This window comes from Orbicella faveolata, unplaced genomic scaffold (assembly GCF_042242905.1).
Source record: "Orbicella faveolata isolate gen_17 unplaced genomic scaffold, um_ofav_v1 contig_2, whole genome shotgun sequence".
Classification (NCBI taxonomy): Eukaryota; Metazoa; Cnidaria; class Anthozoa; order Scleractinia; family Merulinidae; genus Orbicella; species Orbicella faveolata.
In genome coordinates, this window is record NW_028301547.1 from 30,592,189 (window position 1) to 30,653,136 (window position 60,948).

General features: G+C 38.8%; 7 protein-coding genes and 2 pseudogenes across 8 annotated transcripts; 6 read left to right on the forward strand and 3 right to left on the reverse strand.

The window, feature by feature from the left end:
• Positions 1 to 14,623: 14,623 nt before the first annotated feature.
• Positions 14,624 to 15,852, forward strand: LOC149112798 (uncharacterized; annotated as a pseudogene).
• Positions 15,853 to 20,109: 4,257 nt separating this feature from the next.
• Positions 20,110 to 21,805, forward strand: LOC149112799 (beta-4C adrenergic receptor-like). The gene has a single exon (XM_089289795.1). The coding sequence runs from the start codon at positions 20,126 to 20,128 to the stop codon at positions 20,981 to 20,983; it is 858 nt and encodes a 285-aa protein (XP_089145921.1). The 5' UTR covers positions 20,110 to 20,125; the 3' UTR covers positions 20,984 to 21,805.
• Positions 21,806 to 28,480: 6,675 nt separating this feature from the next.
• LOC149112800 (adenosine receptor A2b-like) lies at positions 28,481 to 30,142 on the forward strand. Its single transcript, XM_089288623.1, has one exon. It carries the CDS (start codon positions 28,894 to 28,896, stop codon positions 29,773 to 29,775), a length of 882 nt encoding a protein of 293 aa, XP_089144749.1. The 5' UTR covers positions 28,481 to 28,893; the 3' UTR covers positions 29,776 to 30,142.
• A 2,101-nt stretch (positions 30,143 to 32,243) lies between these two features.
• On the reverse strand, positions 32,244 to 33,263 carry LOC149112801 (uncharacterized). Its single transcript, XM_089289376.1, has one exon. It carries the CDS (start codon positions 33,261 to 33,263, stop codon positions 32,244 to 32,246), a length of 1,020 nt encoding a protein of 339 aa, XP_089145502.1.
• Positions 33,264 to 33,707: 444 nt separating this feature from the next.
• Positions 33,708 to 37,544, reverse strand: LOC149112802 (DNA topoisomerase 3-alpha-like). 2 transcript variants are annotated; one of them, XM_089288624.1, is made up of 8 exons: positions 37,281 to 37,544; positions 37,127 to 37,163; positions 36,937 to 37,019; positions 35,878 to 36,021; positions 35,183 to 35,222; positions 35,006 to 35,065; positions 34,483 to 34,679; positions 33,708 to 34,255 (listed from the first exon to the last, which is right to left on the reverse strand). In XM_089288624.1, the coding sequence occupies exons 1-8, from the start codon at positions 37,447 to 37,449 to the stop codon at positions 34,221 to 34,223; spliced, it is 765 nt and encodes a 254-aa protein (XP_089144750.1). In that variant the 5' UTR covers positions 37,450 to 37,544; the 3' UTR covers positions 33,708 to 34,220. The 2 variants fall into 2 exon arrangements, with proteins under 2 accessions (XP_089144750.1, XP_089144751.1); XM_089288625.1 differs by lacking the exon at positions 35,878 to 36,021.
• A 2,326-nt stretch (positions 37,545 to 39,870) lies between these two features.
• Positions 39,871 to 41,449, forward strand: LOC149112803 (beta-4C adrenergic receptor-like). The gene has a single exon (XM_089289816.1). The coding sequence runs from the start codon at positions 39,896 to 39,898 to the stop codon at positions 40,751 to 40,753; it is 858 nt and encodes a 285-aa protein (XP_089145942.1). The 5' UTR covers positions 39,871 to 39,895; the 3' UTR covers positions 40,754 to 41,449.
• Positions 41,450 to 43,401: 1,952 nt separating this feature from the next.
• LOC149112804 (adenosine receptor A3-like) lies at positions 43,402 to 45,087 on the forward strand (annotated as a pseudogene).
• A 1,269-nt stretch (positions 45,088 to 46,356) lies between these two features.
• LOC149112805 (adenosine receptor A2b-like) lies at positions 46,357 to 48,016 on the forward strand. Its single transcript, XM_089288626.1, has one exon. It carries the CDS (start codon positions 46,768 to 46,770, stop codon positions 47,647 to 47,649), a length of 882 nt encoding a protein of 293 aa, XP_089144752.1. The 5' UTR covers positions 46,357 to 46,767; the 3' UTR covers positions 47,650 to 48,016.
• A 3,997-nt stretch (positions 48,017 to 52,013) lies between these two features.
• LOC149112806 (DNA topoisomerase 3-alpha-like) lies at positions 52,014 to 55,262 on the reverse strand. The gene is made up of 8 exons (XM_089289377.1): positions 55,154 to 55,262; positions 55,000 to 55,036; positions 54,810 to 54,892; positions 53,751 to 53,894; positions 53,056 to 53,095; positions 52,879 to 52,938; positions 52,356 to 52,552; positions 52,014 to 52,128 (listed from the first exon to the last, which is right to left on the reverse strand). Exons 1-8 carry the CDS (start codon positions 55,260 to 55,262, stop codon positions 52,094 to 52,096), a joined length of 705 nt encoding a protein of 234 aa, XP_089145503.1. The 3' UTR covers positions 52,014 to 52,093.
• Between the last annotated feature and the right edge of the window lie 5,686 nt (positions 55,263 to 60,948).

The window sequence follows — 60,948 nt, forward strand, 5'->3', positions numbered from 1 at the left end:
TCTTAGAAAGAGAACTCGTGGCCGCAAATTGCGAAAAAACGTTCTCTCCGCGAAATTTAACCTGTAGACCTAAATTACGAATCTGTGAAAGATTTAATCCTCCACAGAAGGCATTGTACAGATTTTGAAGGGCCAATGTCTAAATATATTCTGAAATCCCCTATCAACGGTCACTATTTTGGCTGTTTTCATTCTTTTTTGGGGGTGGGGTGGCGGGAGAGGGTCAGTTGCAGTATTCAAAAAAGTATCCTTACGTGATTTCATAAGCATGACGTTACGGAAAAAAATTTACTCAGGGCTCCATAGATGTAAACATTATGCAAGTAAAAAATAAGTTGGGAACTAATTTCAAAGGCACTTCAATAAGCTTGTATACTGTGGTATTGGTAGAATTCATATTGCCAAATCCTGTGTTAAAAAAGTCCAGTGACGGTATGAAAGTTGTTTCATGGTATCCTCTTACAATTGCTTACCAAGTTCATTCAATAATCTCCCTCCAAGTAATTAAGAAAGAATCCACAAGACGTTCGAGTAACAAGTGGAAAACAACTTTGTACCGAGATTATTCACATCGTATAGCAAACCTCTGTGCGACTGTTTCAATATCTTCTCAAAGGAAGTTATTTCTAACAACACCAAATGTCCAAAACAGATTTTGAAGTTCATACGAAACACTTGAAATTACTGGTGAAATGAAACTGTTGTTGACATGTTTGCAAAACTTCTCCGAACTTTGAAATTTACTTTCTTAAGTCTCCATGGGAAATTGTTTTCGGTGTTATTTCAGGCAACTATTTATACCTCAAGCTTTTAGAAAATGCAAAAAGGACTGTAATATACTTACAAATATTCTGGAAGAAGGTTTTTGTCCAATAAAAACTGAAATTGGTCAATTTCCCCTCGGATTTTGTCTTAATTATTATTGTAGAACTAATTACTGATTAGATCTGAATAAGGAGATTCTACTCTATGCTCAATTCAATGGGACGTTTTCATGTGACGTCATCAAGTTTTAAAATCCAAACCTAAAGAGCCATCAGAGTTTCTATCCTCATCAGGCATAAGAGGTGCGAAAAGTATATATCTTCGCAACATTTCAGCAGAATAACGTCCTACGTTTGGAAACAAATGCACTTTGAATTTTAGAGTTATGGCAGTGCGGGACATAAAGCTACGATCGCGTTTGTCGAAAAATATATACTTATCTCATGATTGTTAGCCCTTCGTGCAATAAAAAAGTAGTAGTGAAGTGTTAATTTATAGGTTTGTGCAGTGCAGGCAAACAGTGGCCTAGATAACCAAGTAAGCTCCAGATTATCGCACTATTTTCCGGCCGCCATATTGGCGAATCTTTGCTGACTTCTGTGCCGACATTTTTCGTCACTAACATACCACTTTGCACGGAGAAGGTATCACGCTACACACGAATTGACTACAACAATTTAAAGAGCTTGTGAAACTTAGTAACTGGTGAAGCTTTTGGCTCTTTGGCTGTAATATTCGAGGAGAAATTGGCTTTCAAAAACTACAAAATTTCTCTGTGGCAGAAGCGCTAATAAGCTTATACATTCTTCGTAAAATTTTGAGCTTTTAAACCCGCCTCGCTCAAAACGTATGCAATACATCGAGTTCAAATTCCTTGACACGGTTGATCGTGCTATGTCCTTTCAATATTCAGAACTAGTGTTTTGGTAGATCCATCAGAAACTGTATCACTTATGGAGCAGATATTGTAAACAAAGATTCGCTTATTGGTGTACCACGGAGGTACACAAATACGGCGACACCATACTGGGCTCTGTAAATTTGTGCAAAACATTTACGCGAATATCTGAAGTCTGGGATAACGCATAGACCTAAAACCGCAGGTGCCTTCTTTATTTATCTTCTATAAGATCGCATTTTGTTGTTTGTTTTTCTTTTTTTTTATGACATGACAATAAAAACGATCTATTGTAGTCCGGATGTCTGACTAGCTGTGCCCATGATTTTTTTCAAGATTCAAAACCTTCTTTACTCGACAAAAACAAAACAGCCTTTCCAAAATTTTTGTGAAGATTCAAAATCCTTCTTTACTCGACAGAAACGCAAACAAAACAGAAGAAGCGCTTTCTAGAGCGATCGTATTTTCAATTTTAAAAGTAATTTTAATACGGTTGTACTCAAACAGCACTCTTGCAAGTAGTTCGCGATGTGTGAGAAGTGACGAACTGGAAGATTAAAACCTTTCAAGTAAGATACTTCACTTTATATTCTCGAGAATACTGCTCAAATGTAAAGGATGCATACAGGCAAAACAACAATTCCAAGTATCATTCATCTCAGGCTTAATGGGAAAACTAGTGAGCATTCACGAGTTGATTTTATTGACAAGCCGCGGTCATGTCTTAATTACTACCCCTTCCTCTTCATTTAAATTTTTCTAAAAAAGAAACCACCATTGATTTCAATTAAGCAAAATATTTTTTCTCTTATCTGCATTTCCGCAACTTTTGGTTATGGTCTTCATCAATACCTTGAAAAAAACAAGAATTGCGAGAAATAATATTCGATAGTTTCAGGTTGACCTTCAGCATAACGAACTGAGTGGTAACTTTTAACACGTCCCATGCTCGAAATGTTTTCTCAAATTGTTTTAGATGTTAACTCTGAGAATTTAGTTTTTCAAAGTGGTAACTCTTAAGTACATCCCATGCTCAAAAATGTATATTCTCGTTACTGATTTTCTCATATTGTTGTTAATATTAATTCTAAGAATTTGCTTCTTCATCAAGACAATATCTTCTAGTTAATCAGTTTCTGAGATTTCCATAATTCTTACACTGAAACTGTTAAAAGTTAACGAGAGTAGAAATAATGTACTTATCTGAGATTTGATGTTTCCAATAGTCAACTTGTGCCAGAGTCCAACAGTACATTGCGATCCAAGATGGCTGCCCTTTCTGTCAACGATGATATATCAGCCGCATGGAGCGAGAGCGACAGAGAAAAAAGAATATTTAATCAACACTACCTTGTCAACTAATAAATTTACAGCAGTGTCAGATACAGTTGATAACTATGTAAATGCAGAAAACAGTAGTGTTTTGATGTGTTTTCGAATTTTAGCATTTTCTTCAAAAATGAAATAGAATGATGGGTTGTATTGTTCGCGCTTCTAAGAATCCAGGATAATGCTTTCTAACTTGGTTAATAATATAAGCTAGCTATTAAAATTGGATTTAATGATTATTAAAGAATCTGTTTTATGACTATTTACGTCGAGGTATTCTCCTCTTCACCTAAAAGTTTTCAGACGCTTAATTCCAAGAACGTAACATGAAAAGAAAAGTGCAAGATGTTCAATTCCTTCACATAATAACTCCACCCCCCAGACGAAGATGATCTGAGCCAACAAAAGTTCGACCCAAAGTCCTTCCAAACAAATGGTAGTCTCATTATAATTATTATCGAACATAATACAGTGCACGTGTATTGTACTGATATAAATTATGGCATTTTGTGGACAACAAGACAACCGTACGCTTATATGCAGCAATGGCACGAAACTTGAAAATCTATCAATTTACAATCGGAATCACGATTTTTAACACTTTTGGAGTGTAAAGATAGGAATACCATTATCTACTTATCTGAGATGAGATGATTTTCTAATAGTCATCGATCGTACGCCAGAAGTGAAGCTCTGCACACTGCCATCCAGAATTCAGTTAACGTTGATGAAATTCAAATAATTAAGGTTGATGAATAAATCCAGAAACTCGTGAACTGTCCTTTAACACATCTTTGGTCATCCTGGAGATAGCAGAGCAAACGGAAGCATCTTAAGTTATTTAATCACCTGGGTTTACTTATGATTATTTCATGGTCAGATAACTTGCTCACCCCAAAAACCTGTTCGCATGTTGTGGTCAGAAAGTTGAACCATAATAAATGGCCCTCTCAAATTAAAACAATCGATTTGGAACAACTCTTCATCTTTCATGTATTTCTATTCAACTTGGTAGTGTAAGAATGAGTTTATAACGAAGGATAGCCGCCATTTACGATAAAAGACTTTCTGCAAGGTTGACAACGAGATTTACTTACTTTTTTAATTGATCCTCTACGTTCTCTGCGGGACACTAAGCAGCCACAATCCATCTACATTTATCTCTATTTTGTACGATATGTCGTTGCTCATTGAGCTCATGGCAGGCGTCAGGTTGTTTTTGGCCAACCAGGTTTGCTGTTGCCAGTTGGTGTCCATCTCTAGGCAACCTTGGAAAGTGTGTGGTCAATCCATCGGATTCATCTGCGTTTGATTTCCATGACAACATTCTGGCAATAAGTTTTTTCTGTCAACGGATCAGAGATAAAGAGCAATATTCACTGCTTGCAGACATTGATGTCACTTGTTTTGAATTTAACTTTCTACAACCAAACAACTCTTTGTTTCAAAAGCCAACTGCTCTCATGTTGGCGAACAAATAACAATATAGCTAGCCTAACGAGCCTGCAAATCTTTTCCTGCGCTGAGAATTTTTTCTATTTTTTGTTCATTTTTCTCATTGAACTACGCCTACAGGCTCGTCAGTTGGCTTCAGCTCAGATAATTTTTTTTTTTTAGAATTAATAAACGAATTTGCCAGTGTAGTCAATAAGTTAGAAGCTCTTAGATTCTTGCTATGGATTTCAAAAAATGTTTTTTAAAACAGAAAAACACGATCGCAGGACGATAAACTGAAGCATTCTACGAATGGACTATGTAAAAAAAAAAAAAACCAGTAAAACTTTAGTGTCACCAAATCGTAAGATCTTAGACTCGGTACTCGATTTCCTGTATTTGTAAGATAAAGGGAAAATGTTTAACTTAATAGTACGAAATAAATAATACGTGTCAATTTTGTCTGTGGGTTAATTTTAAGCCAAAATACGTCCAAACACGAGACTCGTCCATTAAAATTACGAAACATTCAGCACCAAGGTATACAAAATTACCAGCGACATGCACTCATTTTGAAATCGATCACATTCTTTATTAAATTGCAAACCGGTTCTAATGTTACGTCTGAATGCCCCTAAACTGGACTTAGCTGCAAAACTTCAAAGGATTATATTAAATGAAATCTAGCGACAACTGTGATTCACTTATCTGAACTTCAACGGAGTTGTCGTCAACATGAAACTTGCCAGGAGTCCATAGCTGGTCGTGCTACAATTCATTTGAATTGGCGAATGACGCCTGTCACTCCAATTCAATTCCTTTGGATACAACTTTGCTGCCTCTGGTCTATTCTTGTGAAAAAACAGGAAAGTCCTGGTTAAGTTTTTCGCGTGTTAACTCAAGCAAAACGGACTTGAATGACTATTACTATCAGTTAACGGACCTCTATCGGCCTTGCACTTGACAAAACTCCCTCAAAATGTGGAATAACACTTTTAAACGACTACCAACAAAGTGCACGTGGTGCACTGCAGTGGGAACGAACTGAAGATTAGTTATAGGTTTTGATATAACTACATAACTGTTCTCTTCGTATCAGAGCAAAGGCGGTTGGAATTTTCTGTTTTTATAACAGTTAAAAAGAGTGTGCGTGGTAGCGCTCCGAGGTGACGAAACAAATTGCGAATGACAAAGTCAAACGGCAAACCAACCAGATTATCAAGCCGTAAACAAACATTTTATTAAAAATAATCATTCAGTTACTCACAAGAGAAATGTTTGCTATTCGGCTTTTCAACTTCGCCTAAATACGGTCTTCGGTGTCAAGGAAAACCACATGCACCTCGAAGCTTCCACAGCATTAAGGAAAGTTTTAATTTTACCATTAAATGATCAAATTGAAAGACGAGGGAAACAGCTAGGACACGTAACTAGCTAGAGAAAATGTGGACTTACCTGAAGGAAGCACATCGGCTAAGATATCTTCGCCCTTGCCTTCAATTCAACGGCGGCAATAAATAAAGAAAATATGGACTTGCCTGAAGGGAGCACAGCGACTAAGATGTCTTCGCCCTCGCCTTCAATGCAACGGCGACCGACGCTAAAATGGGTGTGTCATTCTACACTTCTTTATATATACCCACATTAAAATTCATTACAGCCACGAGAAATATGCTTTGAACAAAAGAAATGCATCCCACGTTAAGATTGTGTGCTTTGAATTGTGAAAAATGAGCAACTTGGGAGAAAAACACTCATGTGAAAGGAATTTTGATCTGAATATGCTATGTTTGTAGTTAATAGGCCAATTTTGATATATTAAAATTCTAACTTGGCTCCGCGAGGCTTAACGGAATAATAAAAAAGAAGTTAATTATTCATCCCTTGGACCCGAGGCGGTCTCTTTTGTTTTATTCCCCTAAGCCTCGGAGCCAAGTAAGACATTTAATAAATCGAAATTGGTCTCTAACTGTCGAAACTCTCACAGACAAGAACACCGCGGTGAAGTGTCGTAAAACGTACGTTTGGTCCAGCTAAGTAATTACAGTTGCGTCATAATTCAACTTTAATAATGACGAAATTTATGCGCACGCAAATTATGACGCATACTCAGTTTTCTTACCTCTTTTTTACGTCTTTGGAAAATATCTTTGGAAGAAAAACTTTTCTCTGACAATGAGAACGCTTACGCAATCGCATGAAGATCTAACCGTCGATACAACCAACATTTTTAATTTTGACCGTAAAAATTCCTGCGGACGAAGTTCGCTGGAAAGAACGTGCTGCACTACGGTATTTTAATTTAGCGCTACTATATCTAGAATTCAGTTTCTTTGTAGAATTTAAATCTTGCCATTTGTTCGGTTTCTTTTTAACATTTTCTTTAGTTCTCATAATTTCCCGTGATTTTTTTTTTTACGGAAATTGCCAAATTTAAGCTTATTTAAAGGAGCTCCGTCACCGTTTGCGTATATTGAAAAGTTTAGCTTCAATTTTTCAAATTCGTCGTTTGTAATCCGTGTTAATCTTCTCTATCCTTAGCCATCCTTGTTCCTTTATGGTTTATCATTATGTCTTTGGTGTTTTTCTATCTTATTAAACTGTTATTTTTCAGGTTTCCTGTACCCTCCCTATCTGAAGGTTTATCCTGTCCATTTGACGCGGTGAACCAGCTTTTTCACTGCAAAAGTACACAAAGGAAAGATTAACAAAGATTGCCAGAGATAAAGTTCGATAGACTGTAAACAAGCAGGCGCGGATCCATACCGGTTTCCACCGTTTTACGGAAATCGGTCAGAATTTTCATAATAAAAAAAATCAATAGATATGTATATATTTTTAATAAAAGTAAACTGCAAGTTGAATCTCGAAAATAGTTTTGACATTTATTTTTTATTTATTCTTTTTTGCCAATTACCGGAAATAGACAAGGGTCATAGACACGTTCTGGCGGCAAAATTTTACAGCCGGGAAATCACTAGTCTCCCGACGGCGGTCACGCCATCACGTCATCGCCGCGGGCGTCTAGACCAAAATTTAATTTCCCCGGGCGATATATACAATTCTGCTACTCGATTAGCCTGTATGATCATTCAACGTCTTTGGACAACGACTTCAACAAGAGTGTGGAATACATAACAACGTCAAGATGTCACAAATTACTGACTACGTCAGGAAAAAAGGTTAGTTTGGGTCTTTGTTAATAATGGTTGAGAGTAGACAAATGAATTTTACTGAAAAGTTATTTTCGTTCGGTATGCACACGTCTGGCTAACGTGATACCCAGACGTGTTTGTCTGGGCTGAAATTTTTCCTCTTTCTAATACTTGAACAAAAGATTTATCTTTGCATTGGAAACTCGTTCTAGCAATAGCTTTGAGGCGACTGAAAACATATTTCCGAAGCACGATGTTACAGACGAGATTGACAGGACTCGCCTTGCTGCACATTCATTACAACATGGACATTGACTTTGACGAAATAATTCGCAGATTTACAAGGCTTCATCCAAGGAGAATGGAACTGGCAAATATATTGTCTTGTTAGCCATCATGCCTTGCGAGGCTGATTAATTTCCCATGATGCCTGTATATCTTAGTTGTTAACCATGTGAGTCAGCCATCTTGGATTCACTCCTTGATTAAAGCTTGATAAACTTAACCGGCTTCGGAGCTTATTACATGGTGTCAGAAGTTTCGGAACCCGCAATCGCCTGAAGGCCTCTTGCCTCTGTAGTCTGTGACCGTTTTTTTTCTCGCTCCGCTCGCCGCCATGGGAAAAGATCGACCAATCTTCGACGCTAACTCTGACGATCGCCGCCGAGCGTTCAAGTTTTTCTTGGCTAACTTTCTAGATTTTTGCATAATGGAGGACTATGTAGACCCCGCCAAAGCAGTCGACAGCAACGACTACTGGATCGCAACAAAAAGGCCGAAAGTTATGGCCGCTCTTCGCCGAGCCTTTCCTCCGGCCGAATGGGACGCGCTCACAACCACAATCGACGCTCAAATTCCTGATGATGACAAACAACATCCAGCTAGATGGCTCGCGCAGCTTTCACAGCACTACCTTGGAGAAGAGCCTATCATTCAAAGTACTCACAATTTTCTACGTATTCTGAAACAAGAACCTGGTATGTCAATACAAGATTGGCACACACTGGTCAGGTTGGAATATCAGAAATGTAATTTTCCCACAGCAGTAGACGATCGTTTACAAAGGGACATTTTTGTTATTGGCCTCAATGATACTTTTAAGCCCTTCCGAAGCGATATCATTGCCAAAGAAAACTTATCAACACTGACCTTCGCTCAGGTAATTTCCAAAGCGCGTGACTTTGAGGCTGGACTGAAAACTGAATCTGCCATAACAAAACACCACCTCGAGGAAGCAGCACATAAGGTTACCCCAGCAGTGGACAAATCCAAGACTCCTCACCATCCGAATCGACGTGTAAAGGACCGACCTCCTGGCCCTTCCAGTGCTTCGACCTGCATGTGGTGTGGGCGTGCACCACATACCAACCGCCGTGACTGTCCTGCCTCCAATGACACTTGCCATGGCTGTGGAAAACGGGGTCACTGGAAACAAGTGTGCCGGGCCACGTCCATACATGTTGTATCAGAGTCAGCTGCAGATGCAGAAGCTGACCCGCAAGCCGACTACATTGTCACTCATGAGGTTTATCAGGTGCAATCTGCAGCCAAAGGAATCTATGTTGACCTCAACATCGGTCCCACATCATCATCACCTCCATCAAAGCACTTCAGATTTCAAGTTGACTCTGGTTGTTCGTGCAATACAATTCATGTCAATGACCTTAATCAGCTGCCACCTATCCAAATCAAACCCTCAGTGGTTCGACTACTGGATTATTCAAAATCCATCATCCCAAACAGAGGCCAAGTCACACTTCACTGCACTCGTCGTGGCATGTCTTATGACATAGTGGCTCAAGTCATTACTTCTCAGCAGTACTATGCCCCACTACTAGGCCTTGCTGACAGCACCCGCATGGGAATTCTCAAGTATGATGTGGACACTGCAAATACACTGCTCACTGCCCCAGTGCTGCCTCCGCCACCACCTGGTGAGTTAACATTTCATTACATAAAGTCTGCTTATGCTAACTTATTCGAGGGACTAGGTGAACTGGATGAGCCCTTCTCCTTAACTCTCAACCCTGATATCCGACCTATACAAGCCGCTCCCCACCGTTATGCTGCCCCTAAACTTCCCACCATCAAAGAGGCCTTAGACAAACTTGTTAAAACGGGACAGTTGATTCGGGTCAACAAACCCACACCCTGGATCTCAAATATGGTGGTTCGTGAGCGCCCTGCCTCTGACACAAAACCTGCGAAAGTTCGTATTTGCCTAGACCCATCGCAAACAATCAACAAAGCCATCATCAGGCCGGTGTACCCCATTCCTACTCTAGAGGAAAACATCCACCGCTTCCACCGGGCCAAGATTTTCTCCACATTTGATATAAAGGATGCATTCCAAACAATCAGATTAACTGATGAGTTTTCCTTTCTGACCACTATGCACACTCCATGGGGAAGGTATCGCCGGACTCGACTCCCTTTTGGTATCAGCTCTGCTCCTGAAGAGTTCCAGCGTCGTCTTCATGATATTCTTTGTGGCATGGAAGGTGTCGTCAATATTGCTGATGACATTATTGTGGTTGGCCGCGGCGAATCCCTGGCCGATGCACATGTTGATCATGACAACACGGTATTTGAGCTCTTGAAACGACTCTCTCAGCACAATCTTAAACTAAATCCTGACAAGATTAAATTCAAAACATATACTGCACCATTTATGGGACATGTCCTCAGCCCAGAGGGGCTCAAACCGAGCATCGAAATTACCAATGCTGTTTTGAATATGCCTCAACCTCAGGACAAGGCGGCCACTCGACGTTTCTTGGGCACCATTACTTACCTGTCCAAATTTTGTCCCAATCTCAGTGAAGTGGTTCGCCCTCTCCGTGACCTTACACATGTTGACCAAGAGTTCCTGTGGGCTGATCAACATACCGAAGCATTCACAAAAGCCAAGGAGTTAGTATCCAAAGCTCCCTGCCTTCGATACTTTGATGTAAATGCCCCAGTGGTACTGCAAGTTGATGCATCTGAATATGGTCTTGGTGCGGCCCTACTTCAGCCTGTCAACCATCCCAACAAATCACCTGACGTCCATTGGCAACCTGTTGCCTACAGTTCCAGCTCCCTCAGCCCAACTGAACAGCGCTATGCGCAAATTGAGAAAGAAACACTTGCCATTGTGCATGCCTTTCAGAAGTTTGACCAGCTACTCTTCGGAAAATCTGGGATTACTGTCCACAGTGATCACAAACCACTGGAAACCATTTTCAAACGCCCTTTGGCCTCTGCACCGCGCCGCCTGCAGAGCATGATGCTCACACTCCAGCGCTACTCATTCCAGGTGGAGTATCGCAAAGGATCCTCACTCCTTATTGCGGACACTCTTTCTCGTGCCCCTCTGCCAGAGACAACACACAAGGGAGTCCATGATGAATTGGTGTACCGTGTGGAGTTTGAAGGGAACAACCCAGAACTCTCTGGTTTCCAGGATGCCACTGTCCAGGAAATCCGAACTGAAGCAAACACAGATCCTGAACAGAAAGCTCTGCGTACTCTCATTGAAACAGGATGGCCAAATGACAAAGCCGCAGTTCCTGTCCTCGTACATCCATATTGGTCGGTCCGTCATGAACTTACCACGCACGAAGGACTCCTATATAAACAAGATCGTGTTGTCATACCTTCTTCGCTTCGACCAAGCATCCTCTACAAGCTGCATGCAGCTCATCGCGGTACTGAGTTTACTCTTAGACATGCTCGTAGCTGTGTGTTCTGGCCGGGCCTCAACAGCCAAATCACAGACATGTGCACAAACTGCACCACTTGTGCACAGCATGCCCAGCAACATCCTCGAGAACCACTAAAGCCTTACCCAGTGCCCACGCTACCCTGGCAACTGGTTTCTCAAGATCTGTTTGCTCTCAATGGGTCTGCCTATTTGGTCACTGTGGACCATTACAGTGACTATTACGAACTTGATCGGCTTCCCTCCATCCAGGCCTCAGCGGTCATACAAGCAACCAAAGAACACTTTGGACGTCACGGCGTTCCCCATACCCTCATCACAGATAACGGAGCTCAATTCACATCTGAGGCATTCAAAACATTTGCAGAGAAATATAAATTTCATCACATTACCTCCTCACCTTATTGGTCTCAGTCTAATAGCAGAGCTGAAGCATCAGTGAAGTCTGCCAAACACATTCTTCTCACTGCGGAAGATGTGGACCTAGCGTTACTCTCTGTTCGCAACACTCCACCTGCTGGACACACCTTCTCCCCAGCTCAACGTTTGTTTGGCCGCACCCTTCGCACGGATCTACCACAGTCTGCCGCCACCTTAGAACCTCGCACCTCCCCACGCGACACCGTGGTGCTTGAGCACCACCACCGCAAATCACAGCAAAAGAAAGCATACGACAAGCGTGTTGGACCACCACTTCCCAAACTACCTCCTGGAAGCTATGTCTACGCCAAGCCACCACCATCCTCCTCAGCTAAGGCTTGGATTCCTGGACAGATAGTGAGTCCTGCTGGTCCACGATCCTACCTAATACAGACTGGCACCTCACAAATTAGACGAAATCGGGCTCAGTACAGCTTGCCCCCTCTCAAAGCAGTCTAACACCACCTCAGCCCAGGCCTGTACCAACCCTCCCAGATAAGCTGCGACCATATTCATCACGTGCTGGTGTGTCACGACTCCATTTGCAGTCCAGACCAACAGCAGATTCATCACCAGTGCCAGCAACTGCACCCACAGTACCTTCATCTGAATCATCTCCAGCACCTGAAACCCCACTTCCTGTGTCCCCCTTGCCACCTTGTGCCACAATCCAGCCACCCACACTATCCTCACCAGTGGCACCCTCCCGTCCTGCAGCATCCAGTTCACCTGTTGGACAAACTGTCACCCGGAGTGGCCGAGTAACTCGACGTCCAGCTCGTTACTCAGACTAACTCTTGAACCGACCTGCCTTTTATTTCTTGCAGGTGAACACTACCCATTGCTGTAGACGTCCTTTCGGAGGACGGGATGGATGACTAACCCTACAAACAGGGCTTTGAACCTTATATGATTATTGGGACAAGTACTAAAGAGACAAACAAACTCTCTGAATAGGGACTTGATTGATTAGTTTTATTATTATTATTATGTCTAGTGGTTGTCTGTCTTGTTAAAAAGAAAAAGAAAAAAATAATATATTTGATGTTCTATTATAAAGAGAAAAGCGTGTTAGCCATCATGCCTTGCGAGGCTGATTAATTTCCCATGATGCCTGTATATCTTAGTTGTTAACCATGTGAGTCAGCCATCTTGGATTCACTCCTTGATTAAAGCTTGATAAACTTAACCGGCTTCGGAGCTTATTACAGTCTGAGGGACTCAAAAACCCAGGAAAGGGTACTTTAGGTAGTTAAAATTGAAAAACTTTCCTGGGGGAGCATGCCCCCGGACCCCCCTAGGAGCTTGCGCCTTCGGCTAACCCTAACCTTTTGCAGTAAATCGGTCAACATTTTTCCTAGATCCGCGCCTGTACGTCATACGTATATCTTGTGTTTTTCTTTTGTTCTTTGCCAGAATATTGCGTTGGATTTACCTTTTTGATATCTCTGCCAAGTTCAGTTTTAAAAGGTCTGTCGTTTTACACACTGACCCTGTTGTTTCTCAATTCCTCTCTCAATCCTGTTATTTACTGCTGGAAAATGAGACACATTCGACACGCTATCATAGACACACTGCGAAATATATTACAAAGACATAACCAAGCAAACTTGTAGTTACTAGACAGTCCTGTTGTAAGAATAAGTTTAGAAGCATTATAATGACTAACTTTTCATCTCGACCACGAAACTACTTTTTGGGAATTTTGCTTTTACTGATAGAACATAATCTGTGTACATCCGGTAGACGCCTGTTAATATGTGATGTACAAATATAAAATATCAATGTTTTTAATGTCAGAATAACAATTAGCTTATTCTTATCTTACTTCTTTCTTGAAGTCTATTGGTAATCAAATAAAATACATCTGTTGTAAAAAGAAAAATCATTTCTTTAGAAATATTTTGGTTCCATTTCTAAGGTAGCGGCATGGGGTAGGCATCTCCGGGTTAGTGAATCTTCAACAACCAAATGATTTTTCGTGTTAAGGAATTGTGAACTTTATCGTCCCTATAAAGTCGATGCATTCGTATAATTAATCTCAAATTTATTTCTTGAGTACAATTGCCCCCCACCCCCCATGATCAGGAGTAATTCTGGTAGAAAGTCAAGAGAAGATCAAGGTATTTATCTGGATCTCTCTTGAAAATACATACATGTTATTTGCCGGCTGGGAGGTCCGTATGGTGAAAAACCGTGACAGAGGTCCTGAAAATGCTGCCCAAGGCCGCAGGCCGAGGGCAGCAGTTTCAAGCCCGAGGTCACAGTTTTTCACTATACGGACCCACCTTAAGCCGGCAAATAACATATTTATTTTTACAGGATTAAGTGCCATTACAGCGCCGAGCTACAAACAACCAAACAAATTCTCACAACTTCGAAATACTCAATTGAATTTACTTACACTGACTTTCCTTGCCATTTAAAAGTGAATAGAGCTAAACTTTCGTTGGTTAATCGTCGATTGAAGTATAAAAAGGGCGAAAGATTGACGATTACCGCCGGTTCACTCAGGAAAATTGACCAACGCGACAATTTCACCCGCGCGGTTTCCCGCCGGTACCGTGACCGTGGTCAGAGATAGGAAAATCCGGACCGCACTAAGAACCAATAAGATTGCAGGATTCGTTACCGTGCCCTCTTGAGAAAAAATAAATCACGATATGTCCTTGACATCATTGTGCCGCCATTTTAACAATCACTTCTTATCCACAAACTCAGGTTATTCTTATAAGTAGTTTTTTTGAAACTCATTTCAGAATAAAAACTAGCAATAAAAAACGACGTTTAGATCTCTCTGAGGCTCCCTGCCACTGTGGAAATAATATTCCCAAGGCAGTTGCTGGCACAGTTATCCAGAATGGTTCGAGACTAGCCGATCCCTATGGCCTGCCCAAAACCCACAAGCGACAATTAGCAATGCGATCAATGCTCTCGGCAACCGAGACATATAATTAAACAAGTTGGCAAAATGGCTTGATGAAAAGCTTAAACCTCTATCAGTCAATGATCACACCATCAGTAATGTTTTTAATTTCGTGGATGCTCTCCATGACATGGAAGTTTACGACAACAGCATCCTTGTTTCATATGACGTAACTTCACTTTTTACCAATGTCCCTGTTGATGAGACGATATAAATTCTAGCTGAAAAGGTATTTAAGGACGACTGGTTAAATAAGCAGCATAATCTCAACATTACAAAATCAGGCTTGGTGGAGTTGCTTAATATTGCCACCAAGAACCAGCTTTTTCAGTTTGAGGGGAGTTTGTATGAACAAACCGATGGTGTTGCTATGGGTTCGCCAATTGGACCCCTAATGGCCAACGCATTTATGTGCAGTATCGAAGATCGACTTCAGGACCAAGGCAAGTTACCCGAGTTTTACAAACGCTATGTGGATAATACATTGAGCATAATGCCTGACACCGAAACAGCTGAAGCATTCCCTTCCTCTCTAAATGAAAGCCATCCATCTGCCAACTTCACCATGGAACTTGGCGAATATGGTAAACTTCCTTTCCTGGGAACGGAGATCAGGAAATGCAATGGTCGCCTGGAGACAAGGGTGTACAGAAAACCAACTGACACCGCATTACAAGAGCCACGTCAATGTTAGCTACAAGAAGTCAATGCTAAAAACAATGCTGGATCGTGCCTTTAAAGTGTCGTCTACCTGGCAACTGTTCCACCTGGAATTTGATCGTCTCAAACAGACGTTCTCCCAACTTCAGTATCCAGCCTAACTTCTGCAATCGACCATCAGTAATTTTGTCACCAAGAAAGTTTCCGGCGATCCAATTTCCACACGAGCATGTAACGTAAATGAAGCGCCTGTCGCTGTCAGAATGGTGTTACCATTCAAGGATAAGAGTTCAGTCAATTCCGCGCGAAGGCAACTTGGGGAACTAGGTCGCAAAATTGGAATTGATAGTCGCCCCGTGTAAACAAGCCGTAAGATCGGACACGAGATCAAACCAAAAGAAAAGAAGCCGCCTACCATTAACCAGCAACTCGTGATTTTAAGATCTTGAGACAGTGCCAAAGTATATTCGACTGCCTGATCTACGAAATGCTCTTCATAAAGGAGCTTCAGCCAACTTTGAACAAACAGTCAGATTCAATTCGTGCAAAGTTATTTATATAGTATTTTTGTAGTATATTTCATTATTTTAACACTTACAGTTTAGTGCTTGTATTAACATATTTTATCGTTGGACCGTTCTCACGCCCTAATTTGTACTTATATATGTATATTTCATTCGCTTTTTTTACAACTTGAAAATGATCTCAGAGAGATCGAAACGTCGTTTTTTATCCTTAGGTTTTATTCTGAAAACTGACGCTATTGTCTAGGGAAACACGTATATTAGGGAGCTTAAGAAAACCACGACGGCAACGGCAACGGCAACGTCGCTAAACAAAAAGTTTAAGGTGGCTGAACACAGTTTTGATACCTGTGTTTCATTCACCTTTTTCTCCAAAACCCTTGATCCCTCGGTCGCCAAAAATGGCAGCAAGTTAACAACACAAACATTGCTTTTTTGATGGTTAAGCTGACGTATATGCCGTTGCCATGGCAACATGAATAAATATAAGCAGGCCTTTAAAATCGGTTTTGTTTATTTGTAGAAAAACTAGTCATTAGATTTTCTTTATAATTTGCATGCAACAAGCTTGTAACGATTCTCGCAAGTTGACACCATTTTGCTAATAATTTAACAGAGAGATCTTTAATTATCCCTTGTTGAAGGTTCACTGGAATATCTCAAATTTCCTTTGTTAAACTTCAATTATTTTCAATACTCCAGTTACTTATTTCCTAAAGTATTCTCATGCAAAATTTCGTGAAATTCTAATCAGCGGTTCTCGTGAAATAGGCGTATTTCCGAGAGACCGAGAGTGCAATTTTTCATTCAATCGCAATTTTTTGACTTACTACGCATGCGCTGCATTTAACTGGGTTCTTTCGGTAACAAAGAAAAAGCTGAGAATTGCTGGGTTCTTTGCATCGCTACCTTTTCTAACATATCTTTGTAATAAAAGACTAAAGCCATCAATACACTGCGTTCAATTATAGAGAAAAATAGCACAGTTAAGGCGAGTATTGAGTAAATTGATCGCTCTATTCACGGCATGTTTGTTTTTTGCAATACTTGTGCGCGCGCTGAATTGCATAAGCAAAAGCGCGCGCCAAAACTGTGTTTGGCCACCTTAATGAGGAGAACAATGGCTGTACACGTGCGTTATAATTCTTCGTACATTTCTTTGCCGTCCTCTCCAGAACAACAACGGGAAATGGAAATGACCAAGTTCTGCGTCGTCTACGGAACGTGGACGAAGACGGCTAATTTCTGATATTTCCACTGGAATTGAACGCCGTCGTTGGGTGTTTAGCTTTAGCACGTTTTTAGAGCCATTAGTGTACCGAACAGATCTAAACAAAATATAAAATAAAATAAAATATAAATTCATTTTTTTACTTAGCGTCTTCCTCGGCGTCGTTGTCGTGGTTGCTTAAGCTCCCTAACAACGTGAAATGACCTAATTCTGCGTTGTGTGGAGAACATGAACCACGACGGCTAATTTTTTAAATTTTTATTTCGAATTTATCGATGTGTCCCAGATTCAGTTTCGGGATAGCTTTGACAGTGATAAACAAAGTAAATGACTTTAGGTACCGAGAGATTCGGAGATAAACTACAAAATGATTTTTTGATAGACGTTGTCCTCGGCGTCGCCGTCGTGGTTTATTAAGCTTCCTAATTTCAGGACATGAGAGATCATCGCGTTTTTTTCTTTGTCTAGGTCTTTGATTAAACTAAGATGGTTGCAAAAAAAAATTGTTGATGCATGGCGTACTCTTTCTGACACTTTCATTCATTAATTCTTTCACCATCGCCTGTTTTCAGTTTTATTTACATTTCAAAACACACTCATTTTGAAACTTGGAAATTTTTGTTTTTTCCAATAAATGGTGGAAACAACACAATAGTGACAAGCTGGTGTTATATTTTCGCTCAAGGAGCGGGTTGCTTACAGCTGCTTCGTGTTTATGATCACTTAACTCGCGTCATTATTACTCTAATTTCAAGCTTTATTATTTATAAGTATGGGTTATTGATAAAGTGTGAGGTCAAGATGGCAGGATATTGGCCAAGTTCTTTTTTTTTTTCACGTGTTTATGGACCGAGACGGAGTCGAGGTCCATAAACTCGCAAAAAAAGAACGAGGCCAATATCCAGCCATCTTGATTAAACAAGCTTGGTCAATAAAGGGTTTATTATATGGCTTTAGGGGAAATTTTTCTTGCGGAACACGGCGGGTAGTCCCGAGCAGGCAAGATAGCTCCATCTTGCGCGCTTGGGTAGCCAATCACAACGCAGGATTTGATTCATCTTGCCCGCTCACGGAGCTAGCCATATGATAAATTAATTTTCTATATCAGAGACACTTTTATTCACTCAGTTACGAAAAAGAACCCGAGGTGGTCGGAAACCGAAACATACCAATCACGGGCTGGAACAAACTGCGCCTCAAATGGGGAGAGAGAGAGAGGTTGTTAGAAAGGAATTCCCACTCGTGCTTCTCCTATTTGCTTTCTCGTGCCTAATACAGTCTGCCGGTCCCTCTTAGCACCCGCAAACTCGGACGAGAAAACGGTTATGGACACAAAACGTTTTGGTGAAATTCTTGGACTTAGATTTTCACTTGTTCGAAGCTCGCAGTTTTCCTCGAGCTACCCTCTCGGAAAACTGTTCGCTTCTCGAAACAGATGATGTCCGGGGACAAATATCCTAGCATATTTTCGCGTCAAATGGAGGCTATTGTTTATATAACGGCAGTTTTGAGATATAACATACAAACTACTACGATATATTCCCGGGATATATTCTCATGTGGAATTTCTTTGTTTGTTGTTACAAGTAAAAACCTCCTCTATAAACTCGTCGTGCTTGACTGCAGTTGGTATGCTGCTTGTCACAGCTTTCTGGGGTTCCAGAATTCACAATTTACAAAACGGAAAATGTCATGTTTGCATTCACGTTAATTATGCAAGACCTTTTCTATTTTACTAATTATGTTTCATCCGGCGATATTGAAGAAAAAGCTAATTCGCAAGTAGGCTTTTTCGACGTATAGTTCTTCCGTTGCCTGTTTACCTCGATTTTGGCAACAATTAGAGCTCTTAGACTCCCATCGCTTTTTTTCACATATACCATTTTCAAAACGCGTTTTTGCGACAGCAGAGTACTTGCTGCTACAACATGTACATTTTTAAAAACTCAGTAGTGCGTCTATATATATATCACTTTTCTTTAAAGGTTCTATCGGCTTTTTGCGAAAAAATAAGAAACGCCCTAATCCATCATAGAGCAGTATATTCGGACTCGAACATGATACTGAACGCGACAGGTTTCTCACTTAATGAATTAACAACAGTGTGCCCTGTGTAGTTTAAATGCCTTGAATAAATATACAGCTACAAATTCACGCAAGGAAAAGTAAAGACGTTTTCTTAAATAAAAGGCTAATTATATTTCACCATTTATTCAAATCCATGAAAAGTTATTAGCTCGAATTCCAAACTTTCTCCCGGCTGATTGCCGCACATTTCCCAGTCACGTTCAGTTTCACTTTTCCAATCATTTGTCTATAATATTTTTTTCCTGCGAACTTGCAAAAACAAATTTAATAAGATTAAAAACGGAGTTGGCGTTTTTTTACCATAGCTACATATCTCAAATTTGGTGAATGCAATTCTTTGCCCAGTATCTTAACTTTGCTATTCATGAATTGTTCGGAAATTATTTTACATCGGATTCGCTCTCAAACACTGTAATTCTGACGCGTGTTGTCTACCCATTAAGATGGCTTCCAAAACCGTAATAAGGTCTATTGAAATTTAACATTTCTCTCTGTGAAATGCAACTATATACAAAAATCTTTTTTCTGCTTCAGGCGAAAGTAAACTTAGTGAAGAATCATGACATTTGTTGTTATGGAAATTCAAGTTCATAATCAACATCTTTTTGTAACTCACATTTTTATGGGAAATGCAAAATTAGACTCTCCATTTTTCCACTTGAACGTCTAAAATATACCTTAAGTTGAGTATTACTTATCACTTTACTAGCTTTTTCGTTTTCTTGGCAATAGCGATGCACAAAACGAAAATTAAGTTATTAGGTTAAACAAAAATGTCAATCGCTTACCTGTTTTATACTGACATTTATTTTTGCATGAAAATAGATATTTGTTTATTACCCGCATTCATTAGGCGGGAAGAGTTTTGTTAATAAAGGACTTAAACCAGCATTGCATCGTTTGAGATCAAACCATCTCATGTTCAACTCAGTCCATGGTACAAGTTCACTGTAACATTGCTCAGTGATCTTTTTCAAAGTTCAAGCTGTAAAATGAACGAAGCTGACCCACTTTACTCAACGTACGTCGTTAACTGTGTGTTCAACGCTTTCTCAGCCTACACCGCCATCATGTTGAACATTTTAACAATACACGCGATGATAAAAACTTCGTCGTTGCCAAAGCCTTTGAGAACATTGCTCCTGAGTCTTGCTGTTTCTGATCTTGGTGTTGGTTTACTGGTTCAACCTTCGTACATCGCTGTAATGGCCAATCCTGCCTATTTCACAAACACCGCGTTTAATATGATCTCACCTTTATTTGCTAGTGCTTCATTCTTTAGTGTTGTGGCCATAAGTGTCGACAGGTTCCTGGCCGTTCATCTTCATCTCAGATATCAGGAACTTGTGACTCACAAGCGTGTTGTAGCTGTGGTGATCTCAATTTGGGTTTTTAGCGCTTTTCTTACATCAATCGAGTTTTGGATCTCCCTTGATGGCATCCTGCTCGTCGACCTCATCACCCAAAGTGTTGGCTATATTATTACGGGAATTATTTATTGCAGAATTTATTTTACTGTAAGACGCCATTCAGACCAAATTCATTGCCAACAGATACAGGTAGCACAGAACAGCCAAATAGAAAGTGCTGCGTGGCAGAGAAAGTCTGCTGTCAATACTTTATACGTATATCTCATGTTTTTAGTTTGTTGTTTGCCAGACTTTTTTTGCGCTCGGGTCGCCCGTTTGATATGTCCGCAAAGTTCAGCTTTAAATGGCTTGCTTTTTTACTCACTGACCCTCTTTTTCCTCAATTCCTCTCTGAATCCTGTTATTTACTACTGGAAGATGAGACACATTCGACGCGCTATCATAAACACATTGCGAGGCATATTTCTAAGACAAAACTGAACAAAATTGTAACTGGACAATGATCGAACAAAATAGCACTGCTGTTAGAGTAACTTTATAGCAGGGCTCCGGCGGCACGAGGGGCCAGCAAGCGGAGCACCATACTCATAGGAAACCGTGAATCGCTTTTTTTTTTTCATGGTCATCATGGCTAGCGGTTTGCTCGTGCATGGGCGCCTACGTGAGACGACGACGCAGGCGCAACATGGCGGCCATACTCTGGCAGGTTGACCGAAACATGCAGCCTTGGTTTACAGCTACATCTTTGATATTGGAAATCCATGTTATGGTCAATTGATAACTGTCAAAACAAAGTATCCGCTCACCAGTACGACGTGACGATATCGCGGGCTCAGGTTTAAAGCTTGTCTAGCACACGTTTTTTTAAGAAGCTGGCCGCTGCCCAGGTACTGGTTTTCGATTGGATCGCAGGCTGAAGCCAGGTTAACTTACTGTAGTCACGGGTCTGTTTCTCGAAAGTCCTGGAACTTTTCGGGCCCGCAAGGCAGTTTTTAATTAATGAGTATCTAAAAGCAGAAAGTTGTATACGCCTGAAACTTTCTGTATGAAGAGAACCACTCTTCATATTAAGAATATGTGAATAAAACGAAGCTTTTACGCTGATGTTTCTTAATTCCTCTCTGAATCCTGTTATTTACTGCTGGAAAATAAGACACATTCGACACGCTGTGATAGACGTGCTGCGAAGCATATTATTAAGACAAAACTAGACAGTTCTCCTATAAGAGTAAGTTTAGAAACGTCATAACGACTACTAACAGTTCATCTCGACCAAGAAAGTAATTTTTAGTAATTTTAACTTTTTGATGGAAGCAAAATCTGCGAACATCAGATAGACTTAAGTCTCTTAATACACGATGTTAAAAGAAGTATAAACGTTGTCTGGTTGAAAAGATTAAAAACATAAGCTTCGGGCCATCAGTCTATGGTCTTTAACGAATAAAATATGTTTCTGTGTGAATAGAAGTAAATACCAAAAGAGTGAAAAAATTTAGACACTAAAATACCATAGGCGTGTGAAAAAATAAACTTAAAAGAATGTAAATGACATCTAAATTACAAAAAAATGAAATATTGCCCACGCAACGGTTTTGAATTGTTGTCGAGATAATGATGATGATGATGATGATGATGATTGAGATATAGCAGGGATTTTTATGCAAATCAGTCACTCACTCACTTGGTCAATCAGCCAATCGCCAGGCGCAATTGTAGCGGAGTACTGTATGCAAATCAGTCACTCGCTCACTCGTAACCGGAAGTCTTATCAATCAGCCAATCACCAGGCACAATTATAGCGGAGTACTGTATGCAAATCAGTTACTCCCTCACTCGTAACCGGAAGTCTTATCAATCAGCCAATCGCCAGGCGCAATTGTAGCGGAGTACTGTATGCAAATCAGTCACTCGCTCACTCGTAATCGGAAGTCTTATCAATCAGCCAATCACCAGGCGCAATTGTAGCGGAGTACTGTATGCAAATCAGTCACTCGCTCACTCGTAATCGGAAGTCTTATCAATCAGCCAATCACCAGGCGCAATTGTAGCGGAGTACTGTATGCAAATCAGTTACTCGCTCACTCGTAATCGGAAGTCCTATCAATCAGCCAATCGCCAGGCGCAATTGTAGCGGAGTACTGTATGCAAATCAGTCACTCGCTCACTCGTAATCGGAAGTCTTATCAATCAGCCAATCACCAGGCGCAATTGTAGCGGAGTACTGTATGCAAATCAGTCACTTGCTCACTCGTAATCGGAAGTCTTATCAATCAGCCAATCACCAGGCGCAATTGTAGCGGAGTACTGTATGCAAATCAGTTACTCGCTCACTCGTAATCGGAAGTCCTATCAATCAGCCAATCACCAGGCGCAATTGTAGCGGAGTACTTTATGCAAATCAGTCACTCGCTCACTCGTAACCGGAAGTCTTATCAATCAGCCAATCACCAGGCACAATTGTAGCGGAGTACTGTATGCAAATCAGTTACTCGCTCACTCGTAACCGGAAGTCTTATCAATCAGCCAATCACCAGGCACAATTGTAGCGGAGTACTGTATGCAAATCAGTTACTCGCTCACTCGTAATCGGAAGTCTTATCAATCAGCCAGTCACCAGGCGCAATTGTAGCGGAGTTTTGTATGCAAATGAGTTACTCGCTTATTCGTAACTGTAAGACACGCTAGCTGCTTTTGAACATCAGTACGTTGTATTTGAACTGATGTTACACTGGCATACACGAAAGATCTAGAATTACTGAGAAACACCGATTGAAGACGACCGTGAAAGGAAAAAGCTATATGAAACTACTCCAGGACCATGGAACGAGTTTGCAAAATATAAATTACGAGTAAAACGCAAAGATCTTGTATAGTGCGTAGCAGAACGTAGCGACTTGTGTGTTTATATATAATATGTACTTCTTGTTTCTACCTTTCATTAAAGGTCCTGATGATGGGACTTAAAGAAAAGGCTCTTCTTTTCTCTTCTCATCTATTTTCTTCTCTTCTCTTCTCTTCTCTTCTCTTCTCTTCTCTTCTCTTCTCTTTTCTTCTCTTCTCTTCACTTCCCTTCTCTTCTCTTCTCTTCTCCTTTCTTCTCTTCTCTTTTCTTCTCTTCTTGTCCCTTCTCTTCTCTTCTTGTCTCTTCTCTTCTCTTCTCTTCTCTTCTCTTTTCTTCTCTTCTCTTCTCTTCTCTTTTCTTCTCTTCTTGTCTCTTCTCTTCTCTTCTTTTCTCTTCTCATCTATTTTCTTCTCTTCTCTTCTCTTCTCTTCTCTTCTCTTTTCTTCTCTTCTCTTCACTTCCCTTCTCTTCTCTTCTCTTCTCCTTTCTTCTCTTCTCTTTTCTTCTCTTCTTGTCCCTTCTCTTCTCTTCTTGTCTCTTCTCTTCTCTTCTCTTCTCTTTTCTTCTCTTCTCTTCTCTTCTCTTTTCTTCTCTTCTTGTCTCTTCTCTTCTCTTCTTTTCTCTTCTCATCTATTTTCTTCTCTTCTCTTCTCTTCTCTTCTCTTTTCTTCTCTTCTCTTCACTTCCCTTCTCTTCTCTTCTCTTCTCCTTTCTTCTCTTCTCTTTTCTTCTCTTCTTGTCTCTTCTCTTCTCTTCTTGTCTCTTCTCTTCTCTTCTCTTCTCTTCTCTTTTCTTCTCTTCTCTTCTCTTCTCTTTTCTTCTCTTCTTGTCTCTTCTCTTCTCTTCTTGTCTCTTCTCTTCTCTTCTTGTCTCTTCTCTTCTCTTCTTGTCTCTTCTCTTCTCTTCTTGTCTCTTCTCTTCTCTTCTAGTCTCTTCTCTTCTCTTCTTGTCTCTTCTCTTCTCTTCTTGTGTCTTCTCTTCTCTTCTCTTCTCTTCACTTCTCTTCTCTTCTCTTACTATATTGAGGAGGATATTGTACTGCAGAGCAACCTGTTACCCGAGCTAATTTTACAATTTATTATATAACTGGGAAAATTAGTTCATTGTGATCGGCTGAGAGCAGGCCAGTTTATCGTTAATTCTTAATTTAAATTACGCGAGCTCGTTCGCAATTTCTCAGTTGTATAATAAATGAGCTCGAGCAATTAAGGATTTACACTACTCGTGATATTTTAAAATTCTTTCAAATAACGCCCGCCCAAAGGCTCCTGCAATTTTGAGAAAATTTTCAAATATCACTCATAGTGTAAATCCTTAATTCCACTCGCATTCATACGATTAGCAATAGGAAATAATGAGGAAGTCAGTAAAGATAATTTCCATCTTGTAAGTGCAACAATTGAACGATAGTCTGTTTATACAGATGATATGTAAAAAGATTATAACCAGCTTATGTTTCTAAGAATAATTTCTAGCTGGCTCATCTTTTTTTCTTCGTTTCTTCCTCTAAATTCGTAACTAAATAAAATAAACGTTGCAAAAGGATAATGTCCCCCCTAAATGTGTTTAAGAAGTAATTTCCTTTTATGTTTTAGAATGTTTCGCATACTAACGACATTTTCGACGTTGTCATGCATTATAATTCTTCAAATATATTCGCTTGCAGGTGATTGATCTAAACTGGTGATGCGACTGAATACTGGGGAATATCCGAATGATATATATTCCCCAACTTTGAAAAGATTTCGCTTGTTCCGAAAAAATATTGGAAATTATAAACACAATAATTTCTATTTGGCGCGAAATTATGCTTGGAAAGTTTTTCTTGGACATTATTTGCTTATACGAAAGGGAAAAGACTGAAAGAGCGTCTGAATTGGTAAGGTTCGATTCCAATTTCCGCAGGGAATTTGCTTGCTTGCTGTTTTTCCTTGTTTACTTTTTATGTCTATTCGTAACTCCTGGCTGAATAATACCGACTCATCTCTCTTCATGCGTCAAACCCCAGTCAAAGCAGCTAATCAGGTTTCAAAAGGACTGATCACAGACAACAAAGGCTGTCACAAAAACATATGGCACATAAAAACATAATGAACTAATGAAAAAAGAACTTTACTCATCACGAAATGCTTTTTACAAAAATGACTTGTCTCGCAGGAAGCGTTCATTTGTATCATGATAAAAATTAGGGAATGAGTGGTAGGCAAAAAGAATAAAAAGTGTTGAAAATTATTTTTGTGCGAACTTGGCATAATGGTGGCGAGTTGACTTACACAAACAGTTCGCCTCGTTGTTATGAAAATTACAATTAAAATTCAACGCCTTTTGCTAACTTCCATTTTAATGAGAAACACAAAACCAGTTTTTCAATTTTTCCAATAAGCCTTGAAAAGCACTTATCATTTTACTAAAATCTTCGTTTTCGTAAAACGAAAATTGACTCATTAATTTAAACAAGAATGCCAAAGGTTGCCTGGTTTCAACTGATATTTATTTTTACATGAAAACAGATATGCCAGCTTTAATATTATTCGCTTTCTGTGACGGGAAGTCGTAATAAAGCACTCAAACCAACCATACATCTTTCAATATTCACCTATCTCTTGCTCAGTAACTTGGCCAGCCTATTAACATACGGTACAATTTCATCGTACATAACATCGCTTAGCGCTCTTTTTCAAAGCTGTATAATAAATGAAGCTCACCCACTCTACTCATCGGTAATCGTTAATTGTGTGTTCAACTCTTTCTCAGCCTACACCGCCATCATGTTGAAAAATTTTAACAATCTATGCGATGCGGAAAACTTCGTCGTTACCAAAGCCTTTGAAAACATTGCTCCTGAATCTTGCTGTTTCTGATTTTGGTGTTGGTTTACTCGCTCAACCTTTGTTCATCGTAAGGATGGTAAATCCTACTTATTTCACACACATCACGTTTAACGTCGGCCAAATTATATTCACTGTTGCGTCATTCTTCAGTGTTGTGGCCATAAGTGTTGACAGATTCTTGGCCGTCATCTTCATCTCAGATATCAGGAACTTGTGACTCACAAGCGAGTTTCTGCTGTGGTCATCGCATTTTGGTTTTTCAGTGTACTTTATGGGCCATTATCTTTGTTTTTGAGTTCAAAACGATGTCACAGTTGTCATTATTTTCGGGGTCTGTTTCATTATTACAGGGATTGCCAATTGCAAAATATATTTCACTGTACGACGCCACAAAAAACAAATGCAAGCCCAACAAATACATGTAACACAGAATAGCCAAATGGAAAGTGCTGCGAGGCAGAGAAAATCTGCTGTCAGTACATTCCACGTATTTCTCGTGATTTTAGTTTGTTGTTTGCCAACCTATTGCGCTCTGGTTGCCAGCTCAGTGTGATTTCTCCTCAGAGCTCCGCTTTAACTGATCTGTTGCTATACGCAGGGACACTAACATTCCTTAATTCGTCTCTGAATCCTGTTCTTTACTGCTGGAAGATGAGACACATTCGCCACGCTATCATAGACACACTGCGACATATATTTCCAAGTCAAAACTAAACAAATTGTAATCCCGGGACCGCGCGAAGTGTAACTTAATAAATGATATGATCGCCAGCAACAGTTCATCTAGATAGGACGTCTGACCGTAAAAAGTACTAAATCATCAGTGAGTAATTAGTAAAGAGAAACATTAGATGGGAGCCATTGGATAAAACAATACATAGTCACTATACACACAAGACTTTATTCAGGGATTAATAAAAGACACCCTGAGAGGGAGTTTAAGGAGGTGGATCCTTTGTTAAAACTTCTTAAAATAAAATATATATTAAAAGCTATTAAAGGTTAACAATCAAGCATGTATTATCTGGGTCTACAAACACGTTGTTGTGCATTTGTTTTGTTGGACGTCCTGCGAATTTCAGGGTTATAAAAGTATATCAAAAGATCTTCAATTATCCACGCACCTGTCTAATCTGTGAAAGAGGGAAACTACAGTTACGGTGAAATTTTCGCACGCAACTGAATAGACAAGACTGGAAGAGATTTGGTAATTGCATCGTGTTTAATTCCCAGTTTCTTCATAAAGCATAAATGAACGAAGGGCTATCATATCATAATTTAGTCGAACTTTTGGTGTTTAACCGCATAACTCTTCTTAAAGCAGTTTATCAGTCAGATGTTCCGTGACTATTGTTTGACATGACAGGTAGAAGCAAACAAACACGAAACATCTTTACGTTTTATGAGGCATTTACTCCTGTCACGAAAAGCAGCTCTACAATTATGTTAAAGGTTCAAATAATTAATTCAGTATTTTTGCACTAAAATTGAAATAACCGGCGTAGCCTGCCCCGTTAGGCTAAAACGAAATATTTGACCATCTCAGCTTCATTAGAATGCGTGTAATAAACGAGCGACTAAATGGTCTGCGTGTAAAATGCGTTTTTCCCCTGTTTTAAATAAGACAATCAAACTTACCGACAATGTAAACGACGTTTTTATTGCAATTTGTAATTTCTTACAAAAGTGAACGCCCCTTGCAAAGATAAATATTCGTAAAATACGGAAAACACGAACGAGAAATGACCAAATAAAAGGGCAGCTGAATTTCTAATTTGTATAATTTTCATTTTGGCCCGAAATTCTTGTTTTCCTAATTAATAGGTATACACGCACCCATAACTAACTCATAGTATGAACTTCTGACCCGTAAAACTCTATTCAAAGGAGGCAATTTACCAATGGACAGGTCCCAGACAACTGAGGTTGTCACAGAAACACGACACGAAAGGTTTAATTAACTAACAAGGAACTTTACTCCTCACGTTCTTCTTTAAGAACAAATAGTTTCTCTTGCAGAAATAATCAATTTGTATTATAAAATAAATTAAGAGATGAGCAGAAGACAAAAACAGTTTTTGAGCTAAACTGGAATAACGTTAGGGAAGTTTATTTGTGAAACAAGTAAACAAGTCACCAGCTGAGCATCATTAGGATGCTTGTTTAGAAAAGTCATTTGGTTTTGTATGACGACTTACTTTCAGATATTTTCCATTTTAATATATTAGTTTAACTTCTTCAAGCTCAAAACGATTGGTAATTGCAATTTCTGCTTTGGGTAAAAGGGAACTTAGTCCGATTTCAGAAATGAGAAGAGCGTGCGAAGCTAGCTTTGTGACGTTCGTTGTTATGAAAATTCAAATTCAGCACATTTCTATAACGTACAACTTTTATGGAAAACGCAAAATTCTCTACTTGAACATCTAAACTATACCTTAGGTTCAGTATCATTCATTACTTTACTATAGATAACTTCGTTTTCCTGTCATAGTGTTGCGCAAAATGAACAGAAAAGTGTTTTTTTTGTTGTTGTTGTTTTTTCTTACGTTAAAACAGATGCCAGTTTAGTACCCGTATATATCATTCAATCCTAGACCGGAAGTAGCATCAAACACCACATCATTTTTTGATCAAACCGTCTCGTCTACAACTCAGCCCACGGTACAACTTCACTGTAACATTGCTCAGCGCTCATTTTTCAAAGTTCAAGCTGTACAATGAACGAAACTAACCCACTCTACTCATCGGTCATCGTTAACTGTGTGTTCAACGCTTTCTCAGCCTACACCGCCATCATGTTGAACATTTTAACAATACACGCGATGAGGAAAACTACGTTGGTACCAAAGCCTTTGAAAACATTGCTCCTGAGTCTTGCTGTTTCTGATCTTTGTGTTGGTTTGCTGACCCAACCTTTGTATATCCCACGGATGGTCAGTCCTGCTAATTCCACCAGCACCCTGCTTCACGAAGCCTCATACGTATTTATTTACTCTTCGTTCTTTAGTGTTTTGGCCATAAGTGTCGACAGATTCTTGGCTATTCATCTTCATCTTAGATATCAGGAACTTGTGACTCACAAGCGTGTTGTTGCTGTGGTGATCTCAATTTGGGTTTTTAGTGCATTTCTTACATCAATTTGGCTTTGGGCCTCAAATGAAATCGCCAAGCTCGTCACCATTATCATTATGAGTTTTTGCTATATTATTACAGCAACTGTTTACTGCAAAATTTATTTCACTGTACAACGCCACGCAAAACAAATGCAAGTCCAGCAAATACAGGTAGCACAGAATAACCAAATGGAAAGTGTTGCGAGGCAGAGAAAATCTGCCGTCAGTACATTCTACGTATATCTTGTGTTTTTAGTTTGTAGTTTGCCAAATTATTATTATCTAGTTGCCAGTTTGATCTCTGCGCCAAGTACCGCTTTAGATGGTCTGTGGTTTTACTCACTGACCCTGTTGTTCTTTAATTCCTCTCTGAATCCTGTTATTTACTGCTGGAAGATGAGACACATTCGACACGCTATCATAGACACACTGCGAAATATAAGACAAAATTGTAATCCCACGACTGCCGCAAGAGTGACTTCGTAAATGATATCACCACCAACAGTTTATCTAGAGACATTAACCTTTGGGTTTTTTGTTATTTAACTGGTCTTTTTAAACATGATGTAGAAGTATTGTGATGTCCATAATATCTACTTGCGATTAAAAATTTTTACAAGGCTAAACATGTTTAGCAGACTAAAAAAGCAAAAAACCAAACGTGTTTGACATTATATTGAAGATGACAATCACATAATGTCGAAAACGTTCGGGTTTTTTTTCAAACATTTTTTCAAGTATTATAATTTTAATGGTTTTCAGAATTATTAATTGCTGGCGTATCTTTGTGTAACTTCGTTTTGCAGTGTATTCCGATTCATAACCAAATAACAATAAACGTTGCGAACAAAAATATGTTTTAGAAACATTTTGCTTCCATGTTAAAGGTAGCGGGTTAGAACTCCATTTCGCGCGAAAAAGTAGCTACTTTTCGGAATGTTATGCATTCTAATTGAGATCTCTGCATTTGTGTAGGATGTAAGTAGCAACCAAATGATTTCTCGAAATTCTACGTTGCGCATGCGAAAGTCGTTGGAAGATGTATTCAAGGTCAAGGTCAACTTTATTTAGGCAGGGTGGCCCAATCAGCACTTGGCTGGTATCAAAAGGGGCCCTGCGTAAATTAAGACTACATTAAATTTCTATACATAGAGATTAACGTTTACAATTATAAAAAATTAAAATAAAAACTACTCTCTAAAATAAAGTCTAAGAAGATTTTTAAAAATGGGGAGCGATGTTGCTTCTTTTATTGTAGTGGGTAAATTATTAAAATGAAGCGCACCAGAGTATCTGAAAGTCCTTTTCCCTAGCGTTAACTTGGGTTTCGGCAAGTGCATGTCGTTCCTTTTCCTCGTGTTGTAAGAATGAACGTTGCAATTTCTAATAAAATAATCCGACAAATATGGAGGAGCTAAATTAGTTAAACATTTAAAAACTAAAATGCATTTGTGGGCTTTTCTTTGGGTTTCCAAATCCACCCACCCTAACATTTTAAAAGATCCTTCGGTTGTTGCCCTCCTTTGTATAATGCGTGCTGCTCTGTTTTGCAGACGTTGCAAGCTGTTACTGCAACCGATTGACAGCCCATCCCATACCGTGTTAGTGTAATCAAAAATCGGCTGAACTAAACAATTATACACGCATTTAGCAGCTTTTAGAGTAAGGTAGGGTCGTATGCGTGACAGCAGGCCGAGACGTTTTCTTACTCTCTTACAAATCAATTCTACATGTTCGTTCCATGAAAGATTCTCATCTAGTGTTACCCCTAAATAACAGAAGCTTGATACTCTGTCAATGTTTTTCCCGTGAAGCTCTATTTTATAGTCTGGACAGTGTTCTAGTTTTTGCCTAGTTCCAAACAGCATCCATTTAGTTTTACTCTGATTGAGTATCAGCCTGTTGCTTACTAACCATTTCTCAACATTGGCAAGATCGTTTTGAAGAACCTGCTTGATGATATCTGGACAGGAATCAGAGAAATATATAACAGTATCGTCGGCATACATGCCTATTTGTGACTTCAGTAGACTTTGCGGGAGATCATCGATGTATATCACAAATAGTATCGGGCCCAGTATGGATCCTTGGGGAACCCCATAACTAATAGTTAAGCTCGATGATTCGTCTTGGTTGTATTTGACCTTCTGGGATCGAGCTGTAAGGTAGTCTTCGAACCATTTCAAACTTTTCCCTCTAATTCCATAATGTTCTAGTTTGTGGAGCAGGCAGAGGTGGTCAACGAGATCGAACGCTTTTTTTAGGTCTATAAAAATAGACCCGGTAATCATCTGTTTATCCATTTGTTCTAAAATGTGATCAACAAAGTGTACAGTGGCTGTTTCAGTGGAGTGTTTCTTACGGAATCCTGATTGATGCACTGACAAGGAATGGTTTCTGATTAGAAATGCTACAAGCTGTGATTGAATTGCTCGTTCCATTACTTTAGAAATCAACGGAAGGACTGAAATCGGACGATAATTATTTGGGTCGCTCTTATCGCCCGATTTGTATATTGGAGTTACCTTCGCAGTTTTCCATTCAGATGGTATCATACAGGTAGAAATTGTTAAATTTATGAGGTAGGCGACTGGTCTAGATATTTCATTTGCTGCATCTTTCAGTAATCGAGCAGGAATTCCATCGAGGCCAGTAGCTTTAGTTGACTTCATTTTGAGCAATTCTTTTTGAACAAATCCGGATGACACCTCTTCAAGGACAAAGTCTTGTTCAACTCTAGTTGACATAACTTTTGGCAGAGTACAACGTTCAAAATGGCTGCTCAGAGAGTTTGCGATCGATGTAAAAAAGCCATTGAATCTTGAGGCTGTAAGACCATCACTGCTTGAAGGTACTGATTTGATTTTTTGGGGGACGATTTTATGCAAAGTTCGCCACATCACCTTTGGGTCTTTTTCATCCGCCAGTTGATTTGCATAATAGTCAATTTTTTCTTAACGCATTTTTGTGTTTATGGTGTTGCGTAACCGCTTATAATTGCTCCAATGTTGTTCTTTGTTTGTACTTAGGGCCTTTTTGTGGTGGTAATCACGCTCTTGCATAAGTTTCTTTAGATCGCTTGTTAACCACGGCACTGAATATCCACGGGCGCGACGCGTAACAATGGGTGCGTGTTTGTCGGCAGCTGTTAGAAAAAGGTCTTCAAAGACGTTCCAACTACCCTCTGGTGTTTCTTCGAGTTCGATGATTTCCCATGGGATGTGTTTTAGGTCGTCACGGAACAATGCTGGATTATAATGTTTATAATTTCTCGTTTCAATAATTTTTGGTGGAGGGCGTTTCATCCTGTGTAGCTTTCTTACCCCAAAAATAGCACTATGGTCAGAAAAACCAACTGGTACAACACCGGCGAAATAAAGTTCTGGCCTTGAGGTGAAAAATAAATCAATTAAAGTTCTGGTGTGCTGCGTTACTCTTGTAAATCCTTTGATTAACTGTTTTAGGCAAAATGACTTGGTTATCTGTTGAAGGTGTTTATAAGATGTTGTTGATTTGGAGAAATCAACATTTAAGTCCCCCATGAGTACCGTTTCCGCACCGATACTCTTAAGGTTGTTTAGGGTCTTTTCCAAACTCGAATTAAAAGCGGAAATATCCGAATTTGGTGATCTGTAAATAGAGCCAACCAACAGCTTCTTTGATTTCGGTTGAGACAATTCAAACCAAATTGCTTCTAAATCTGCACACATTAGTTCGGGATTTGCTTCGTCCAGTCGATTGAAGCTCAGGTGTTCAGCGATGTAAACTGCTAATCCACCCCCATGGCAATTTCTATCTTTCCTCAGTAAATTGAAGCCTGGAAGCCAAATTTCTTCGTCTGAAAATGACTCATCCAACCATGTTTCGTTTATCGATAGCACATGAGGTTTGTGTGTTTCGCAGAACAGTCGAAGCTCGTCCACCTTATTTCTTAGGCTGCAGATATTCAAATGGAATAGACGCAAGCCCCTCATTTCACGATGTTGAATAGGCCCAAGTTGATCCGAAGTTTATCTCGAATGTACACCCCTATGATCAGGAGTAACTACGACTGAGAGTACATCTCAAGATTAACAATCACTATTAATCCAGAAACTGAGGTTGTTACAATACGTATAATTTTAAGAGCTGGAGACCTCCGCATTTATAAACCTAAAATTTGACAGTTGCAAAAACAAAAACAGATCAAGTGCGACAAACTTACTCTTATCTATTTCAGTCACAGTAGAGTGACAGAGTTTGACGAGTACAGTTGAATCAGTCCCAGTTTTGCGAACCATCTAAAGGTACAAAGATTGGCTCGACAAGCCCAAGATCAGGGTAAAGTCTGACCGTGCTAAGTACTAAATCATCAGTGTCAAGTGAACATTTAGATGGGAGCCATTGGGTAAAACAATCAGACCTGCATTATTTGGATCTGCCAAAAAAAGGAATGTCATTTTAATACAACCGTGACACATGACTGACATAAATAGAGCTTGCTCGCAATAAAATCCTCGTCCCTAAGGTAAGATTGGAACATCGTCGAGGTGTTATTAGTACGTACAGATTGCTGGTTAACCTGCATCAGCAATAAACCGAATTCTCGACTTATTTTTCATCCTAGACAAAAGAATACTCCAGTTTGTACGTCTCATTTTTTCATTGTTCAATAAGACATGGTTTTCATTAAAATAATTGAAATGCAAGTACATTGAAGCATAATGCATATTTGATAAGTGTCCTTGGTGCTTTCATGAAGTTACAGGATGTACATTGTAATAAAAGTAAGATGTAAAACGTGGAATCAAGCTTTGAGCCACAGCTGAAATGTTCTAAGAACTCATCGAGGCATCCCACCTGTCAGAGACATGAGATGTAAAGGAATTTATTTGCATTGTGCGTTAACAGATCAATATTATTAGCGACAGAATATCTACTCCGGCTGTGTGTTATCTGTTCATGGGGCAGGTCCTCTTGGTGTGACCTGCAAATAAGGAAAAAAATACTGAAGCAACAGCTTTTGTTTGCTAATACACTTTGCCTCTTCATTGCTTTTATAAGATAAATGAAGTTCAGGCACTTTCAAGTCTTTCCACTCTAACTTTCACAAAGTTACCACTGTTGAGGTTGCCAGAAATTCTTTATTACCAATCAAGCACTGTTTTTGGAGCAGAGGCAAAATTCTTTGAACAAAATTAAAGAAATCCCTACCTTCCTGGTGGCAAAGGCCGCACTTTCTTTTCTTTGTCGCTCCACTGTTTGTTGGTGCTGATCGTCCTGTTTGGAATGCGTTACTGCCAGCTGATGACGTGTCCCCCCATTCAAAGAAATCGCAACCCTGCCCTCTCGGCTTAGCACAACAGTAAAATGGCCGGCCCTTGTTCGGTCCTTCCTTGGAAACTGTGCGGCTGACAAATTTAATGAAAGTTAGTTTTGGTTATGTCTTGCAAGTATTGGTACTTGAATACAACAAGCTAATGGATGGACTTGCATGATTGTGAGGCTGCTGTGAAAATAGAGTAAAAGCTTTCTTAAGAAAATGTTGCTCAAATCTCTTTAAACCTCTATTTTTAATCTGTCGTCGTGCCAAATTGCTATAAATTATCCAGACTACTTACTTTATTACTAGTAGTCCAATTGGCGATGTGTTGATCAGTATTTCATAACAGAGAACGTTCGCATATGCATGTAGTTGTAAGCTACAACTAAAGATATTAAGTGTGTAATGTAATACCTTACAGCTGGTACGCTACAGCGACAAGAGGGATTAGAGCTGTCTGTTCTCATTGATCCACTGCAATGAAAGAAACATTATGAGGCAGTTTGTGAGAAAAAAAGAAAAAAACGACACAGAACAGATTTTGTGTTGACTTCCCGTGTATAAATGGTCTAATCAAAAATCGTATCTCACCTGACTCCAGTAAAAGTTGTGTTTCTTCCAGAGTTGAATCCTAAAGTAAGGAAAAGTTTACTTATTAGTAGAAGATCCCAATGTAGACACAAGAGCACTTTCAAAAGCAGACATTTTCCATTTTCACCTTAATAGAGGGAATGAATTGTGGGAGTAACACACAGGGGAACTTACATTGCCTTCACCAAGAACACAATATCCTGACCCCTGCCAGCACTCAAACCTAGACTGCCAAATCAGACGTGTGATAATCTAACCGTTAGCTCATCGTGTTATCCACTTTGGTTAAACTTAACAAATTGACGTCATGCGTCTGTCTTGTTATTGACGATGAATTTCGTCATAACATTGTCAAAGCAGCTGTGGATCCACGAGGCTATCGCCTCGTGGATCCGCAGACTACTTTGACAATGTTATGATGAAATTCATTGTCAATAACAGGACAGACGTATGAAAAACTGACGTCAATCTGTTTTTTAGATAACAGATTGTCAAATTGTCCGCTCTCGCTCGTTGACGCATCGCATAAATTATAAATTCATGTGTCTGTCCGCATATTGACGATGAAGATTAGCCAATGCGCGCGCGAGAATTTCTGCAGTTATCGTAAAATGTTTATTTGATAGTAATTTTTTTATAGAAAAAAGCTTCAATTCGCACAAAAAACTCTGGACCAACCAACAGTGATCATGTACCTGCATTATTCCTGTTGAAGTTATTGGATGTCATTAGAGGCGCAGTTTGGCCAAATGATGACGATGAACTCCCTGAATCGTCATCAGCCCACAAGAAAAATCCACAGCCATTATCTCTGTTTGGACATTTATAAAACGGTCCACCTGAATGTAAATAATTAAAATCAAACCAGCACTGTTATTTCTTCCCTGATCAAGGTAACCTTCTTATGCGACAAATACATGACGTCCCTTTCAGTTTTACTGAAGGTTAGCCATCGCACTCTTTGCAAAGAGTGTCAGGTTTGAGCACTGACTGGGTTTGCTGTAATGTGTTCCTTGAGCAATGCAATTTACCCTCTGTGCCTCTCTCTACCCAGGTGTATAGGAGAATCTTTGTTTACAACATTTGCCTCATTACCATAAGCGATACAGTTTCTGATGGAGCCACAAAGAGATTAATACTGAATATTGAAAGGGCACAGCACGATTAACTATCCCAAGGAATTTGAGCGCGATGTATTGAATACTTTTTGTGCGACGAGGGTTTAAAAGCTCAAAATTTTACAAAGAATGTATGAGCTCATTAGCGCTTTTGCCATCCAGAAATTTTGATGTTTTTGAAAGTCAATCTCTCCTCGAATAATACACCCAAAGAGCCAAAAATTTCACCACTTACTAAGTTTCACAAGCTCTTTAAGTTTTCTTAGTAAAATCGTGTCTAGCATGATGCCCTCTATGCGCAAAGTCGTATGTTAATGAGGAAAAATGTAAACAAAGACGTCAGTTAAGATTCGCCCATAAAATGAGTAACAACAAATTTGTAGGGCAACCAGACAAACTGCCAGGATAATCTGACAGACTAACATCTTGCCAAAATGGAGTAGCAATATTCATACAATAATAACATTGTATGTTGCTCCATGCAAAGAACCTGGCGCTAATCAGAACCAGTATGCCATTTAAGATTAACTTCTACTGATCTCTCCTAGCATGGGATAGACTTTCACTGTTTTATGGGTTCCTGCGAGCCACTTCATATATCTATATGCTACTGGAACTAGTGTTCATGTTACTTACCTTTGTTAGGTCCATCTTTCTTTACAGTTAATGTTGTTGCAGGTTGCCCACAGGTACAAACCACACAGTTCTCATTGTCATCTCTGTCGTAAAAGTTAACAAAATAGGATGAAAAAATGACCTCAGTATAGTGGTAATGGTGCATTAAAGCAGAGGGCTGGCAGCAAATGAAGATTTCTGTAAAACTTACCCTCCAGTGTGGCTACCTGAAGGAAATTGGTTGAAACCTGAAAAGAAAAACGGGAGCACACACATTTAGAAGAAGATTTGACTTCTTCTCATGTTGCAACTGTAGATCGTTAATTTATAGTTTGGCGTTAATTGAAAATGAAATGAGGAAGTACCTCCCGAAAATGATGAGCTGAGTCCCCAACTCTGACCAGCTGGTGTATAACCACGCCCTGCATTCCTATTGGATTGATTGGAGGTAATACCTCCCCTTGGAACAGAAGGTCTTCTAACTTGAGATGTTGCAGCTGATCTAGAGCCGCTCCCTCTGGTCTTGCTGGGCATGCCTCGACCACGCCCTGAAGTATGTTTGTTTCCTCTGTTGCTGGGCTGAGAAGTTTGTCTCCCTCTTCCAGCTGAATTTGAACCACCTGGTCAGGTATCCAGATATAAGAATCAGTGGCGAATGCATGTTGAAGAATTCAAAAAAAGAACTACTGCGTTAAAACGGCTAACAGTATGACAGCAAGAAGAAGTGGCAAATACATGATCCTTCTATCACCAACGAATGACTTAAGCCATGATTTTACACCTTTAGTACAACAGATACAGAAGAAGCACCTTAAACTGATTAAGTTTCCGAAATTCTCCCTGCGTGTATGCTCAGAGCACTTGCTATCGAATTTCAGACATTCCCTATGTTTTGCTACAAACATACAAACTACTACGATATATTCCCGGGATATATTCTCATGTGGAATTTCTTTGTTTGTTGTTACAAGTAAAAACCTCCTCTATAAACTCATCGTGCTTGACTGCAGCTGGTATGCAGCTTTCTGAGTTTCCAGAATTCACAATTTACAAAACGGAAAATGTCATGTTTGCATTCACGTTAATCATGCAAGACATTTTCTATTTCACTAATTATGTTTCATCCGGCAATATTGAAGAAAAAGCTAATTTGCAAGTAGGCTTTTTCGACATAAAGTTCTTCCGTTACCTGTTTACCTCGATTTTGGCAACAATTGGATTTCTTAGACTCCCATCGCTTTTTTTCATATATATAACATTTTCACAACACGTTTTTGCGACAGCAGAGTACTTGCTGCTACAACATGTACATTTTTAAAAACTCAGTAGTGCGTCTATAGATATATCAAGGTTCTATCGGCTTTTTGCGCAAAAATAAGAAACGCCCTAATCCATTCTAGAGCAGTATATTCGGACTCGAACATGATACTGAACGCGACAGGTTTCTAACTTAATGAATTAACAACAGTGTGCCCTGTGTAGTTTAAATGCCTTGAATAAATATACAGCTACATATTCACGCAAGGAAAAGTAAAGACGTTTTCTTATGTTCTTCGCCTTACCTGCATCTCTAAAATAAAAAGCTAATTATATTTCACCATTTATTCAAATCCATGAAAAGTTACTAACTCGAATTCCAAACTTTCTCCCGGCTGATTGCCGCACATTTCTTGTAATGATACTTCTGAGAACTTGGTGTTACATCAATTAAGTATCTTTTTCTCTGCACCTGTCAGATTAGCATTGTTTGATCTGTAAGGAGAAACTAGACATGGTTGAGGTAAAATATTCGCACGCAAATTGTATTGTGTTTTTCTCTTTTAAAAACTTGCCTTCATCCTTGAACTGCACTTAATTTATAGCCTGTAATTTGGTCCAACCTTCTGCCCGCATCACTAAAACTCGCGTTTGAAAGCAGTTAATTAATTTTCAGATAGACAGGTTCAACAAATTTGCAGCCTAGAAGTCTGACGACTCTTGTTATTGAACGAATCATTTGATGCTGTGCTGTTGAAACAGCATTACTCTTTGAAAAAATAAAATTAGGCTAATCTATTAATCTGTAAGCTATCTTACGTGTTAAATGGAAACACTGTAGCCTCAAAATAACTGTACATGTAAACACCCGCACATTTATCTCACAAAACAAACAAAACAATTTGAGGGTGTAGCAGCGCCCAGTCAAGTTCAGTTTCACTTTTCCAATCATTTGTCTATAATATTTTTTTCCTGCGAACTTGCAAAAACAAATTTAATAAAATTAAAAACGGAGTTGGCGTTTTTTTACCATAGCTACATATCTCAGATTTGGTGAATGCAATTCTTTGCCCAGTATCTTAAGTTTGCTATTCATGAATTGTTCAGAAATTATTTTACATCGGATTCGCTCTCAAACACTGTAAATCTGACGCGTGTTATCTACCCATTAAGATGGCTTCCAAAACCATAATAAGGTCTATTGAAATTTAACATTTCTCTCTGTGAAATGCAACTATATACAAAAATCTTTTTTCTGCTTCAGGCGAAAGTAAACTTGGTGAAGAATCATGACATTTGTTGTTATGGAAATTCAAGTTCATAATCAACATCTTTTTGTAACTCACATTTTTATGGGAAATGCAAAGTTAGACTCTCCATTTTTCCACTTGAACGTCTAAAATATACCTTAAGTTGAGTATTACTTATCACTTTACTAGCTATTTTCGTTTTCTTGGCAATAGCGATGCACAAAACGAAAATTAAGTTATTAGGTTAAACAAAAATGTCAATCGCTTACCTGTTTTATACTGACATTTATTTTTGCATGAAAATAGATATTTGTTTATTACCCGTATTCATTAGGCGGGAATTGTTTTGTTAATAAAGGACTTAAACCAACATTGCATCGTTTACGATCAAACCATCTCATGTTCAACTCAGTCCATACTACAAGTTCACTAAAACATTGCTCGGTGCTCTTTTTCAAAGTTCAAGTTGTAAAATGAACGAAGCTGACCCACTTTACTCAACGTACGTCGTTAACTGTGTGTTCAACGCTTTCTCAGCCTACACCGCCATCATGTTGAACATTTTAACAATACACGCGATGATAAAAACTTCGTCGTTGCCAAAGCCTTTGAGAACATTGCTCCTGAGTCTTGCTGTTTCTGATCTTGGTGTTGGTTTACTGATTCAACCTTCGTACATCGCTGTAATGGCCAATCCTGCCTATTTCACAAACACCGCGTTTAACATGATCTCACCTTTATTTGTTAGTGCTTCATTCTTTAGTGTTGTGGCCATAAGTGTCGACAGGTTCCTGGCCGTTCATCTTCATCTCAGATATCAGGAACTTGTGACTCACAAGCGTGTTGTAGCTGTGGTGATCTCAATTTGGGTTTTTAGCGCTTTTCTTACATCAATCGGGTTTTGGATCCCCCTTGATGGCATCCTGCTCGTCGACCTCATCACCCAAAGTGTTGGCTATATTATTACGGGACTTATTTATTGCAGAATTTATTTTACTGTACGACGCCATTCAGACCAAATTCATTGCCAACAGATACAGGTAGCACAGAACAGCCAAATAGAAAGTGCTGCATGGCAGAGAAAGTCTGCTGTCAATACTTTATACGTATATCTCATGTTTTTAGTTTGTTGTTTGCCAGACTTTTTTTGCGCTCGGGTCGCCCGTTTGATATGTCCGCAAAGTTCAGCTTTAAATGGCTTGCTTTTTTACTCACTGACCCTCTTTTTCCTCAATTCCTCTCTGAATCCTGTTATTTACTGCTGGAAGATGAGACACATTCGACGCGCTATCATAAACACATTGCGAGGCATATTTCTAAGACAAAACTGAACAAAATTGTAACTGGACAATGATCGAACAAAATGGCACTGCTGTTAGAGTAACTTTATAGCAGGGCTCCGGCGGCACGAAGGGCCAGCAAGCGGAGCACCATACTCATAGGAAACCGTGAATCGCTTTTTTTTTTTTCATGGTCATCATGGCTAGCGGTTTGCTCATGCATGGGCGCCTACGTAAGACGACGACGCAGGCGCAACATGGCGGCCATACTCTGGCAGGTTGACCGAAACATGCAGCCTTGGTTTACAGCTACATCTTTGATATTAGAAATCCATGTTATGGTCTATTGACAACTGTCAAAACAAAGTATCCGCTCACCAGTATCACGTGACGATATCGCGGGCTCAGGTTTAAAGCTTGTCTGGCACACGTTTTTTTAAGAAGCTGGCCGCTGCCCAGGTACTGGTTTTCGATTGGATCGCAAGCTGAAGCCAGGTTAACTTACTGTAGTCAGGGATCTGTTTCTCGAAAGTCCTGGAACTTTTCGGGCCATCAGTCTATGGTCTTTAACGAATAAAATATGTTTCTGTGCGAATAGAAGTAAATACCAAAAGAGTGAAAAAATTTAGAAACTAAAATACCATAGGCGTGTGAAAAAATAAACTTAAAAGAATGCAAATGACATCTAAATTACAAAAAAATGAAATATTGCCTACGCAACGGTTTTGAATTGTTGTCGAGATAATGATGATGGTGATGATGATGATGATGATGATGATGATGATGATGATTGTAGCGGAGTACTGTATGCAAATCAGTCACTCGCTCACTCGTAATCGGAAGTCTTATCAATCAGAAAATCACCAGGAGCAATTGCAGCGGAGTACTGTATGCAAATCAGTCATTCGCTCACTCGTAATCGGAAGTCTTATCAATCAGCAAATCACCAGGCGCAATTGTAGCGGAGTACTGTATGCAAATCAGTTACTCGCTTATTCGTAACTGTAAGACACACTAGCTGCATTTGAACATCATTACGTTGTATTTGAACTGATGTTACACCGGCATACACGAAAGAACCAGAATTACTGAGAAACACCGATTGGAGACGACCGTGAAAGGAAAAATCTATATGAAACTACTCCAGGGCCATGGAACGAGTTTGCAAAACATCAATGAACGAGTTTGCAAAATATAAATTACGAGTAAGACGCGAAGATCTTGTATAGTGAGCAGCAGGACGTAGCGGCTTCTGTGTTTATATATAATATGTACTTCTTGTTTCTACCTTTCATTAAAGGTCCTGATGATGGGACTTAAAGAAAAGGCTCTTCTTTTCTCTTCTCTTCTCTTCTCTCCTCTTCTCTTCTATTTTCTTCTCTTCTCTTCTCTTCTCTTCTCTTTTCTTCTCTTCTCTTTTCTTTTCTTTTCTTTTCTTCTCTTCTCTTCTCTTCTATTCTCTTCTCTTCTCTTCTCTTTTCTTCTCTTCTCTTTTCTTCTCTTCTCTTTTCTTCTCTTCTCTTCTCTTCTCTTTTCTTCTCTCCTCTTCACTTCTCTTCTCTTCTCTTCTCTTCTCTTCTCTTACCATCTTAGGGAGGATATTGTACTGCAGAGCAACCTGTTATCCGAGCTAATTTCACAATGTATTATATAACTGAGAAAATTAGCTCATTGTGATCGGCTGAGAGCAGGCCAAATTAACGCGCGCTCGTTCGCAATTTCCCACTTGTATAATAAATGAGCTCGAGCAATTAAGGATTTACACTACTCGTGATATTTTAAAATTCTTTCAAATCACACTCGCCTAAAGGCTCGTGCACTTTTGAGAGAATTTTGAAATATCAGTTGTAGTGTAAATCCTTAATTCCACTCGCATTCATACGATTAGCAATACAAATTAATGAGGAAGTCAGTAAAGATAATTTCCATATTGTAAGTTCATCAATTGAACTATAGTATGTTTGCACAGATGATATGTAAAAAGATTATAACCAGCTTATGTTTCTAAGAATAATTTATAGCTGGCTCATCTTTTTTTCTTCGTTTCTTCCTCTAAATTCGTAACCAAATAAAATAACGTTGCAAAAGGGTAATGTCCCCCTAAATGTGTTTAAGAAATATTTTCCTTTTATGTTTTAGAATGTTTCGCATACTAATGACATTTTCGACGTTGTCATGCATTATAATCCATCAAATATTTTCGCTTGCAGGTGATTGGTCTAAACTCGTGATGTGACTGAATATTGGGGAATATCCGAGTGATATTTCCCAACTTTGAAAAGATTTCGCGTGTTCCGAAAAAATATTTGGAAATTATGATCACAATAATCTCTATTTGGCGCGAAAATATGCTTGGAAAGTTTTTCTAAGAGCGTCTAAATTGGTAAGGTTCGATTCCAATTTCCGCAGGGAATTTGCTTGTTTGCTGTTTTTCCTTGTTTACTTTTTGTGTCTATTCGTAACTCCTGCTGGCTAAATAATACCGACTCATCTGTCTTCATGCGTCAAACCCCAGTCAAAGCAGCTAATCAGGTTTCAAAAGGACTGGTCACAGACAACAAAGGCTGTCACAAAAACATATGGCACATAAAAACATGATGAACTAATGAAAAACGAACTTTACTCATCACGAAATGCTTTTTACAAAAATGACTTGTCTCGCAGGAAGTGTTCATTTGTATCATGATAAAACTTAGGGAATGAGGGGTAGGCAAAAAGAATAAAAAGTGTTGAAAATTATTTTTGTACGAACTTGGGATAATGGTGGCAAGTTGACTTACACAAACAGTTCGCCTCGTTGTTATGAAAATTAAAATTAAAATTCAACACCTTTTGCTAACTTCCATTTTAATGAGAAACGCAAAACCAGACTTTCAATTTTTCCAATAAACCTTGAAAAGCACATATCATTTTACTAAAATCTTCGTTTTCGTAAAACGAAAATTGACACATTAATTTAAACAAGAATGCCAAAGATTACCTGGTTTCAACTGATATTTATTTTTACATGAAAACAGATATGCCAGCTTTAATATTATTCGCTTTCTGTGACGGTAAGTCGTAATAAAGCACTCAAACCAACCATACATCTTTCAATATTCACCTAGCTATCTCTTGCTCAGTAACTTGGCCAGCCTATTAGCATACGGTACAATTTCATCGTACATAACATCGCTTAGCGCTCTTTTTCAAAGCTGTATAATAAATGAAGCTCACCCACTCTACTCATCGGTAATCGTTAATTGTGTGTTCAACCCTTTCTCAGCCTACACCGCCATCATGTTGAACATTTTAACAATCTATGCGATGCGGAAAACTTCGTCGTTACCAAAGCCTTTGAAAACATTACTCCTGAGTCTTGCTGTTTCTGATTTTGGTGTTGGTTTACTCCCTCAACCTTTGTTCATCGTAAGGATGGTAAATCCTACTTATTTCACACACATTACGTTTAACGTCGGCCAAATTATATTCACTGTTGCGTCATTCTTTAGTGTTGTGGCCATAAGTGTTGACAGAGTCTTGGCCGTCACCTTCATCTCAGATATCAGGAACTTGTGACTCACAAGCGAGTTTCTGCTGTGGTCATCGCATTTTGGACTTTGAGTGTACTTTATGGGCCATTATCTTTGTTTTTGAGTTCAAAAAATGAAAACGATGTCACAGTTGTCATTATTTTCGGGGTCTGTTTCATTATTACAGGAATTGCTTATTGCAAAATATATTTCACTGTACGACGCCACAAAAAACAAATGCAAGCCCAACAAATACAAGTAGCACAGAAGAGCCAAATGGAAAGTGCTGCGAGGCAGAGAAAATCTGCTGTCAGTACATTCTACGTATTTCTCGTGTTTTTAGTTTGTTGTTTGCCAACCTATTGCGCTCTGGTTGCCAGCTCAGTGTGATTTCTCCTCAGAGCTCCGCTTTAACTGATCTGTTGCTATACGCAGGGACACTAACATTCCTTAATTCGTCTCTGAATCCTGTTATTTACTGCTGGAAGATGAGACACATTCGCCACGCTATCATAGACACACTGCGACATATATTTCCAAGTCAAAACTAAACAAATTGTAATCCCAGGACCGCGTGAAGTGTAACTTAATAAATGATATATCGCCAGCAACAGTTCATCTAGATAGGACGTCTGACTGTAAAAAGCACTAAATCATCAGTGAGTAATTAGTAAAGTGAAACATTAGATGGGAGCCATTGGATAAAACAATACATAGTCACTATACACACAAGACTTTATTCAGGGATTAATAAAAGACACCCTGAGAGGGAGTTTAAGGAGGTGGATCCTTTGTTAAAACTTCTTAAAATAAAATATATATTAAAAGCTATTAAAGGTTAACAATCAAGCATGTATTATCTGGGTCTACAAACACGTTGTTGTGCATTTGTTTTGTTGGACGTCCTGCGAATTTCAGGGTTATAAAAGTATACCAAAAGATCTTCAATTATCCACGCACCTGTCTGATCTGTGGAAGAGGGAAACTACAGTTACGGTGAAATTTTCGCACGCAACTGAATAGACAAGACTGGAAGAGATTTGGTAATTGCATCGTGTTTAATTCCCAGTTTCTTCATAAAGCATAAATGAACGAAGGGCTATCATATCATAATTTAGTCGAACTTTTGGTGTTTAACCGCATAACTCTTCTTAAAGCAGTTTATCAGTCAGATGTTCCGTGACTATTGTTTGACATGACAGGTAGAAGCAAACAAACACGAAACATCTTTACGTTTTATGAGGCATTTACTCCTGTCACGAAAAGCAGCTCTACAATTATGTTAAAGGTTCAAATAATTAATTCAGTATTTTTGCACTAAAATTGAAATAACCGGCGTAGCCTGCCCCGTTAGGCTAAAACGAAATATTTGACCATCTCAGCTTCATTAGAATGCGTGTAATAAACGAGCGACTAAATGGTCTGCGTGTAAAATGCGTTTTTCCCCTGTTTTAAATAAGGCAATCAAACTTACCGACAATGTAAACGACGTTTTTATTGCAATTTGCAATTTCTTACAAAAGTGAACGCCCCTTGCAAAGATAAATATTCGTAAAATACGGAAAACACGAACGAGAAATGACCAAATAAAAGGGCAGCTGAATTTCTAATTTGTATAATTTTCATTTTGGCACGAAATTCTTGTTTTCCTAATTAATAGGTATACACGCACCCATAACTAACTCATAGTATGAACTTCTGACCCGTAAAACTCTATTCAAAGGAGGCAATTTACCAATGGACAGGTCCCAGACAACTGAGGTTGTCACAGAAACACGACACGAAAGGTTTAATTAACTAACAAGGAACTTTACTCCTCACGTTCTTCTTTAAGAACAAATAGTTTCTCTTGCAGAAATAATCAATTTGTATTATAAAATAAATTAAGAGATGAGCAGAAGACAAAAACAGTTTTTGAGCTAAACTGGAATAACGTTAGGGAAGTTTATTTGTGAAACAAGTAAACAAGTCACCAGCTGAGCATCATTAGGATGCTTGTTTAGAAAAGTCATTTGGTTTTGTATGACGACTTACTTTCAGATATTTTCCATTTTAATATATTAGTTTAACTTCTTCAAGCTCAAAACGATTGGTAATTGCAATTTCTGCTTTGGGTAAAAGGGAACTTAGTCCGATTTCAGAAATGAGAAGAGCGTGCGAAGCTAGCTTTGTGACGTTCGTTGTTATGAAAATTCAAATTCAGCACATTTCTATAACGTACAACTTTTATGGAAAACGCAAAATTCTCTACTTGAACATCTAAACTATACCTTAGGTTCAGTATCATTCATTACTTTACTATAGATAACTTCGTTTTCCTGTCATAGTGTTGCGCAAAATGAACAGAAAAGTGTTTTTTTTGTTGTTGTTGTTTTTTCTTACGTTAAAACAGATGCCAGTTTAGTACCCGTATATATCATTCAATCCTAGACCGGAAGTAGCATCAAACACCACATCATTTTTTGATCAAACCGTCTCGTCTACAACTCAGCCCACGGTACAACTTCACTGTAACATTGCTCAGCGCTCATTTTTCAAAGTTCAAGCTGTACAATGAACGAAACTAACCCACTCTACTCATCGGTCATCGTTAACTGTGTGTTCAACGCTTTCTCAGCCTACACCGCCATCATGTTGAACATTTTAACAATACACGCGATGAGGAAAACTACGTTGGTACCAAAGCCTTTGAAAACATTGCTCCTGAGTCTTGCTGTTTCTGATCTTTGTGTTGGTTTGCTGACCCAACCTTTGTATATCCCACGGATGGTCAGTCCTGCTGATTCCACCAGCACCCTGCTTCACGAAGCCTCATACGTATTTATTTACTCTTCGTTCTTTAGTGTTTTGGCCATAAGTGTCGACAGATTCTTGGCTATTCATCTTCATCTTAGATATCAGGAACTTGTGACTCACAAGCGTGTTGTTGCTGTGGTGATCTCAATTTGGGTTTTTAGTGCATTTCTTACATCAATTTGGCTTTGGGCCTCAAATGAAATCGCCAAGCTCGTCACCATTATCATTATGAGTTTTTGCTATATTATTACAGCAACTGTTTACTGCAAAATTTATTTCACTGTACAACGCCACGCAAAACAAATGCAAGTCCAGCAAATACAGGTAGCACAGAATAACCAAATGGAAAGTGTTGCGAGGCAGAGAAAATCTGCCGTCAGTACATTCTACGTATATCTTGTGTTTTTAGTTTGTAGTTTGCCAAATTATTATTATCTAGTTGCCAGTTTGATCTCTGCGCCAAGTACCGCTTTAGATGGTCTGTGGTTTTACTCACTGACCCTGTTGTTCTTTAATTCCTCTCTGAATCCTGTTATTTACTGCTGGAAGATGAGACACATTCGACACGCTATCATAGACACACTGCGAAATATAAGACAAAATTGTAATCCCACGACTGCCGCAAGAGTGACTTCGTAAATGATATCACCACCAACAGTTTATCTAGAGACATTAACCTTTGGGTTTTTTGTTATTTAACTGGTCTTTTTAAACATGATGTAGAAGTATTGTGATGTCCATAATATCTACTTGCGATTAAAAATTTTTACAAGGCTAAACATGTTTAGCAGACTAAAAAAGCAAAAAACCAAACGTGTTTGACATTATATTGAAGATGACAATCACATAATGTCGAAAACGTTCGGGTTTTTTTTCAAACATTTTTTCAAGTATTATAATTTTAATGGTTTTCAGAATTATTAATTGCTGGCGTATCTTTGTGTAACTTCGTTTTGCAGTGTATTCCGATTCATAACCAAATAACAATAAACGTTGCGAACAAAAATATGTTTTAGAAACATTTTGCTTCCATGTTAAAGGTAGCGGGTTAGAACTCCATTTCGCGCGAAAAAGTAGCTACTTTTCGGAATGTTATGCATTCTAATTGAGATCTCTGCATTTGTGTAGGATGTAAGTAGCAACCAAATGATTTCTCGAAATTCTACGTTGCGCATGCGAAAGTCGTTGGAAGATGTATTCAAGGTCAAGGTCAACTTTATTTAGGCAGGGTGGCCCAATCAGCACTTGGCTGGTATCAAAAGGGGCCCTGCGTAAATTAAGACTACATTAAATTTCTATACATAGAGATTAACGTTTACAATTATAAAAAATTAAAATAAAAACTACTCTCTAAAATAAAGTCTAAGAAGATTTTTAAAAATGGGGAGCGATGTTGCTTCTTTTATTGTAGTGGGTAAATTATTAAAATGAAGCGCACCAGAGTATCTGAAAGTCCTTTTCCCTAGCGTTAACTTGGGTTTCGGCAAGTGCATGTCGTTCCTTTTCCTCGTGTTGTAAGAATGAACGTTGCAATTTCTAATAAAATAATCCGACAAATATGGAGGAGCTAAATTAGTTAAACATTTAAAAACTAAAATGCATTTGTGGGCTTTTCTTTGGGTTTCCAAATCCACCCACCCTAACATTTTAAAAGATCCTTCGGTTGTTGCCCTCCTTTGTATAATGCGTGCTGCTCTGTTTTGCAGACGTTGCAAGCTGTTACTGCAACCGATTGACAGCCCATCCCATACCGTGTTAGTGTAATCAAAAATCGGCTGAACTAAACAATTATACACGCATTTAGCAGCTTTTAGAGTAAGGTAGGGTCGTATGCGTGACAGCAGGCCGAGACGTTTTCTTACTCTCTTACAAATCAATTCTACATGTTCGTTCCATGAAAGATTCTCATCTAGTGTTACCCCTAAATAACAGAAGCTTGATACTCTGTCAATGTTTTTCCCGTGAAGCTCTATTTTATAGTCTGGACAGTGTTCTAGTTTTTGCCTAGTTCCAAACAGCATCCATTTAGTTTTACTCTGATTGAGTATCAGCCTGTTGCTTACTAACCATTTCTCAACATTGGCAAGATCGTTTTGAAGAACCTGCTTGATGATATCTGGACAGGAATCAGAGAAATATATAACAGTATCGTCGGCATACATGCCTATTTGTGACTTCAGTAGACTTTGCGGGAGATCATCGATGTATATCACAAATAGTATCGGGCCCAGTATGGATCCTTGGGGAACCCCATAACTAATAGTTAAGCTCGATGATTCGTCTTGGTTGTATTTGACCTTCTGGGATCGAGCTGTAAGGTAGTCTTCGAACCATTTCAAACTTTTCCCTCTAATTCCATAATGTTCTAGTTTGTGGAGCAGGCAGAGGTGGTCAACGAGATCGAACGCTTTTTTTAGGTCTATAAAAATAGACCCGGTAATCATCTGTTTATCCATTTGTTCTAAAATGTGATCAACAAAGTGTACAGTGGCTGTTTCAGTGGAGTGTTTCTTACGGAATCCTGATTGATGCACTGACAAGGAATGGTTTCTGATTAGAAATGCTACAAGCTGTGATTGAATTGCTCGTTCCATTACTTTAGAAATCAACGGAAGGACTGAAATCGGACGATAATTATTTGGGTCGCTCTTATCGCCCGATTTGTATATTGGAGTTACCTTCGCAGTTTTCCATTCAGATGGTATCATACAGGTAGAAATTGTTAAATTTATGAGGTAGGCGACTGGTCTAGATATTTCATTTGCTGCATCTTTCAGTAATCGAGCAGGAATTCCATCGAGGCCAGTAGCTTTAGTTGACTTCATTTTGAGCAATTCTTTTTGAACAAATCCGGATGACACCTCTTCAAGGACAAAGTCTTGTTCAACTCTAGTTGACATAACTTTTGGCAGAGTACAACGTTCAAAATGGCTGCTCAGAGAGTTTGCGATCGATGTAAAAAAGCCATTGAATCTTGAGGCTGTAAGACCATCACTGCTTGAAGGTACTGATTTGATTTTTTGGGGGACGATTTTATGCAAAGTTCGCCACATCACCTTTGGGTCTTTTTCATCCGCCAGTTGATTTGCATAATAGTCAATTTTTTCTTAACGCATTTTTGTGTTTATGGTGTTGCGTAACCGCTTATAATTGCTCCAATGTTGTTCTTTGTTTGTACTTAGGGCCTTTTTGTGGTGGTAATCACGCTCTTGCATAAGTTTCTTTAGATCGCTTGTTAACCACGGCACTGAATATCCACGGGCGCGACGCGTAACAATGGGTGCGTGTTTGTCGGCAGCTGTTAGAAAAAGGTCTTCAAAGGCGTTCCAACTACCCTCTGGTGTTTCTTCGAGTTCGATGATTTCCCATGGGATGTGTTTTAGGTCGTCACGGAACAATGCTGGATTATAATGTTTATAATTTCTCGTTTCAATAATTTTTGGTGGAGGGCGTTTCATCCTGTGTAGCTTTCTTACCCCAAAAATAGCACTATGGTCAGAAAAACCAACTGGTACAACACCGGCGAAATAAAGTTCTGGCCTTGAGGTGAAAAGTAAATCAATTAAAGTTCTGGTGTGCTGCGTTACTCTTGTAAATCCTTTGATTAACTGTTTTAGGCAAAATGACTTGGTTATCTGTTGAAGGTGTTTATAAGATGTTGTTGATTTGGAGAAATCAACATTTAAGTCCCCCATGAGTACCGTTTCCGCACCGATACTCTTAAGGTTGTTTAGGGTCTTTCCAAACTCGAATTAAAAGCGGAAATATCCGAATTTGGTGATCTGTAAATAGAGCCAACCAACAGCTTCTTTGATTTCGGTTGAGACAATTCAAACCAAATTGCTTCTAAATCTGCACACATTAGTTCGGGATTTGCTTCGTCCAGTCGATTGAAGCTCAGGTGTTCAGCGATGTAAACTGCTAATCCACCCCCATGGCAATTTCTATCTTTCCTCAGTAAATTGAAGCCTGGAAGCCAAATTTCTTCGTCTGAAAATGACTCATCCAACCATGTTTCGTTTATCGATAGCACATGAGGTTTGTGTGTTTCGCAGAACAGTCGAAGCTCGTCCACCTTATTTCTTAGGCTGCAGATATTCAAATGGAATAGACGCAAGCCCCTCATTTCACGATGTTGAATAGGCCCAAGTTGATCCGAAGTTTATCTCGAATGTACACCCCTATGATCAGGAGTAACTACGACTGAGAGTACATCTCAAGATTAACAATCACTATTAATCCAGAAACTGAGGTTGTTACAATACGTATAATTTTAAGAGCTGGAGACCTCCACATTTATAAACCTAAAATTTGACAGTTGCAAAAACAAAAACAGATCAAGTGCGACAAACTTACTCTTATCTATTTCAGTCACAGTAGAGTGACAGAGTTTGACGAGTACAGTTGAATCAGTCCCAGTTTTGCGAACCATCTAAAGGTACAAAGATTGGCTCGACAAGCCCAAGATCAGGGTAAAGTCTGACCGTGCTAAGTACTAAATCATCAGTGTCAAGTGAACATTTAGATGGGAGCCATTGGGTAAAACAATCAGACCTGCATTATTTGGATCTGCCAAAAAAAGGAATGTCATTTTAATACAACCGTGACACATGACTGACATAAATAGAGCTTGCTCGCAATAAAATCCTCGTCCCTAAGGTAAGATTGGAACATCGTCGAGGTGTTATTAGTACGTACAGATTGCTGGTTAACCTGCATCAGCAATAAACCGAATTCTCGACTTATTTTTCATCCTAGACAAAAGAATACTCCAGTTTGTACGTCTCATTTTTTCATTGTTCAATAAGACATGGTTTTCATTAAAATAATTGAAATGCAAGTACATTGAAGCATAATGCATATTTGATAAGTGTCCTTGGTGCTTTCATGAAGTTACAGGATGTACATTGTAATAAAAGTAAGATGTAAAACGTGGAATCAAGCTTTGAGCCACAGCTGAAATGTTCTAAGAACTCATCGAGGCATCCCACATGTCAGAGACATGAGATGTAAAAGAATTTATTTGCATTGTGCGTTAACAGATCAATATTATTAGCGACAGAATATCTACTCCGGCTGTGTGTTATCTGTTCATGGGGCAGGTCCTCTTGGTGTGACCTGCAAATAAGGAAAAAAATACTGAAGCAACAGCTTTTGTTTGCTAATACACTTTGCCTCTTCATTGCTTTTATAAGATAAATGAAGTTCAGGCACTTTCAAGTCTTTCCACTCTAACTTTCACAAAGTTACCACTGTTGAGGTTGCCAGAAATTCTTTATTACCAATCAAGCACTGTTTTTGGAGCAGAGGCAAAATTCTTTGAACAAAATTAAAGAAATCCCTACCTTCCTGGTGGCAAAGGCCGCACTTTCTTTTCTTTGTCGCTCCACTGTTTGTTGGTGCTGATCGTCCTGTTTGGAATGCGTTACTGCCAGCTGATGACGTGTCCCCCCATTCAAAGAAATCGCAACCCTGCCCTCTCGGCTTAGCACAACAGTAAAATGGCCGGCCCTTGTTCGGTCCTTCCTTGGAAACTGTGCGGCTGACAAATTTAATGAAAGTTAGTTTTGGTTATGTCTTGCAAGTATTGGTACTTGAATACAACAAGCTAATGGATGGACTTGCATGATTGTGAGGCTGCTGTGAAAATAGAGTAAAAGCTTTCTTAAGAAAATGTTGCTCAAATCTCTTTAAACCTCTATTTTTAATCTGTCGTCGTGCCAAATTGCTATAAATTATCCAGACTACTTACTTTATTACTAGTAGTCCAATTGGCGATGTGTTGATCAGTATTTCATAACAGAGAACGTTCGCATATGCATGTAGTTGTAAGCTACAACTAAAGATATTAAGTGTGTAATGTAATACCTTACAGCTGGTACGCTACAGCGACAAGAGGGATTAGAGCTGTCTGTTCTCATTGATCCACTGCAATGAAAGAAACATTATGAGGCAGTTTGTGAGAAAAAAAGAAAAAAACGACACAGAACAGATTTTGTGTTGACTTCCCGTGTATAAATGGTCTAATCAAAAATCGTATCTCACCTGACTCCAGTAAAAGTTGTGTTTCTTCCAGAGTTGAATCCTAAAGTAAGGAAAAGTTTACTTATTAGTAGAAGATCCCAATGTAGACACAAGAGCACTTTCAAAAGCAGACATTTTCCATTTTCACCTTAATAGAGGGAATGAATTGTGGGAGTAACACACAGGGGAACTTACATTGCCTTCACCAAGAACACAATATCCTGACCCCTGCCAGCACTCAAACCTAGACTGCCAAATCAGACGTGTGATAATCTAACCGTTAGCTCATCGTGTTATCCACTTTGGTTAAACTTAACAAATTGACGTCATGCGTCTGTCTTGTTATTGACGATGAATTTCGTCATAACATTGTCAAAGCAGCTGTGGATCCACGAGGCTATCGCCTCGTGGATCCGCAGACTACTTTGACAATGTTATGATGAAATTCATTGTCAATAACAGGACAGACGTATGAAAAACTGACGTCAATCTGTTTTTTAGATAACAGATTGTCAAATTGTCCGCTCTCGCTCGTTGACGCATCGCATAAATTATAAATTCATGTGTCTGTCCGCATATTGACGATGAAGATTAGCCAATGCGCGCGCGAGAATTTCTGCAGTTATCGTAAAATGTTTATTTGATAGTAATTTTTTTATAGAAAAAAGCTTCAATTCGCACAAAAAACTCTGGACCAACCAACAGTGATCATGTACCTGCATTATTCCTGTTGAAGTTATTGGATGTCATTAGAGGCGCAGTTTGGCCAAATGATGACGATGAACTCCCTGAATCGTCATCAGCCCACAAGAAAAATCCACAGCCATTATCTCTGTTTGGACATTTATAAAACGGTCCACCTGAATGTAAATAATTAAAATCAAACCAGCACTGTTATTTCTTCCCTGATCAAGGTAACCTTCTTATGCGACAAATACATGACGTCCCTTTCAGTTTTACTGAAGGTTAGCCATCGCACTCTTTGCAAAGAGTGTCAGGTTTGAGCACTGACTGGGTTTGCTGTAATGTGTTCCTTGAGCAATGCAATTTACCCTCTGTGCCTCTCTCTACCCAGGTGTATAGGAGAATCTTTGTTTACAACATTTGCCTCATTACCATAAGCGATACAGTTTCTGATGGAGCCACAAAGAGATTAATACTGAATATTGAAAGGGCACAGCACGATTAACTATCCCAAGGAATTTGAGCGCGATGTATTGAATACTTTTTGTGCGACGAGGGTTTAAAAGCTCAAAATTTTACAAAGAATGTATGAGCTCATTAGCGCTTTTGCCATCCAGAAATTTTGATGTTTTTGAAAGTCAATCTCTCCTCGAATAATACACCCAAAGAGCCAAAAATTTCACCACTTACTAAGTTTCACAAGCTCTTTAAGTTTTCTTAGTAAAATCGTGTCTAGCATGATGCCCTCTATGCGCAAAGTCGTATGTTAATGAGGAAAAATGTAAACAAAGACGTCAGTTAAGATTCGCCCATAAAATGAGTAACAACAAATTTGTAGGGCAACCAGACAAACTGCCAGGATAATCTGACAGACTAACATCTTGCCAAAATGGAGTAGCAATATTCATACAATAATAACATTGTATGTTGCTCCATGCAAAGAACCTGGCGCTAATCAGAACCAGTATGCCATTTAAGATTAACTTCTACTGATCTCTCCTAGCATGGGATAGACTTTCACTGTTTTATGGGTTCCTGCGAGCCACTTCATATATCTATATGCTACTGGAACTAGTGTTCATGTTACTTACCTTTGTTAGGTCCATCTTTCTTTACAGTTAATGTTGTTGCAGGTTGCCCACAGGTACAAACCACACAGTTCTCATTGTCATCTCTGTCGTAAAAGTTAACAAAATAGGATGAAAAAATGACCTCAGTATAGTGGTAATGGTGCATTAAAGCAGAGGGCTGGCAGCAAATGAAGATTTCTGTAAAACTTACCCTCCAGTGTGGCTACCTGAAGGAAATTGGTTGAAACCTGAAAAGAAAAACGGGAGCACACACATTTAGAAGAAGATTTGACTTCTTCTCATGTTGCAACTGTAGATCGTTAATTTATAGTTTGGCGTTAATTGAAAATGAAATGAGGAAGTACCTCCCGAAAATGATGAGCTGAGTCCCCAACTCTGACCAGCTGGTGTATAACCACGCCCTGCATTCCTATTGGATTGATTGGAGGTAATACCTCCCCTATCTATCCTCATCAGGCATAAGAGGTGCGAAAAGTATATATCTTCGCAAAATTTCAGCAGAATAACGTCCTACGTTTGGAAACAAATGCACTTTGAATTTTAGAGTTATGGCAGTGCGAGACATAAAGCTACGATCGCGTTTGTCGAAAAATATATACTTATCTCGTGATTGTTAGCCCTTCGTGCAATAAAAAAGTAGTAGTAAAGTGTCAATTTATAGGTTTGTGCAGTGCTGGCAAACAGTGGCCTAGATAACCAAGTAAGCTCCAGATTATCGCACTATTTTCCGGCCGCCATATTGGCGAATCTTTGCTGACTTCGTTGCCGACATTTTTCCTCATTAACATACCACTTTGCACGGAGAAGGTATCACGCTAGACACGAATTGACTGCAACAATTTAAAGAGTGTGGGAGACTTAGTAACTGGTGAAGCTTTTGGCTCTTTGAGTGTAATATTCGAGGAGAAATTGGCTTTCAAAAACTACAAAATTTCTCGGTGGCGGAGGCGCTAATGAGCTTATACATTCTTCGTAAAATTTTGAGCTTTTAAACCCGCCTCGCTCAAAAAGTATGCAATACATCGAGTTCAAATTCCTTGACACAGTTGATCGTGCTATGTCCTTTCAATATTCAGAACTAGTGTTTTGGTAGATCCATCAGAAACTGTATCACTTATGGAGCAAATATTGTAAACAAAGATTCGCTTATTGGTGCACCACGTAGGTAGACCAATATGGCGGCACCATACTGGGCTCTGTAAATTTGTGCAAACCATTTACGCGAATATCTGAAGTCTGGGATAGCGCATAGACCTAAAACCGCAGGTGCCTTCTTTATTTATCTTCTATAAGATCGCATTTTCTTGTTTGTTTGTTTTTTTTATGACATGACAATAAAAACGATCTATTGTAGTCCGGATGTCTGACTAGCTGTGCCCATGATTTTTTTCAAGATTCAAAACCTTCTTTACTCGACAAAAACAAAACAGCCTTTCCAAAATTTTTGTGAAGATTCAGAATCCTTCTTTACTCGACAGAAACACAAACAAAACAGAAGAAGCCCTTTCTAGAGCGATCTTATTTTAAATTTTAAAAGTAATTTTAATACGGTTGTACTCAAACAGCACTCTTACAAGTAGTTTGCGATGTGTGAGAAGTGACGAACTGGAAGATTAAAACCTTTCAAGTAAGATACTTCACTTTATATTCTCGAGAATATTGCTCAAATGTAAAGGATGCATCCACGCAAAACAACAATTCCATGTATCATTCATCTCGGGCTTAATGGGAAAACTTGTGAGCATTCACGAGTTGATTTTATTGACAAGCCGTGGTCATGTCTTAATTACTACCCCTTCCTCTTCATTTAAATTTTTCTCGAAAAGAAACCACCATTGATTTCAATTAAGCAAAATATTTTTTCTCTTATCTGCATTTCCGCAACTTTTGGTTATGGTCTTCATCAATACCTTGAAAAAAACAAGAATTGCGAGAAATAATATTCGATAGTTTCAGGTTGACCTTCAGCATAACGAACTGAGTGGTAACTTTTAACACGTCCCATGCTCAAAATGTTTTCTCATATTGTTTTAAATGTTAACTCTGAGAATTTAGTTTTTCAAAGTGGTAACTCTTAAGTACATCCCATGCTCAAAAATGTATATTCTCGTTACTGATTTTCTCATATTGTTGTTAATATTAATTCTAAGAATTTGCTTCTTCATCAAGACCATATCTTCTAGTTAATCAGTTTCTGAGATTTCCATAATTCTTACACTGAAATTGTTAAAAGTTAACGAGAGTAGAAATAATGTACTTATCTGAGATTTGATGTTTCCAATAGTCAACTTGTGCCAGAGTCCAACAGTACATTGCGATCCAAGATGGCTGCCCTTTCTGTCAACGATGATATATCAGCCGCATGGAGCGAGAGAGACAGAGAAAAAAGAATATTTAATCAACACTACCTTGTCAACTAAAAAATTTACAGCAGCGTCAGATACAGTTGATAACTATGTAAATGCAGAAAACAGTAGTGTTTTGATGTGTTTTCGAATTTTAGCATTTTCTTCAAAAATGAAATAGAATGATGGGTTGTATTGTTCGCGCTTCTAAGAATCCAGGATAATGCTTTCTAAGTTGGTTAATAATATAAGTTAGCTATTAAAATTGGATTTAATGATTATTAAAGAATCTTTTTATGACTATTTACGTCGAGGTATTCTCCTCTTCACCTAAACGTTTTCAGACGCTTAATTCCAAGAACGTAACATGAAAAGAAAAGTGCAAGATGTTCAATTCCTTTACATAATAACTCCACCCCCCAGGCGAAAATGATCTGAGCCTACAAAAGTTCGACCCAAAGTCCTTCCAAACAAATGGTAGTCTCATTATAATTATTATCGAACATAATACAGTAAACGTGTATTGTACTGATATAAATTATGGCATTTTGTGGACAACAAGACAACTGTACGCTTATATGCAGCAATGGCACGAAACTTGAAAATCTATCAATTTTACAATCGGAATCACGATTTTTAACACTTTTGGAGTGTAAAGATAGGAATACCATTATCTACTTATCTGAGATGAGATGTTTTTCCAATAGTCATCGATCGTACGCCAGAAGTGAAGCTCTGCACACTGCCATCCAGAATTCAGTTAACGTTGATGAAATTCAAATAATTAAGGTTGATGAATAAATCCAGAAACTCGTGAACTGTCCTTTAACACATCTTTGGTCATCCTGGAGATAGCAGAGCAAACGGCAGCATCTTAAGTTATCTAATCACCTAGGTTTACTTATGATTATTTTATGGTCAGATAACTTGCTCACCCCAAAAACCTGTTCGCATGTTGTGGTCAGAAAGTTGAACCATAATAAATGGTCCTCTCAAATTAAAACAATCGATTTGGAACAACTCTTCATCTTTCATGTATTTCTATTCAACTTGGTAGTGTAAGAATGAGTTTATAATGAAGGATAGCCGCCATTTACGATAAAAGACTTGCTGCAAGGTTGATAACGAGATTTACTTACTTTTTTGATTGATCCTCTTCGTTCTCTGTGGGACACTAAGCAGCCACAATCCATCTACATTTATCTCTATTTTGTACGATATGTCGTTGCTCATTGAGCTCATGGCAAGCGTCAGGTTGTTTTTGGCCACCCAGGTTTGCTGTTGGCAGTTGGTGTCCATCTCTAGGCAACCTTGGAAAGTGTGTGGTCAATCCATCGGATTCATCTGCGTTTGATTTCCATGACAACATTTTGGCAATAAGTTTTTCTGTCAACGGATCAGAGATAAAGAGCAATATTCACTGCTTGCAGACATTGACGTCAATTGTTTTGAATTTAACTTTCTACAACCAAACAACTCTTTGTTTCAAAAGCCAACTGCTCTCATGTTGGCGAACAAATAACAATATAGCTAGCCTAACGAGCTTGCAAATCTTTTCCTGCGCTGAGAATTTTTTCTATTTTTTGTTCATTTTTCTCATTGAACTACGCCTACAGGTTCGTCAGTTGGCTTCAGCTCAGATAATTTTTTTTTTTAGAATTAATAAACGAATTTGCCAGTGTAGTCAATAAGTTAGAAGTTCTTAGATTCTTGCTATGGATTTCAAAAAAGGTTTTTTAAAACAGAAAAACACGATCGCTGAACGATAAACTGAAGCATTCTACGAATGGACTATGTAAAAAAAAAAAAAACAGTAAAACTTTAGTGCCACCAAATCGTAAGATCTTAGACTCGGTACTCGATTTCCTGTATTTGTAAGATAAATGAAAAATGTTTTAACTTATAGTACGAAATAAATAATACGTGTCAATTTTGTCTGTGGGTTAATTTTAAGCAAAAATACGTCCAAACACGAGACTAGTCCATTAAAATTACGAAACATTCAACACCAAGGTATACAAAATTACCAGCGACATGCACTCATTTTGAAATCGATCACATTCTTTATTAAATTGCAAACCGCTTCTAATGTTACGTCTGAATGCCCCTAAACTGGACTTAGCTGCAAAACTTCAAAGGATTATATTAAATGAAATCTAGCGACAACTGTGATTCACTTATCTGAACTTCAACGGAGTTGTCGTCAACATGAAACTTGCCAGGAGTCCATAGCTGGTCGTGCTACACTTCATTTGAATTGGCGAATGACGCCTGTCACTCCAATTCAATTCCTTTGGATACAACTTCGCTGCCTCTGATCAATTCTTGTGAAAAAACAGGAAAGTCCTGGTTAAGTTTTTCGCGTGTTAACTCAAGCAAAACGGACTTGAATGAGTATTAGTATCAGTTAACGGACATCTATCGGCCTTGCACTTAACAAAACTCCCTCAAAATGTGGAATAACACGTTTAAACGACTACCAACAAAGTGCACGTGGTGCACTGCAGTGGGAACGAACTGAAGATTAGTTATAGGTTTTGATATAACTACATAACTGTTCTCTTCGTATCAGAGCAAAGGCGGTTGGAATTTTCTGTTTTTATAACAGTTAAAAAGAGTGTGCGTGGTAGCGCTCCGAGGTGACGAAACAAATTGCGAATGACAAGTCAAACGGCAAACCAAGCAGATTATCAAGCCGTAAACAAACATTTTATTAAAAATAATCATTCAGTTACTCACAAGAGAAATGTTTGCTATTCGGTTTTTCAACTTCGCCTAAATACGGTCTTCGGTGTCAAGGAAAACCACATGCACCTCGAAGCTTCCACAGCATTAAGGAAAGTTTTAATTTTACCACTAAATGATCAAATTGAAAGACGAGGGAAACAGCTAGAACACGTAACTAGCTAGAGAAAATGTGGACTTACCTGAAGGAAGCACATCGGCTAAGATATCTTCGCCCTTGCCTTCAATTCAACGGCGGCAATAAATAAAGAAAATATGCACTTGCCTGAAGGGAGCACAGCGACTAAGATGTCTTCGCCCTCGCCTTCAATGCAACGGCGACCGACGCTAAAATGGGTGTGTCATTCTACACTTCTTTATATATACCCACATTAAAATTCATTACAGCCACGAGAAATATGCTTTGAACAAAAGAAATACATCCCACGTTAAGATTGTGTGCTTTGAATTGTGAAAAATGAGCAACTTGGGAGGAAAACACTCATCTGAAAGGAATTTTGATCCGAATATGCTATGTTTGTAGTTAATAGGCCAATTTTGATATATTAAAATTCTAACTTGGCTCCGCGAGGCTTAATAATAAAAAAGAAGTTAATTATTCATCCCTTAGACCCGAGGCGGTCTCTTTAGTTTTATTCCCCTAAGCCTCGGAGCCAAGTAAGACATTTAATAAATCGAAATTGGTCTCTAACTGTCGAAACTCTCACAGACAAGAACACCGCGGTGAAGTGTCGTAAAACGTACGTTTGGTCCAGCTAAGTAATTACAGTTGCGTCATAATTCAACTTTAATAATGACGAAAATTATGCGCACGCAAATTATGACGCATACTCAGTTTTCTTACCTCTTTTTCACGTCTTTGGAAAATATCTTTGGAAGAAAAACTTTTCTCTGACAATGAATAAGCTTACGCAATCGCATGAAGATCTAACCGTCGATACAACCAACATTTTTAATTTTGACCGTAAAAATTCCTGCGGACGAAGTTCGCTGGAAAGAACGTCCTGCACTACGGTATTTTAATTTAGCGCTTCTATATCTAGAATTCA

Excerpts from the sequence above, each read along its gene's own strand:
- LOC149112801 (XM_089289376.1), bottom strand. The coding sequence starts at position 33,263 with ATGAGGGGCTTGCGTCTATTCCATTTGAATATCTGCAGCCTAAGAAAT.
- LOC149112803 (XM_089289816.1), top strand. The coding sequence starts at position 39,896 with ATGAACGAAGCTGACCCACTTTACTCAACGTACGTCGTTAACTGTGTG.
- LOC149112799 (XM_089289795.1), top strand. The coding sequence starts at position 20,126 with ATGAACGAAGCTGACCCACTTTACTCAACGTACGTCGTTAACTGTGTG.
- LOC149112805 (XM_089288626.1), top strand. The coding sequence starts at position 46,768 with ATGAACGAAACTAACCCACTCTACTCATCGGTCATCGTTAACTGTGTG.
- LOC149112800 (XM_089288623.1), top strand. The coding sequence starts at position 28,894 with ATGAACGAAACTAACCCACTCTACTCATCGGTCATCGTTAACTGTGTG.
- LOC149112802 (XM_089288624.1), bottom strand. The coding sequence starts at position 37,449 with ATGCCCAGCAAGACCAGAGGGAGCGGCTCTAGATCAGCTGCAACATCT. Across the intron at positions 37,164-37,280 it reads CAGCTCATCATTTTCGGGAG|GTTTCAACCAATTTCCTTCA; the intron begins GTACTTCCTCAT and ends TTTTCTTTTCAG. Across the intron at positions 34,256-34,482 it reads CGGCCTTTGCCACCAGGAAG|GTCACACCAAGAGGACCTGC; the intron begins GTAGGGATTTCT and ends CCTTATTTGCAG.
- LOC149112806 (XM_089289377.1), bottom strand. The coding sequence starts at position 55,262 with ATGAGGATAGATAGGGGAGGTATTACCTCCAATCAATCCAATAGGAAT. Across the intron at positions 54,893-54,999 it reads TCAGGTAGCCACACTGGAGG|AGATGACAATGAGAACTGTG; the intron begins GTAAGTTTTACA and ends CTTTTACGACAG. Across the intron at positions 53,895-54,809 it reads GAAAGATGGACCTAACAAAG|GTGGACCGTTTTATAAATGT; the intron begins GTAAGTAACATG and ends ATTTACATTCAG.